The 69,390-nt window shown below is 37.0% G+C and overlaps 1 protein-coding gene across 3 annotated transcripts; it reads left to right on the top strand.

Moving 5' to 3' along the window:
- Positions 1-10,389: 10,389 nt before the first annotated feature.
- DSC3 (desmocollin 3) lies at positions 10,390-48,276 on the top strand. 3 transcript variants are annotated; one of them, XM_056138264.1, is made up of 15 exons: positions 10,390-10,458; positions 11,422-11,432; positions 14,140-14,239; positions 17,728-17,883; positions 21,954-22,098; positions 25,366-25,532; positions 26,957-27,091; positions 27,435-27,620; positions 32,225-32,481; positions 32,596-32,738; positions 34,410-34,634; positions 36,810-37,034; positions 39,203-39,324; positions 44,943-45,197; positions 48,079-48,276. In XM_056138264.1, the coding sequence occupies exons 1-15, from the start codon at positions 10,405-10,407 to the stop codon at positions 48,274-48,276; spliced, it is 2,379 nt and encodes a 792-aa protein (XP_055994239.1). In that variant the 5' UTR covers positions 10,390-10,404. The 3 variants fall into 3 exon arrangements, with proteins under 3 accessions (XP_055994239.1, XP_055994238.1, XP_055994240.1); XM_056138263.1 differs by lacking the exon at positions 11,422-11,432 and having other exon boundaries at positions 14,120-14,239; XM_056138265.1 differs by lacking the exons at positions 11,422-11,432; positions 48,079-48,276 and adding an exon at positions 47,567-47,593 and having other exon boundaries at positions 14,120-14,239.
- The last annotated feature ends 21,114 nt before the right edge of the window (positions 48,277-69,390 follow it).

Here is a 69,390-nt window from a genome sequence, read left to right as displayed (position 1 = left end):
TTATATGAAATTAAAAAGTAACAGCTTACCTAGAATATATAATTGAAGTAAGCAGCAGGGCAGAGAAAAAGCAGAGGGATTAAGGTACTTGCTGTGTTCACAGTTGAGCATATTCTATCTTGATATTCTATCAAGCCCCCAAGAGTAACCGCTGAACACAGTCAGAAGTAAGCCCTGAGCACTGCAGGGTGTGGCCCATCAAATAAATAACAGACAATAAATAAAGTAGAATCAGTAGCATAAGTAGAATAAATAGTGTCATGTTTGAGACTGAGAGATGGTAAAACCTGTGAGACTTCCCAGAAAGAAATATTCATTTCGGGGCTGGAGCAATAGCACAGCGGGTAGGGTGTTTGTTTGCCTTGCATGTGGCCGGCTCGGTTTAGATTCCCAGCATCCCATATGGTCCCCTGAGCACCACCAGGAGTGATTCCTGAGTGCAGAGCTAGGAGTAACCCCTGTGCATCGCCAGGTGTGACCCAAAAAAGCCAAAAAGAAAAAAAAAAGAAATATCCATTTCAAAATGATTGGGATATTACATTTGCTATCTTAAAAAATTCTTAGCAAATTTAGAAATATAAGGTAATGAACTTTCATAATATAATGAGGTATATCTAATCAAAACTATGAATCATGAAAGATATAAAAGACAGAAGGATAAAAAAGAGGAGATAGAAAATAGGGACACATAATTAGTGGTGAAGTGGTTAAGGAGCCCCTTCAAAATTAGAAACAACTGACCATGAACTTTACAGTATTCTTATTCAGTGTTGTACTGTTAGGCCTAAAGCACATAAGATAAGAGTGTAGAAGAGCAATAGTGAAAAAAGGATTTAAAATTTTAAAAAATTAAATTTCCAATTTGCTTGCAATAGAATTAACTACCATTGAAATCTCCACTAGAACTAATAACATAAGCGAGTTTCCTGAATTAAAAAAAACCCAAAAACCCTAGGAATTTTTATGAAATTGCTGATCTTGAAAAAAAAGTTTGAGAATAGAATACTGAAAACAAAATAGTCAAGATTATGAATAAAACAAAATAAAAACCAACCAATAAAAACCACAGCAACCTACAAATAGACTTTAAAGGAATATGGTAGAGATTAATCTAAGTCAAAGATTTAGAATGAAGCAAAAATCATTAAAGCTGTATATTATTGATGTTGCGATAAACCTGTACATTGATGAAATAGTCCAGAGTCCAGAATTAGATTTTGTGTTTGAAGGATTAGAGATAGGACAGGTGTGACATTATCATTAGTTAAGAGAGGAAGACTTATTCAGTGGTGTTTCAGGATCAATTAGCCATTCACATAACAAAACACATGATTAAATAGCAACAAAGAATCAGACAAAAAATATATTACAGATGATGAGTAAAGGATAAAAAGATTAGAAGAAAGACTGAGACAAACCTAAAAGTTTTTGTTTGTTTGTTTTGTTTTTGTTTTTGTTTTTTAAAATAAAACAGATTTTTTTTTTGAGATTTTGAAGAGAAGGAGGAAGAGAAAGTGGTAACATGCTCAAGAGAGAACCTGGGCTTCTCCAAGGGCTTAGAGAGCACCTACACACACACATCCCAGTATTAGACAGGAAAGCATGGAAGTACACATCTCAAGAGGGGAGATGCTGGTGACACATGTGCTCACGTACCACATGTGCTAAGGTAACACATGTGCTCAGCTACGTGGGCGCAAGCAGCATATGTGTTTTGGAAGCATAATCGTCAAACCTAGAAGTTCTGAGGCTGGAATTGCTTTTGTTCCTCCTGTTGTATCATTGTCTTCAGTATTGAAGTGCTGGCTCAGCCAAGACACCTTGAGGCTTCACATGAACAGTAAGGTTCCCTGGAGACTAAAAAAATGACACATCATTAGCGGTCAGTGTTCTCAGAAAACTGTATTCAGAACCAAACTTGGCATGGTGATCTGTTCGAAAACCAAAGAAGTGGGTCCAATACCTGGAGTCTCACACTCCTAAAACTTAAACTTTTCTAGCTACACTGAAGAAGGCAAAGAAATGACTGCTCCCCTCCAGGCTTGGGTGCATTCTGTTTTGTGATGCTAAGCATGCTGTTTTAATAACTATCTAACAAAATTTAACATAATTATGGCTTGATATATTGTAATATAGTGTTTTTAAAATAATTACTTTTTGAATTTCTTTCTAAACATAACTCTCTTCCCCACTTTTTCACGTACCACCCCTAATTTATCTTCCACCCAGATTTTCTTCCCCAATCTTCATTTGCTTGTCAATGTTGACTGGTATATTATTATTTTTGTTTAGTTTTATCTGTTTAGGTTAAAATAATCCAACACTTACCTCTTTGCTTTGTTTCACTTAATTTTCTTAAACTTCTTTCACTTGTCTGTAATCGACAAGCTCAAAATTTCCTTGTGTTTTATAGCTATTCTAGTATATCAATGTGTGACATCTGTATCTAATCATCCAATGATGGACGTTTTAGTTGTCTCTATATTTTCTCCTATTGTAAGTAATACTTAACAGGGGTGAATAGAACCTCTGTGTTGGCATTCTTGAACCTTTTGGGTCGATGTCCAGGAGCTGAGTCTAGAACTTTATCTTTAGCAACCTAAAGAATCTACAGTTTCCCAAATGGCTGCACCAATTTACATTCCAAATAACAAGGCGAAAACTTTCCCCTTTCTCTATATATTATCTAAAACTTGTTACTTCTTTTTCATTAGTCATTATCACAGGTAAAATATGGTACATTGTTATGTTTTTCATTTTTATTTCTTTGATAATCAATGATGGATGGTAAGCATGTTTTCATATACGCTATGACTACTTGTGTATTCTCTTTGAAGAAATATCTGTTCAAATTTTCTGCCCATTTTTTGAATTGGGTTGGGTTCTTAGGTTTATTTTTGTTAAGTTATATGAATCTTAATGTACCTTGGATATTTGCCTTTTATCAGATGTGTGGTGTACAAATACCTTCATCCAGTAGAATTTTACTTTGTTTTCTTTACATTTTCTTTTTATGTCCAGAAACTTTCAATTTAATATAGTTTCCCTTTTTTATTTTTATTTTCTTCTCTTTGGGGTAGAGTTTCAAACATGTCTCTAATGCTGATGCCAGAGAAAGTTTCACCTAGGTTATCTTCTATGTATTATGATTCAGGGGCACTGCTAATGTCCATCCCTATCTCCAATTAGTTTTTTAAAAGCTGCAAGTATGTTATCTGATATGAGTATATATATACCTGCTTTTTATTAAATAAAATTTGGGGGGTCATAGCCCATTGCTCAGAGCTTCCTCCTGGCTTCACATGCAGTGACAAGGATTGAACAGGCTAGCTCCATGCAGGCAAGTTAACTCACCCCGTACTGTCTTTCTGGGATAGTACCTACCACTTTTAATTTACCATTTTCTTATAGGATTGTTTGTCAACCTGTGACTTTGAACTTATATATGTACTGGAGTTTAAGATATGTCTTGTGAAGACAGTAAACATCTGTATATTTTTTAAGGAGGGACATAGTTGGTTGTACTCAGGGGACTGTATGTGGTGCGAGGGATTAAACATGGGTAGATCATATGTAAGGCATGTGTCTTACTTACAGTACTACCACTTTGACCACCAAAATTAAAAGTATGCCTTTTAACAGTTAAGCACACCTGTAGCATTTAGTATAATTGTTTAGATGTAAGTATTTATTTCCATTTTATAACTTATTTAAGGTATATTTTTTTAATTTGTCATAGTTTCTTTGTTTTCTCATATGTATTTCCCTCTTTAACATATTTCTTGTATTGTGTTTAAATTCATTCTTTTATGTTTTTAGTTTTCTTAATGTTTTTCTTCTATAGGTTTCTTTAGAAACTTTCACATAAGTTGATGAAAGTTTGAAATGAAATAATATACTTTTGACTTTTGAGGAAGATTGGGGAAAATATATTGACTCATTTTAGTGAGTCATATTTTTCACACTACCCCCACACTCCACCCCACAATATATAATTTTAGTGTGTTATTACTCTTGCTGACTTTGCTTTCCATTTTATGAGCCCCTTTAATGTTTCTTGCAAGGCTGGTTTGGTGGTGATGAATTGCTTTGATTTTTGTTTATCTATAAAACTCTTCCCTTCCTGTTATTCTAAGTGATAATCTTGTCAGGTAGAATATTCTTAGTTAAATGTACTCTTCTTTTATATTTTGAATATTTCTTGTCATTACCCTCAGTTCTAAATGGTTTCTGTTAAAAAGTCCATGGGTACACTTATAATGTTTTTAAAATATATGTTTTATTTTCCCCTGAATGTTTATATTAAATGTGCTGTTACTATCTTTAATGCTTTAATTAATGTTTTAATTATAAAGTGTTTGTGATATATCTATTTGGTTTTGTTTTGTTTGGACTTTCTGAATCTGTTTTATTTGGTTACTTAGTTTCTTTTCAAAATTATGGAAAGTTTAGACTACCATTTCTTTATATAGAATTTCCGCCCATTTCTTTTCATTTTTAGACTTAGCAGTTCTGTTCTTCTTGTCTCCTGGGTTCTTCACTGTTTTCCACATTTTACAATTTTATTTTCTACTTTCTATTCTATTTGTCAAAATTTCCAACCCATTGTCTTTTTTTTTTACTAGAAAGCTCCTATTATATTCTTTAACTCAGCTACTGTATTTTAAAATTATTTTTAGTACCTTTCTCTTTCATTGTTATAAATATTACCTTACCACTTATTTTTCTGATTTCATTCAACATTATTATAGCTGTTTTAAACTCTTCTTCAGGCAAGCAACCTGTTTCCATTGCATTTGAACTTTTCTCTGCGTTTATGCTTTATACCATTACTTTTGCAAATGTCTCTTTCCTCAATTTGTTTAAAACAGCATGTTAACTGTGGTGTGTTGAACAACTGTTCTCCTTTTTCTTGCTGTGTAGGGTTTATTTAAGCATCATAGGTTGCAGGGTATAGTTTTAGAATATTTACCCAGGATGAAAGGTATCCAACTGCTTTATATGACGACACTTCTGCACTCATTTTTAGTTGAAGTCTAGCTCCAATAGAGAGTAGAAATTGAGTCAATGGAGATTATTATTGTAGCATACCATGGATTTAAGCAACCGAGAACATGTTATTGTTTGATCTAAGGGGCATAAAATTTGCAACCATTCTCTTTAATAATACAGTTGCAGTGTCCAGGCTTTATCTGTTCCTTAGTTTGTAAATTAAAAACAAAAACAAACTATAGATTTAGTGCCAATTTGAAAATTTTTCCACCCAAATCATCACAGGGGTACATTATAGGAGAAAAATCTAACTATGGGCTTGGCTAGGCAGCAGCCTTGTTGATAATCATAGGCAGATACAAGGAGAGTGAATCTCAAACTCAGTTGGTGTGGTCATTAAAAACATTATTTCTGGTCTGGAACAATAGCACAGTGGGTAAGGCATTTGCCTTGCATGTGGCCGACCCGGGTTTGATTCCCAGCATCCCATATGGTGCCCCGAGCACCACTAGGAGTCATTCCTGAGTACATGAGCTGGGAGTAACCTCTGTGCATCACCGGGTGTGACCCAAAAAGAAAAAAATACATTTCCTTTACAAGCCACTTTCCTTGAGGTGCTCTTGGGTCTGACTAGTGAATGAGAAAGCCTCAGCTTCCCCTGCCCAGCTGCTGCAAGCAGCTCCATTTTAGCTGTTTCCATTTCAGGTTTTAAATCTTTCTGCAAATTTCTGGGCTCTTTTGAGAGTGGGAAGTTTCCGAAAGTCATAGATTCTGCTCCAGACTAGGCTCACAGGAAACAGTGAAAAAAGCCATAGCTAGGCAAATGGTCAAATAGATAACTTAAAAGGCCCTAAACTGTCACTGTCACTGTCTTCCTATTGTTCAACGATTTGCTCGAGCGGGCCCAGTAACATCTCCATTGGAGACTTTCTTGTTACTGTGTTTGGCATATCGAATACCTCACGGGTAGCTTGCCAGGCTCTGCCGTGAGGGCGAGATACTCTCGGTAGCTTGCCGGCCTCTCCGAGAGGGGCGGAGGAATTGAACTAAGGTCGGCCATGTTGGCTCCGTGTAAGGCAAATGCCCTATCGCTGTGCTATCGCGGCCCTAAACTAGCTCAGAAAATAAAATATAAAATTGCCTTACTGCTGTGCTATCGTGACCCTAAACTAGCTCAGAAAATAAAATATAAAATCCTTGCTTTCTCTGTAACATTCTTGTCACTTGACAAGTAACACAGATCCAGTTTTCCTATAAACCCTCTACAAAACAAGTCATATTTAACTTAGTCTATACTAAGTCCCTCCCTAGATGGGGAGTTTCTTTGTCTTCTACTTTCTAGTAAACTTTTCTGTTTTGCAACTCTGAGTCTGAGCATCTCATTACTCAGTATTTTCATTATTGAAAATATTGAAGACTCTAAGAACCATGGATAGACACAGAAGCCCATATAAACCCACAGTCACTGTTCCTGTATCACTAGTAATAGCAAATTCTATAGAAGAATACAATTTCAGAAATACTCCCAGGCATAACTAGTACAGGTTCTCTGCATAATACAAGACCACATATGACAGCTAAATTTTGGGCATCAAGGGTGCATTTTGGGGATTTCAGTTCTATTCCATTCATTAGTGTGGGAATCTTTATTATAATACCATTCTGTCGTAATTAGTGCAGTTTTGTGAGAAATTTTGAAATTAGTGTTAAATCTACAACTTTATTTTTTCCCCAACTATTTGGGTCACTAAAAAAATTAAAAAAACACGGAATATGGGGCCCAGAGTTGACTAAATTGTAGAACACCAACTTGCAACCTTGAAGCTGTTAAGTTCAATTGCCAGCGCCGTCATACACGCTGGGTAAAATGTTGGTGACTCTGGTATCAATGGTGCCACTACAAAGTGTGTTATCTCTGGTGTACCACAACCAACTGTGTGAAGACGATAACCATGTGTGTATGTGTGTGTGTGTGTTTGACCCTGTCATGGCACAATGACAACAAAAGAAGGGGAAAAGAACACAAAAGTATATTTATGCTCAGCAAAAGAATCCACTATACAGTTACAGTATTGTTAACCATATATAGTATGCTCTAAGTAGATCTCTAGAATTTACGAATTTTGTATAAAGGAACATTTATTCTTCAGTCTAAATTTGTTAATGTCACTTTTTTTTTTAAATTTCTAGGTCTTCAGTTTTGCTTGTGAAGCATGCAAAAATGTGATATTTAATATACCTTCTAAACTGGAGGCAGACAAATTGATTGGCAAAGGTGAGAAATATTAAGTGTTTTGAAAAATGTTTAGTTTACTAAAATGCAAAGAGCATATTATCTCATTTTTTCCTTTTGGGATTAAACTCAACCTATTATAATTATATGCAATTCAAGATAATTAGATACATATTTCTGTTTGTTATTATTTAACTGAGTTCTTTGATGTATTTGAATGTAAATGTTCTATGTTTTTGAAATCATGTATGTTTTAACAGTCTAAAAATTTTCATAGAAATTACATGCATAAGGCTGGAGTGATAGTACAGCCTTGCATGCTGCTGATCCGGATTCAATCTCATATGGTACATGAACACCACCAGTAGTTATTCCTGAGTGCAGAGTCAGGAGTAACCCTGAGCATCACCGGGTGTGACCCACAAAGCCAGAAAATTTTTAAAAAATTACACACATAACATGACTCTTGTACTATTCTAGGATTCTAAGCCTTAAAGATCTATAGATAAGGAACTGAGAGCCTCAGAAAAGTGCTTTTATCAATATTATAGCTGCATTATGTGACATAACAATATGAGTCATTCCCTAAAAACTGAAATCAACCAATCATTTGATCCCTGAGAAACTGAATAAACCCAACATATCTCAGAAGCCAGAACCATGCTCTACCCAGACGGAGTATTCTTATAGTGCAGGGAATATTGGAGGAGAATACAGGAGAATACAGAATTTTGTTTTCATTTTTCAAACAAAGGAATAGAACTTTTCCCAGAGAAAAAACAATTACTTTTTCAACAAATTGTGCCAATTCTAGTTAATGTGTCTTAGTTAATTTTTTTAAACAAATGTCATTTTTATCCCTATAACAGGAAGAAAGGAACATCTGTAAGAGAGCTATCTGGTGTGTTTATGGTAGTATAGGTTACCATACTGGTAAACAGGTGAAGATGGAAGAAATATTTCCTCCTTCTGAGAGATGGTCTTTCATTTTTATTTTTTCTCTTTTGGGATTTTTAGTCATAACTGGCAGTGCTCAGGGTTTACTCCTGACTCCGTGCTCAGAGATCACCTCTGGCATGATTCAGGGGGCTATTTGCAGTGCAGAGATGGAACCAAGGTTGGTTGTATTCAAGACAAGTGCCTAAACCTCTGTACTATTTCTCTGGTTCAGTGACCCTCATTTCAGCGTCTTAAATGATGGGTCATTGTACACAGCCAGTGCTGTTGTTTTGTCTGATGAGAGAAGATCATTTGCCATATTACTTTCTGACATGAAGAAACAGACACAGGAAGAGATTACTGTGGTTCTGGAAATCAGGAGAATGATTTCACTCTTATTAAACTGAATATTTCTCTCTGTGATGATTTATATTACAGTGAAGAAACTATAGTACATGGATACATAAATCCTTTGAGACATTATTACTTAAGTCTTAATTTGTCAGTTTGGTTTCTATTTGGATATTTGACAAAATGCAGAGGATTTTATACTTTTGGTATAGTTTAGAAACAAATACATTTATATGTTTCAGTACCTACACATTACTAGGGAACAGTATTTTCAGGCATAATTCTACATTTCAGGCAAATGTAGAATTTCAGTAGGGATCTCAGATGAGTAGGTAGTAGCACTGCACCACTGTCCTCCCGTTCATTGATTTGCTCTAACAGGCACCAGTAACGTCTCCATTGTGAGACTTGTTGTTACTATTTTTGGTATACCGTTATTGGCATGGGGAGCTTGCCAGGCTCTGCCTTGCAGGTGGGATACTCTCAGTAGCTTGGTGGGCTCTCCAAGAGGGATGGAGGAATCAAACCCGGGTCAACTGCAGGCAAGGCAAACACCCTACCAGCTGTGCTATCACTCCAGCCTGATTAGGAGTATAACAGAAAAAGGCCATCAAAGATAGATTTTTTTTGGGGGGGGGTCTCATCCAGCAATGCACAGAGGTTACTCCTGGCTCTGCACTCAGAAATCACCCCTGGCAGTGCCCAGGGGACCATGTGAGATGCTGGGAATTGAACCCAGGTTCGCCGCGTGCAAGGCAAATGCCCTACCCGCTGTGCTATTGTTCCAGCCCCAGATAGATTCAATTTAATTTGACGTTTGCATTACTCATACTTCATTCTCTGGGCAGATGTATATTATTTCTAGCTGAACACAGGTGTAACTTGGAAAGACTCGGACTACTTGATGTTAATGAAAACTTCTCTGCCTATCCAAGTGTTTATGGGGACATGTAGCTCAACTTCTTATTATTGCTATACTTCTTCTTATTTTATACATATATCACTTTAGTGGCTGGAGCGATAGCACAGCGGTAGGGCGTTCGCCTTACAAGCGGCCAACATGGCCGACCCGAGTTCGATTCCTCCGCCCCTCTCAGAGAGCCCGGCAAGCTACCGAGAGTATTCGATATGCCAAACACAGTAACAACAAAGTCTCCAATGGAGACATTACTGGGCCCGCTCGAGCAAATCGACGATCAATGGGAGGGCCTTTCCCTTTCCCTTTTATCACTTTAATGGGCTGGAGCTATAGCACAGCGGTAGGGCGGTTACCTTGCATGCAGCCCACATGGCCAACCCGAGTTTGATTCCTCCACCCCTCTCGGAGAGCCCAGCAAGCTACCAAAAGTACCTCACCCGCACGGCAAAGCCTGGCAAGTTACCCGTGATGTATTCAATATGCCAAACACAGTAACAAGTGTCACAATGGAGACGTTACTGGGCCCGTTCGAGCAAATCAATGAACAACAGGAGGACAGTGACAGTGACAGATCACTTTAATAAGCCCTACAGAAGTTTGACAATCCTTATATAAAACACATAGAGTCAAGAATTATTATTTCTTAACCGAAAAAGTCTAAATTTTAATATATGTGAGGAATGGTTAAGATAGTTGGTAAATGGAAAGTGACTGCTTTATTTTACTCAATATCATGATTTTGAAGGTTGTATAAATTATTTTAACCCTTGATTTTATTTTTTGCATGTACTTCTACTTTAAAATTTGGAAACTTTGGATTTCAGTGAACCTGAAGGAATGTCTCAGGTCAGCTCAAATCATCCGGTCCAGTGACCCTGATTTCAGAGTCCTAAATGATGGGTCAGTGTACACAGCCAGTGCTGTTGTTTTGTCTGATGAGAGAAGATCATTTACCATATGGCTTTCTGACATGAAGAAACAGACACAGAAAGAGATTACTGTGCTCCTGGAGCCTCAGAAGAAGGTATTCAAAGTACATCAATGTTCGGGCATTTTCCCCTTTAACTTAAGTGCTTTCATTAAAAATTGCTAAAACAGGGGACAGATTAATTGTATAGCACGTAAGGCACTTACCTTGCATGTGGCGGCTGACCTGGGTTCAGTCTTCATCATCCCATATTGTCCCCTGAGCACTGCCAGGAGTGATTCCTCAGTGCAGAGCCAGAAGTAACTCTTGAGCATTGCTGGGTGTGACCCCAAACCTAAAACAAGACAAAAATACAAAAACAAATGAACAAACAGCGAATTGCTAAAACAACTAAAGGAAAAAAATTCCCTTTTCACCATTGCTCTTTCCTAGCCCCTTCTGTTTATTCAACCTAAAGTACATCTCCTTTGTGAAGTCCTTTTCTTATTCTTGTGATCCACTGTTACTTTTATTAGTATTTGGATTTGGGGGTGGGGGACACACCCTGTGGTGCTTGCTCAGGGATCAGTCCTGGTGGGACTTGAGGGTACTGGGGATCAAACCCAATTAATTGGCCATGTGCTATGTAAGTGCTCTACCTATAATACTATAGTTCTATCACTGGGTTTAAAAAGACATTACTGTAAACAATCATGTACAACTGCTTGAGAGTATGAATTAATTTCTTGTGCACAGTCTTAGTTTTACCATGCCAATAGTCAGTTCAGGTATGTTAAATTAATGTGAATAGTAATTTCCCAATAATAAAGAGATTGATTTTAAGTACTACCAAAATTCTTAGGATGTACCTATACATGTGAATATCTATCTATCTATCTATCTATCTACCTATGTAGATAGATAGATATACACATACTCACACACAGATATACATATCGATCTATACATGTTTATATACATATAATATATGTTTAGAATTTTAGCATATTTATATATACATGAATAAGAATGCATGGCTTGATGTTGACTATAACTTGTGGTACTTTACTGCAATTCTAGATTACACATCCATCATGAGGAATACCACTATGACATTAGTTATAAGTTGATTAAAGATTTAGAGTAAGTTGTAGCTAATCAGCATCAAATATATTAATGATAAAGATGATTTAGGTGGTATTTAGCACTGTGATAAATGCTTAATAAAATTATTTATTGGGACTGGAGAGATAGTACAGAGGGTGGAGCACTTGCCTTGTATGCGATGTACCTGAGTTTGATACCCCGGACCCCATATGGTCCCTCAAGCCTGGAGTGATCCCTGAGCACAGAGCAGGGAGTAACCCCTGAGTACCACTGAGTGACACCGAAAAACCTTTTAAAAAGTAATTCATTAACTCAGTCTCAGGAAATAAAATAGCTCTGTTGTTCTATAATGAAAATACAATAGATATTTGCTAAAAGAATTCTGTAAAAGTGTGCAATTATGGATTGGTTCCATAAACTTCACTGTCACATATGGTAACACAACAGCAATACTACTGAGGACTTACATAGGGCTACTGCCACAGAGGATAGAATTCCATAACAAAGAGAATAAAATTAATTGAATTCTAATAATTTAAATTTCAGTTGTTACATATAGCTAGTGGCTGTCAGATTGGAAGTACAGATCATGAAAAAGGCAATGAAGATTATGTGTTCCTGCTCTGATTGACTTGAGAGTATAGTTTTATTTTATTTTATTTTATTTTTGAGAGTATAATTTTAGTAAAAACCATTGACATTTGGAGGTTGCTCTGGAGAGAATGTGTTGTTTATCTCTATTTGGGACAGAAAAAAAGAACATAGATTATGATGTAATATTTTTAACGTGGAAGTATGGTCAGTGTTGGAAAGGTGTAAAACATCTATTTTTTTATTTTGGACCATGATTTGGCAGTTGCTCAGGGCTTGCACCTGGCTCTGTGCTCAAGGATCATTCTTGTAAGGTTTAAGCAACTATATGGGATGCTGGGTTGGCAGTATGCAAGGCAAAAGCCCTACTCGTACTATCTCTCTAGCCTCATAATGTAAAAAAAATGTTAATTATTAGGTTTTAAGTTTCAACATAGATATTTTTAAGACTGAATTTCTGAGGGAGTTTCTAGATTTTCATTCTTGTTTTAAAATTTTAATAAATTTATTATTTATATTCAAATTTATATTCAATTTAATTTATTTAATTATTTTATTATAGTTTAAATAACATGTGTATAATAGAATTGGCATTTATGGTTTTATATACATTTCCCAAAACATCAAAGTGCCCATCATCCTCCATTACTCTCCCTAAATGGCACCTTTAGTTCTAGTTCAGTCTACATCTCCCCTCACCTCTGCCTGGCAAACCCCATTTAAAATCCAAGGCCAAGATTTTTTGTTGTATTTTTTTTCATTCTTTAATACTGTGGGTTGCCTGTTTTGTATATATATATATATATATATATATATATATATATATAACACAGATGAATAAGATCACCCAGAATTTATCCTTTTCCTTCTGGCTTATTTAGATGGACATGATACCCTCCGATTTTATCTAAGTTGAATCGAACTGCAATAAGTTATCTTTTTATAGCTACATAGCATTTCACTGTCTATATAGACCACAGCTTCTTAATCCATTCATCTATTATTGAACATTTGAATTGTTTTCAGATGTTAGCTATTATAATAAAGACTGTGATAAATATGGGTGTATATACCTCTGTGTGTGTCTGTGTGTGTGTGTTTTAAATTACTGTTTTTGTGTTCTGGGCATAGATGCCAATAAATAGAATTAATGGATCATGTGGAAGCTTTTTCTTACTTTTTGGAGAAATATTTATTTTTTTCCTATGGAGTCTGAACCAGATTACACTCCTACCAATAAGAAATGATGATTCCTTTTCCACAACATCCCTGCCAATACTGGTTGTTCTAATTTTTTTGATATATGCCATTCTTACTAATCTGAAATGATATTTTATTATCATTTTTATTTGCATTTCTCTGATTCTAAGTTACGATGAACATTATATCATATGACTATTGGCTGTATGAATGTCTTCTTTAGAGATTTTCTTTATCTTCTCATGCCATTTTTTAATGGTGTTATTGTTTTTTGTTGTTGAGTTTTGTGAGTGCCGTATATATCTTGGACAATGGCACTTTATATGATATATTGTGTGCAAATATTTTCTCCCATTTAACATGCTGTCTTTTTATTTTAACCAGTTTCTTTTGCCATGTAAAACCTCTTAAGTTTGATATAATCCCATTAAATTTTTTTAAAGATTTTTTTTAATTGAATCAGTGTGAGATAGACCCTTACAAAGCTGTTCATGATTAGGTTTCAGTCATATAGTGTTCCAATACCCATCCCTCCAACAGTGTACATTTCCCACCGCCAGTGTCCCTGGTTTCCCTCCCATCATGCCCCCCTCCCCCACCTCTAGCCTACCTCTATGGCAGGTACTTTTGCTATTTGTGCCAGTCGAGTAAAATTATTGAAACAACCTCTGAGATCTATTCCCTGGGAATATTCCTTGGCTGTGTTTTTTAATGTGTTTTATACATGCTGAACTTATCATGAGTATTTTATTCAATTTTGAGTTAACTGTAGGGTGAAGTGTTGGGGAAGGAAGGTGTAAGGTTTATGGGATTCCCATGCTTTTATGACAAAATAGGCCGTGACACTTTTGTTTACTTGTTATTTTTTGTTTAAACTCAGGCACTTAGAAAAAGACACACTAAAGAAACAGTTCTCAGACGTGCCAAGAGAAGATGGGCTCCTATTCCTTGTTCAATGCTAGAGAACTCCTTAGGCCCGTTTCCTTTGTTTCTTCAACAAGTAAGTTGCACATTACTCTGATTAGGAGTGTGTTTATTTCCAGATTATGTTTTCTTCAGGTTTAACAACTATTTACATTTTTAAAATGAACTGATTGAAGATGTTCATACAGTGCAATATAAATATAAACGAGTGGGCCAAAAAATAGAAAATCATGAAAATGCAAATAAGAGAAAAGCTACAACCATTAAATATTGTTCTTTTGTTTATTCATTCAGTAGTTATTGAGCAACTACTATATCCCATGAAAGCTCTGTCCTTAATTCTATGGGTAGAAATAAATTTAATCATAGTCATTTGTAGTTTATCAGCCTAGTGGAGCGAAACTTCTTTCTTAAGAAAGAAGTAAATGATTACCTACTGAGTGATATGTGCTGTGTTTAAAGAGGGTCAGAGTGATTCCTAAATTTATGAGATGAGCATTAAGTCTTGAGATATGATATGAAAATAAGATGTATAGGATGATACATCTGTGCTAATTTTGGAAGGATAGGGAAGGATTGTGCAGGTAAATAATTATGGATTCAGGGGCAGGTACAGATGTACATGTATAGTTGCTAGACTCCTTAAAGGACAGCTGGGCAATTCAGTTTCCCTTGATATGGTGGGGAGGAGCAAGGGAGTGAGTGGAAGAATCAGGAAGGTGTCAATGCACAATAATCCATGTATATTAATGGGTTTAACTTTCCTGAAAAACAAAGAAAAAATGAGAGGCTAAAATTCTGAGATGCTGAAGAGATAAGGCACTTGCCTTGCATGTAGCCAACTAGGAGGTTCAATCCTCAACATCCCAAATGGTCCCCTGAGCATTGCCAGAGTGATTTCTGGTGTAGAACCAGGAGTAGACTCCGAGTACTTCCAGGTGTGATCCAAAAACAAAACAAAATTTAAGTAGGTCAGGCTTAGTTTCTGTAAAACTACAAATGAGTATCATGGTCACGGTCCTCCCGTTGTTCATCAATTTGCTCGAGCAGGCCCAGTATCGTCTCCATCATGAGACTTGTTACTGTGTTTGGCATATCAAATACATCATGGGTAGCTTGCCAGGCTCTGCCGTGCAGGCAAGATACTCCCAGTAGCTTGCCGGGCTCTCCAAGAGGGGCGGAGGAATTGAACTTGGGTCGGCCATGTTGGCCGCTTGTAAGGCAAACACCCTACTGCTGTGCTATCGCTCCAGCCCACAAATGAGTATAGACAATGAAAATCATTATTAACATCGGGCTATGGTACTGTCCTGGCCTTTTCCTCCTTGAGTTTCTGTTATTGTGGCTGGAGCAATAACACAGCGGGTAGGGTGTTTGCCTTCCACACAGCCAACATGGCCGACCCGAGTTCGATTCCTCTGCTCCTCTCGGAGAACCCGGCAAGCTACCGAGAGTATCTCGCCCGCACGGCAGAGCCTGGCAAGCTCCCCGTGACGTATTTGATATGCCAAACACAGTAACAACAAAGTCTCAAAAAAGTGGGCCCGCTCGAGAAAATCGATGAACAACGGGAGGACAGTGACAGTGACAGTGATTTTAGTACCATTGATATGACCTGTGTCCTATTTTTTGTATTTTTAATTATCTTTCTTATTTTTTCCATATTTCTTTTTCTATGTAGTCTGGTTTCTTTGTTATGGAGGAATCGATAGCATAGCGGGCAGGACATTTGCCTTGTATGCGGCCAACATAGGTTCGATTCCTTCATCCCTCTTGGAGAGCCTGGCAAGCTGTTGAGAGTATCCTGTCTGCATGGCAGAGCCTGGCAAGCTACCGTGGCACATTCAATATGCCAAAAATAGTAACAACAAGTCTCACAATGGAGACGTTACTGGTGCCCGCTAGAGCAAATCAATGAATAACAGGAGGATAGTGGACAGTGCAACAGTGCTGTAATTATTGTACTTCAAGGACAGATGAAGCATGATCACAAATCATATTGTATTATTCAAGCAGAGCCCATTATGGTTAATTTAAAAGCCTTTGCACCCTTCTTGAAATATATTCTTCATATACTTCTGGGTCATGTTCACCCTGTTTCTACTCTCACTGGGTTCTATGGCTTCATAGGTTTTCCTGATTATTCCCATTTCTATATACTTTCACTACAGTCCAGCCTGGTCTTTAAACTTTTACTCTAGGACTCATCATAAACATTGCCTCTTACTCTAGGACTCATCATAAACATTGCCTCTTACTTATTTATACTTACACCTCAATAACCTTACCTGTAGGTATGGGTTATACCTTGGAAATGTAAGATTTTTATATTACACTTCAAACTACCTAACAGATAGTTCCACTTGGAGGCAAATTATTGACATGTACTAGAAGCTGCTGAATTCTGATGACCAAAAAAACTACCTATGTATTCAACTGTACAATCGAATACTGGGAAAGATGTAAAGGGAATGCAGATGGCCTCTGGCAAAATACCATTTTCAGCTTCCATATTTGTTCACTGACACTGTCCTGTTGTTCATAGATTTGCTCGAGCGGACCCAGTAATGTCTCCATTGGAGACTTTGTTGTTACTGTGTTTGGCATATCAAATACGTCATGGGTAGCTTGCCAGGCTTTGCCGTGCGAGCAAGATACTCTCGGTAGCTTGCCAGGCTCTCCTAGAGAGGCGGAAGAATCGAACTCGGGTTGGCCATGTTGGCTGCGTGCAAGGCAAACACCCTACCGTTGTGCTATTGCTCCAGCCCAATTTGTTCACACAGTCAGCTATTTGGCACATTACACCGACTAATCTATTCAAATTGTTTAAAGAATGTAACTAGTTCTCCCCATGCTGCCACCATGTTAATCTAAGTAACCATCATTTCTCCCCTGAGTATGTACAGTAACTTTCTAACTAGTCTTCCTATCTCTCCTTACTCACCCAATCAAATCTTGTCTTAACAAAACATCAAGAACTATTCTTTTAAAATATCAATGAACTGCTATTAATTTTGCCTCTATTATTCAATGGTTTTCTATATGATTACAAGGAAAATTTAACAACTTTGGGATCACTTGAGTGGTCCTGTCACACATTTCCTCTCTCTTCACCATCAGTCTTTCTCCAGCTATAGTCCTAGCCTGACCACTTTGTAATTCCTGTTTCCTGCACTAAGAAGTGACCTACCTATTTGTTCTAATAATTTAGTCTTTTACATTTTGTCAGTTTCCTTCCCTAAAGAACAGAAATTTTGCATTCCATTCACAAGTATTTGAAGTCTCTCTGCTCTATCCTTGCCAACAATGGGAATTATCATTCTTTTTATTGTTGAGAAGCCACTAAATGTGATATTTTGCCTAATTGCTTCTAATTTTTCTCTGATTACCATTTATATTGAATTGTTTTTCTTAACATTGGATAGCCTAAAAATAGTTTCTCACTGCTATTGTTGACAAAATAAAAATATTATTAGTATTTTATTAGGACCACCTCTTTAAAAATTAAATACTTGAGCTCCATTAAAAATAGCATCTTAATTTTTTAATTATTTTTCCCTTTAGGTTCAGTCTGATGCAGCACAGAATTATACCATCTTCTACTCAATAAGTGGGCATGGAGTTGACCAAGAACCTTTAAATTTGTTTTACATAGAAAAAGACACTGGAAATCTATATTGTACCCGGCCTGTGGATCGTGAAGAATATGATGTTTTTGATGTAAGCATTTTATTGATATGAAACAGTAGATGATTCAATACATCCATAAAAGATTCAATTCTGATATTTCATCTACTTTTTCCTATCTTTTTTGCACTCTCTTCTTGGGGGCTATTTAAAAGTCAAAGGAAATAATGTTTTGAAATATTTCATCTGCTCCTTCTCTAAATGTCTGTTGGATAAGTGAAAATAAAGCAGTAAGTTTCGCCTGTGCTTGAAACAAATTTCATCAGTTGATTTTGCTGATGAAAGTTGATTCAGAAGTTGATTTTGCTTATGACACATTATGGCTCTCACTGGTCCTAGTACATTTTTTTTCAAGATGTGATGACAATTTACTAAAATTGTCTTTTTCCATTTTCTGGTATTGTTTGGGTCTTTCTTCCATGTGTTTGACTCTCTAATAATGTTTGAGAAATTTTTTAAAAGTTGGACATCAAACAGATTAATAATCCATCACACTGATACAATTGTATTTATAAACAGTGGGGAAACAACTCAATTTTTCATAAAACAAGGTAAATATCCTGGGCTCATATTGTCAACTCTGTGGTGCAGGGAGAATAATTCCCCAAGGGAAAGAGGATCTCTCCATTGCAAATGAGACACCGTGAAAACAAAAATGATGTGCTGTGTGTGACATTTCTTTGCTAATCTCTAGAAAAAATTCAATTCAATATTATAATCACTTATTAATAAAAATGCATACTACCTGGCATTACATTGCCTTTTGTTAATTAGTAATGTGAATATTCGTAAATGTGATTTGTTAGGAAGACTATTAAGTATGTGTGATCTATGGAGTAAAAGATATAAAGGACTTGATATTTGTGAGTTCACAATGCAAACTATGGGGGGGGGTGCTGCTGTTAAGCATGTGCCTTAGGTGGCCCAGAGCCGCCTCCCCACCTCCCGAGACCTCCCAAAAGAGAGCCAGAGAAACAGGAAGATGGGGAACCACAGCCTGATGGTGAAAATGGGTCATTTAAGGTAGAGTTGCTAGCATACTTATACAACATCTGAAGGGGGGTTGAGGTAAGGACATAAGTGTGATTGATCATTTACATAGATAAATATTTGGTGAAGGAAATTCTCTTGGGGAGAATAACTTAAGGAGACACTGTCTCCCAGGAACATCTACATTGCTTTTATCTTTCCCTCTAGTCATATAAGTTACCAATACTTGCAGTTGTTTGGATAAACACAGTAAGAGACTAAGATTCCCAACACTTAGTTGTCTGGGCTGAGAGCAAGTAAGGCTTTTAACATTTCTCAGGGCTCTGAGAACAAGCTAGGCTTTTACCCTAAATCCCAGACTAAGTCTTCAGGCCAGTTCAGCTTGTCCTTCTCCATGGGGGGGTTCTGTCTCTTAAGTCATAACAGCTTGCATCAAGATCATACATTTATGCTTTCTAAAATGTCCCATTTTGATGCGGGGTAGCTTGCCACTTGCCCCGGGTCCATCCCAGTCCCATGGTGGGACCTCTCTTCTGGGGTTTTAAGAACTACAGCAACTGAAGCCTGAGTCAAGTAATTATGCCAAGTAATTATGCCCAAGAGTAGATATATTTCAGATTCAATCAATTCCCAAATATTAGGAGCATAGAATTAATAGTCTTTCTGTATTTAACTAAAGAACTTTGCTCTATATAAAATATAAAAGGCTAGAGGGGAAATGGAAAAGTAGGTAAAAATGTACAGCACTTCAAATACAAAGAAGTACAAATACAAAGTTCAAAATTACCAGAAAGTTTTCGCTTATAAATAATTAAGACTGACTAGGGGAACGGAGACAATGAGAGTTAAAATACAAAGGAAAGCTTAAAAATAAACTTTAACTAAATTAAGAATGGTAATAAGGACACAGTAAGATTCTCTGGGAGGAGGAAAAAGGGCAATTCACAGATGAAGCCTAAAACACTTGAACATTTGATCACTTGACATCCCATTACTCATCAATTTGCTCCAGCGGGCACAAGTAATGTCTCCATTCGTCCTTGGTGCATGCTAGTGTAGGCCAATGGCATCTGCTAGTTCCAGGAACACGAAGAACCTCAAACCAATCTTTCAGGGTCTTGATGAAGAACTCTGACCATCTCGTAGTGGGCAGCCACATGATCTTTTGACATCCTATGGAATTCAGTCGGTAAAGGCTCTAGTCCAGTGGTCATCTCCAAATCACATTATGTATCCAGCTCATTTGATTTTCAGTGCCTTGGAAAATGAGACAGTGTCCCTGATTCTTTACCGTCAACGGAAGTCGGAATTCCGGATTCTTTCTCTCACTTGACTGAAGCATGATACTCCAAGCATAGCTCTTTCGATTCCTCTTTGGAAGACCCGAATAGCCTTCTCATCCTGTTTTCGTAGGGCCCACGTCTTTGAGGCATATGTTAATGCAGGAAGAACAGTGGAATCGAAGAGATGTGCTTGGAGACAGAGGTTCTTAGTCCTCTTAGCTATTTCTTCGACGCTCTTGAAGGCGTTCCAAGCTACTTTCTTCCTCCTGCACAACTCAGGTGCCAGCATTTGTCATGTTGACTTCTCGACCTACGTACACATAACTGTTGCATTCAGAGATGTTCATCCTGTTGAGAGTGAATGAAACGTCAGGAACGAGACCATTTCTTATAAACATTGTCTTTGTTAGATTCAGCTGGAGTCTGACTTTTCCACACTCATGGTTGAAGTCGGCCAGCATTTGTGCCGCTTGGCTGATGTTTGTTTTTATAAGAACAATGTCATCAGCAAAGTGGAGGTGATGACCGTCTACCTTCATTTCCATTCCTTCCCATTCCAGTCATAGCATGACATTCTCGAGGGTGGCACTGAAGAGTTTGGGTGAAATGGTATCACCTTGCCGAATCCCTCTCTTGGCATGGATGATCACTTTCTTGTAGAATGGTGAGATCCTGGTAGTGAATCTGTAATATGGAGGATCCTGATATATTGAGTTTGAATGACCTGTTTGACTAGGGCTCAGATGACCACTTCAGTCTCAACAGAATCAAAGGTCTTCTTTAAATAATGAACATTAGACAGAGCGGCATCCCAAACTCCCGAGAAACCTCAATCAGCTTGGTTATCGTGTGGATATTGTCTATGGTGCTGAATCCTTTTCAGAACCTGGCCTGCTCACATGGTGTTCTGCCTATTCTATTCAGGATAACTTGAGTGAACAGCTTGTAGACAACAGAAAACAGGCAGATCAGGTAATAGTTGCAAGTGTTGTGGATGTCTCCCTTCTTGTACAGTAGTACGGTCCTGCTGTTTTTTCATTGGGATGGAACCTTGCATTCAGACAGGTAGTGTGGGAAGAACTGATCCACTGTATTGATGAGTACTGACGGCAGATTCTTCAGGTGTTCAGGTCTAACCTTGTCTGGGCTGGGTGCTGTTCGCTTCTTTACTGACGAAATGGCATGTAGAATTTCGGAAGGGAGAACGTTGGGAATGACCTAAAACATTTTGGGTTAATATCCAACAGATACTGGCAAGATTTTGGACAATTCTTTTCTTTAGATGACTTATAGTAATATTTTCCATTACAATGAATTTAATTGTCCCCTGTGCAATTTTAATGTGTGTAACATATTAATTTCTTGATACAATTAGCAGCTGATGCTAACTTCTTTGTAATATGATTTAGATATTTGTAGCATTGTCATTTCTACCAAATGCTCACTGATCTTTGCAATATTTAAATGATTTCTCCATTGATCTTTGATGACTAAAAAGTTAATTAGAAGGCTGGAGAGAAAGTGCAAGGATAAGATACTTGCCTTGTATGAGACTAATGCTTTTTTAATTTGTGCCACTGCATATGGTCCCCCAAGGAACAATTGTTAGAAGCAATTCCTATGCACAGAGCCAGGAGTAAATCCTGATGATAGTTGGGCATAGCCTCCAAACCAAAATAATAGTAATAATAACAACAGTAAACATTTAGAAAATTTTGAAGTGATTTATTACTGTAAAATTTGTACTAGATACTAAATAGAAAATAATGCTTTCTTATGCTAGAATATTTTACTAATTAACTATTGAATTGGCTTCTTCTTATTTTGCAGTTAATTGCCTATGCATCCACTTCAGATGGGTATTCAGCAGACTTACCTCTCCCATTGCCTATCAGAATAGAGGATGAAAATGACAATCAACCTGTTTTCACAGAAGAAATTTATAATTTTGAAGTTCTAGAAAGTAGTAGATATGGTAAGACAAATTTAAGAGTAAATTGTATTATGTTAATTATGATTGTGTAGAATTTGGAAGAATTGCATAAAAACTCCTCCCAAAGGCCATTTGGGACTTTTTCTTCAAGCTAATTGTCTGTCTTGAACACTTATCTCACTTGTTTGTGTATTTCTTTGCTTGCTTATTTCTGTTCTGAAGAAAACTGTGGTTACACTTTATCACTTACTTTTCTCATTTTCTCCCCTCAGATCTTTCTGCATATGATTCAATAATAATGACGTTGCTACACACACACAGAAAAGAGTGCATACATTTTGGAGGGCTTTATTTTTTTAAGGCCAGATCATCTTAAGATAACACTAGGCCAGCATCTACTTATCAGAATACTTTTTAATTCTTTCAAATCCAATTGATGTGTAACTTATATGATATTATAGGAGTTTGTGCTGGTGTAAATGAAATACGGTTCTTAATAGAAGCGAATAGCAGTTATTTGTGCATTTATCATATTGTCTAATTTATTTTATTTTACCATTGTGTGAGTTTATTACTATTCTTACACCCAGGTGAGACTATTTTGACATTATGTTCAATAAAACTAAAATAAATACATGTATATTATATTATTTGCTTTTATTTAGCAAGTAATTAATGATATCCACAAAAATTAAGGTTTTCTTCTTGAGGACCACTTCAGCACTACTCAGAGTACTATATGGTGGCGGAATGGAATCAGGAGTCTCTTCACATATAAAACTTGCTTTTCTGGCCCTTTGATTCACTTTGCTAGAAAAAGATAAAAAGATTTCGCATTTAATAATATAGTTTCTTCTCTTCATAGTATGCCTTAGTTTTTCTTTTTTATATTTTGGACCACTTCTGGCTTTGTGCTTAGGATCACTCCTAGTGGGCTCCATATGGGGTACCTGAAATCAAACCCAGATCAGCTGTGTGCCAAGCACTGCTTTACTATCTCTCCATCCTCCCAGTTATTTTATTTTTAAGTTACATTGATATAACTTTTTGTTTGTCATGCTTTTTGGGGGGTGAACACCACCTGGCACCACCACACCCGGTGGTGTTAGTTTTAGTTTAGTTGGTCCTTAAATGTGTAATTCACTACACTGGTGGTGTTCAGGTGTTACTGCAGGCTCTGTGCTTGGGAGTCACTCTGGCATTGCTCAGGGGACCATGCGGTGTAGAGACCAGCCCAAGGACTCCTACTTGCAAAGCATCTGCTCAGTCCTTTGAGCTTTCTCTCCGACCCATGAAGTAACTAGAAATAATCACACACTCTCCATTGCAAACTCTTGCTCTCTTGCTCTTGGTTGAAGATGACAAAGATATTTTAGTTTAGTTGGTCCTTCAATGTGTAATTCATAATGTCTTCTTAAACTTGCATGTGGAAAATTAAGTTAAAATTAACTCACATTAAAATTGAATGAAGATAGATTCCATCTTCAAGAATTATTTGTCTAACTTGTTGAGTGAGATTTGCTAACTTGCCATTATTCACGTGGCTCAATTGAAAATGGAAAAGTTACTATTTTTGAGATAAGAAAACTTAATTTTTGATTCAGGATCTGCTACTAACTAATGTGGGAACTCATATAAATCCCTTGACTTATTAAGATTTCTACTAGTTTACTTAGACTTTCACTTCATGATTTTATCTGCTATTTTTCTTTATATTTGCTTTGATAATTTGATGTCATAGATTAACCACTATGACTCACATGGTCTAATTAAAAAATAAAAATCACTTTTTTCGAGTTCAAGAATCTCATTTTTGATTCAGAATGATATTAATTTACTGTGGGAACTCATGAAGTCTCTTTGAGTTCTCAGACCTGTAAAATGAATTAATTACATTAGATCACCAGTAATGTTTTTAACTTCACAAGTCTATAACTTTGTTACAGTTTTTTCTTCAAAGAACAATGGTTTGTTTCAAACTCTTTCTGAGGATTCCATTAGCTTTGTTGGTAGAGACAAGAATCAAGGTCAAGCACTTTGATGCTTGAATTAACCCAGGTTTGTTTAATCTTCGCACACTGACAGGATCAGCCTGATTAAGGATGTAATTCTTTGAACTAGTAGGATAAAATGTGGTCAATTACGGGTGTTTGCTTTGTTACTCAGGCCAGTCTTAATAGACAAGGCAAATCTATAGATTACATTTTCATGGACATTGGAATACTATCATTAAATTTACAAAATACTACATGTATGGGGTCAGGGCAATAGGACAGTGAGTAGATTCTTGCCTTGCATGTAACCAACCCAGGTTCTATCTCTGGCACCATGTATGGTCCCCTGAGCCCAGCCAAGTAGTGTGCGAAGATTAAACAAACCTGGGTTAATTCAAGCATCAAAGTGCTTGACCTTGATTCTTGTCTCTACCAACAAAGCTAATGGAATCCTCTGAGCACAGAGTTAGGAGTAAGCCAGGAGCACTACTGCTGGTCTTCCAAGAAAAAGCCAAAAAAAGAAAAAGAAAACCCAAACAATTAAAATACAACCTGAATGTACTTGATACATAAAACTCTTTGTCAAAACAATATTCTTACATAACAGACAAACAGATAAAAATTTCTAATAGCTCTAACTGACTAAAAATGAGCTTTACTTCAATTCTTCCCAAATGAAAAAATAGTATCAACTCCCATCTTCAATATTAAGTGGAACAGGAAGCAGTGGGGTGTGGATTCTAAACTGATGAAAATGAATAGGCAAGTGAGTCAAGTCAGGGACTAAAAAAATTATCTTAGAAAAGAGACCAGGCTATGAAAAGTCAGCCTGACTCTCCAGTTATACTCAAAAATTGTCTTTAATTATTGTTCAACATTTAATTAAATATCTGATTTATTTAGGAGATGTGGTTTCACTTGAAGCTACATTTGACACTGATATGTGGAAATCTATGTCAGCATTTATTATTAATCACACTTAACTAGATTTCCAGCAATCTACTATCAGAAGTTTTAAACTGCAAGCAAAGTAAAAGTCACCTTTATCTTAGCATCAAAGTATTTCATACTATTGTTATGAAGTGCTTTTTCTAATGTAATATATGTAAAGGTTGAATACTTCGGGTAGGTAGGAACTGAATGCCCCTCAAAAGGTACAACACTTTTTGTAGGAATTGAATACCTATCTTGTAAGAAATACAGTTTGTTAGGTTTCCAAAATCCCTGTGAAAATATGAAAAAATGTGCATATGCTTATACTGCTATGTATATTTTCAAATGCTGTAAATTAAAGGTTGGATTTTTTTATACATAGGAACTACAGTGGGAACGGTTTGTGCCACAGACAGAGATGAACCAGACACGATGCACACACGCCTCAAGTACACGATACTGGAACAGACCCCCAGGTCTCCGGGGCTCTTCTCTGTGCATCCCAGCACAGGGGTCATCACCACAGTCTCTCACTCAATGGACAGAGAGGTAGGGAGCTTTTATACTCCGGAGAACATTTGCTGGAATGTGGGAACTGCTACTGAAACATCAGATGGTTAAAAGTCCTGACTGTGTTTTCTGCTTTTTTTTTTATTTTGTAGAGTAGGTGTGTTTGCAGTGGAAGTGTTGGCCTCATACATGCAATGCAAACACTTTGTCAATGAGCTGCATGTCCAATCTTGTTATTGCTTTTTAAAATTGTATTTATTTATTTTTATGTATTACTGGTATTTTCACATGTAAGAGAAACCACAACTTTATAGAATAGGTAGGAATAGGTAGGAATGCACTGCACTATCCTCCCGTTGTTCATTGATTTGCTCAAGTGGGCCCAGTAACATCTCCGTTGTGAGACTTGTTGTTACTGTGTTCGGCATATCGAATACATAATGGGTAGCTTGCCAGGCTTTGCCGTGCGGGCAAGATACTCTCAGTAGCTTGCTGGGCTCTCCGAGAGGGGTGGAGGAATCGAACCCAGCGTGGCCAGGCGGCTGCACACAAGGCAAATGCCCTACCACTGTGCTATCGCTCCAGGTAGGAATATATAGAGATATAAAAAAATAGAGATATATTTATTTTTAATATGTAGAGATAGGTGTGGTAGCAATCAGTTTCTCTCTATTTCTAGGAGGAGAAATGGGGCTTAGGAAAATTAAATCATTTAAGATTATGAAACATGTGCAATACAGATTTGGGGTCGGGTCCAGGTCTGTGTGTGATCAAAAAAAAATCTTATGGGAAGCTGTGGAAACAAACCACGAAGTGTATTAAGAAAAACACACAAAAAAACCTAGGAAATGAACAAGTGTGATAAAGAAAGAATTCATTTAGAGAAAGAAAATATTCAGGGATTCCAAGAAACCTTAAGAGGAACATTTCATAGTGAGAATGTTGGTTTCCAATGTGGAAAGGAGTGAAATATTGAAGACTGTGGGAGAAATAAGCAGAAATGGGAAATCAACTTAAAGTAAAAAATCTGGGTCTAAAGTGACAGTACAGTGGATAATGTAGGGTGCTTGCCTTGCACATGGCCAACCTGGGTTCAATCCATGGCATACAAGATGGTCCCCTAAGCACTGCCAGCAGTAATTCATGAGTGCACAGTCAGAAGTAACCCCTGAACAACACCAGGTGTGACCCCCTGAAAAAAACAAAATAAAAATAAAATATGATAAAATAAAAGTAAAAACAATAAGAATGGCTTGAGAATCACTTGTGTATTTAAATTCTTAGTTTGTTTTTTGTAATTTAACCCAGGTACCTTTATCCTGTATATGAAATTCTAAGTGCATGCAAATATGGGAATCAAATGAATGCATGGATATGTACAACAGAATAATACATAAATAAGTTTCATTTATAAGTTTAAGTGAAGATATTGCAAACTAATTAAATGTGTGCTTTGTTTTCAGGTTGTAGACAAGTACTTACTGATAATGAAAGTACAGGACATGGATGGTCAATTTTTTGGTTTAATGAGTACCTCGACTTGCATTATAACAATAAAAGATTCAAATGACAACGCACCTACTTTCAGAAAAAGTAGTGTAAGTAAATATTCTATGTTGATATTTATTTGTATATGTTTGTGTATGTTTATTTTATAAGTAAAATTAAAATTTAGGTAGCTAATATGAAAGTCTCTTAATTATTTAGAGAATCATTGACATTATCTTTCTAGTGTTACAGACCAATAACTTTTGTCTTTATTTTTAATAAAGACTTTTATTTGCAGGAGAACCCTTAATAAAAAAGACCTTTTATAATTCACAACTTTAAAATAATCTAGGTGAAAAAACTATTAGAACAAGTATATTTATGGAAAAAGATGTTTGATTTTCCGTGTAAATTTTTCCTTATAAAAAATTTAAAGAGCCTTTTCTCTTTCAGTATGAAACATCAGTAGATGAAAATGCATATAATGTGGAAATCTTAAGAATACCAGTAGATGATAAGGATTTGATTAACTCTGCCAACTGGAGAGCCAATTTTACCATCCTAAAGGGCAATGAACATGGACATTTCAAAATCAGTACAGACAAGGAGACAAATGAAGGTGTTCTCTATATTGTAAAGGTATAATTTTAATGAATAATTGACAAGTTAGCAGGTTTTAATCAACTATTGATTTGATCAGCTAGTTCCAGATCAGACTCTGCATGTTAGAAGAGAATGGAATCTAATTTAATTGATCTCATCTAAAGCCTGCCTTTTGAGAATTTGCATTCAAATTCACAAGTGAGATATTTTTATAGTTTGTAAAAAGTACAGTGAAAAATCCAGTAAGCAGAAAGTTCAGCCCCTCTTAATCCAGCAAGATTCTGTAAATCTGCTGACATGGGCATCTGGGTACGTGTTTTCGGACACAGTAGTTTATAAAAATGCATTGTTCTTTTTTGCAGAGTCTAATTACTTGTTTAACTAGTCAAAAGATATAGAAAACTTGTGAAGAGATCTTTTCCTTGGGGCATCTCTGTTGATAGATACTCTGTCCCTCATATCTAAATAAAATTTTCTTGCTTCATTCTTTTGAATCCTCAGTAATTATTTACTCCAGGCATCCAAATAAGCCTGCTTCAGAGAGAGACCTTACTTGGAACCACTGTGCAGTCTTCTAATTGGATATCCCCTGATCTTCGTTCCCATAAATCTCTTTTCATTCTCTTGGCCCTGGACTCAGAACACTTTTCTTATTTTGCACAATTTCCAAAAATAAAATTATGTTTTATCAATTATTCTTACATCATAAAAAGAGTTACTTTTCCTTCTTTGACATTTTCTAAAACAGTATAAAATGTACAAAAATTGGAGAGAGATTTATTCTTCACAATTTCATGTTGTGAATAAGATCATTATTCTTTTTTCACATGAGACTATGTGAAAAAGCATAATAATCTGCCTCTGCTTATATAGTTATGAGGTGATAGGCTGCAAATATAAATATGCTTGCTTCAGAGAGACACCTTAATTGGAACCACCATGCAGGTCTTCTAGTTGGATACCTTCTGCTCTTGGTTCCCATAAATCTCTTTTCTGTTTTTTGATTATTTAATCAGATAAGTCATGACTTCAGTTGCACCAGATGGTCTTCTCTTACTAGAATTTTACTTATTTACTACTTCTCTGAGTTCAATTTTTTAAATTTTTATTTATTATTTATTTTAAATAAAAAGTTAATTTTTGTAATAGGAAAAATGAAATAAATTCTTTATCAGAGAAATTTTCTTTCTTAAAAATTTATATTAAAAAGTGAAAAGCCCAAGGCAGTTTTTTATTTATTTTATTTAAAATTTTTTTTATTAATTCACTGTGAGGTACAGTAACAAAAGTTTCACGTTTAATCTTTGATCATGCAGTCATCAAACACCTATCCCTTCACCAGTGCATGTTTTCTTCTCGGTCATTGTCACTGTCCTCCCATTGTATATCTATTTGCTTGAGTAGGCACGAGTAACGTCTCCATTGTGAGACTTGTTGTTACTGTTTTTGGGCATATCGAATACAGTCACAGGTAGCTTGCCAGGCTTTGCTGTGCAGGCAGAATACTCTCGATAGCTTGCCAAGCTCTCTTAGAGGGGCAGAGGAATCGAACCCGGGTCAGCCGTGTGTAAGGCAAATGACTTGCCCGCTATACTACTGCTCTGGCCCTTCTCTGTATCATTCTAATTTTAGTATATGTGCTGCTGAAGTGAGCACTGAGTTCAATTTTTAAATGATCTTCTTCCTCTATTATGATCAGTTCCTCTGTTAGTTTTAACTACCCTTTTTCTTTTTTTGTTAGATTTAATTTAATTAATTTATTTTTTGTTTCTGAGCTATACCAAGTTGTGCTCAGGGCTAACTCCTTGCCCTGAGCTCAAGGATCATGAGACCATACAGGGTACCAGGAATTGAACCCAGGTTGGTTGCATGCAAAGCAACCATCGTATCTGTTATATTGTCTCTTCCCTTCCTTGCTTTTTAAAAAGTCTTGGAAAACTTCTATTCATCACAGAACTCCTTTGGTAGCTATAATTGTCTTTAAAATTATCTTGTCCCTTTCCTTGGTGGCTATTTGTCTGTATAGTTGTGAAATTATTTAAAATAGCATTAAGTACTTTATATATCTTCTATTTTCAATGAAATATTGTATGATTATAGTATTTACAATACATTGATCAGAGCATTTATAATATATTTTTATGCCATGTAAGGCACAGCCGACCCATGTTCGATTTCTCTACCCCTCTTGGAGAGCCCGGCAAGCTACCAAGATTATATCGCCCGCACAGCAAAGCCTGGCAAGCTACTCGTGACGTATTCAATATGCCAAACTCAGTAACTAGTGTCACAATGGAGATGTTACTGGGCTTGCTCGAGCAAAATTGATGAACAATGGGAGGATAGTGACAGTGACAGTAAGGCACAGACTTGATGATAATTTATCTTATTCGTTAAAGTTTTTAAAAATGACACCGAAGTTTAGATTGATTTGAAAGAATTTCTTTTCTTCAAATACCATTTTTATTTTGTCATAATTTTCTTCAGGACAGGAATACACTTTATTCCTTCATACTTAAAGGGGTTAAATTGCCAGTAGATCAAACAAAAGATTGCTCAGGTAACTTATGTTAGCTGAAAAGAAATTCCAAGCATAGACTTCTTAGTTGGTATTTCTTATTATTGTATTATGTTGATTGTTAACAAAACATGCATAATCTTGTCCTTTATTTGCCTGTGTGACAACTTGAAAGACTAGTGAAACACAGTATAAAGCACTTGTTATGTGTAATAATATATTCAATATTTTCTACATTAATGGGATTATAGTACAGACAGAATTTGAATCTTTTCCTCTTTGAGTCCAGTTGTATTTTTCCAAATGTTAGGTATTATGTTAAATTGTTTAACATCACTGTATTGTAGCACTGTAGCATTGACCTCCCACTGTTAATTGATTTGCTTGAGCAGGTACCATTGTGAGACTTGTTGATACTGTTCTGGACATATCAAATACGCATAGAGAGCTTGCTAGGCTCTGCCCTGCAGGTGGGATACTCTCAGTAGCTTGCTGGGCTCTCTGAGAGAGATGGAGGAATCAAACCCAGCTCGGCCACATGCAAGGCAAATGCCCTACCCGCTGTGCAATTGCTCCAGACTATCACTATATTATCTTAGGAAATTAGCCTCTTTATTATTTGAAATATATCTACTACATATATTTTCTCTTTCCAAATTTTCTCTTCCCAGTAATTTTTTCATAATAAAAAGGAAATTATATGATAAACTGTGAAATATTATTTTTTTAAATATGCCATATTCTACAGACTAGTGTAATATTCCATGCTAGATATATTTAGCTAAGTTCTGGATAATCTTTCTAATTCATTAGTGGCAATCGGGGCATATGAACTTAAACAAAGAAGATATCATTAATCATGATCTCCATAGAAGGTTCTCAATTACATCTCTACTAAAATTTATGGAAAATTATTTAGTATCATAGTATATACAATATATTTTAATTTATTTTAATTGAAAAATAAAGATTTATTCTGTACTGGAAAATAATTGTTATTCTTCTCACCAAAAATTTCATCTCTCCTGATTTCAAATGTTAGAGTTTCAAGCACTAAGGTATCTCCAACTTAAGCCTAAATGCATTACATAGTCACTGTAAGAATTGACTGTGGATTAAGTGCAACATCTATGGAGAATCAACTTTCTTCCATTTAAATAAACAAAAATGTATCTGTTTGTTCCTGTTGACTTTTTAATTTATGAAATATTGATAAAAACATAAATTTCAATTTCAAATCAGTTAGTGTTGTATTGAACTAATTGATGAAGAAACTAGCAAAAACACACAAGCCCTCAGACAAAGTAGGAACCTAAATAGATTTTGAGAAAGGAAAGCAACAATATGATTGCTCAATTATATGCCCCATAGGAAATTAAATGCATTTTAATATTTGCATGCTGCAACCAATTTAATGCATTCAGATGAATTTGAGATATTGTTTCTGTCAGTGAAAATAAGATCACTGTTCAGTTTCAGTTTTAGTTTAACAATTTATTTCATAAAAACTATAAAATGTCTGGGATGTGGGTGTTTTAGTCAATATCAAGTCAAACAAAGACTTGCATTTCCCTAGGAAATCATATGGACACAGGATAGTGTATTAAACAGTGAAAACCATCATCATTTTTCATTTTCGGGTTCAGAGCAATATCACCTATAAGAATGAATATAAAATATTTCTTTAATTACTTTTCTGCAAGCAGCCAGCATGGCCGATTCAAGTTCGATTCCTCCGCCCCTCTCGGAGAGCCCGGCAAGCTACCGAGAGTATCTCACCCGCATGGCAGAGCCTGGCAAGCTCCCCGTGATGTATTCGATATGCCAGACACAGTAACAACAAAGTCTCCAATGGAGACGTTACTGGGCCCGCTCGAGCAAATCGATGATCAACGGGAGGGCCTTTACTTTACTTTACTTTTCTGAAACACTATAAAACCACCTGCATGAACTTTTGGATCACTCTTGCTTAATATTTAGTGGTGATCAGATTTCTTTTTAGCAAAGGATGAAAGATGTACTGATTAATCAGGAAAACAGAATTTAGGGAGCACCCTTCATATTGATAAGGTTCATTTGCCATTTTACATACGTGCTGATATCCATGTACTTAATTTTATAGCCACTGAATTATGAAGAAAACCATCAAGTGATGCTGGAAATTGGTGTAATCAATGAAGCTCCGTTTACTAGAGATGTGCTCAGAACAACCACCATGAACAGAGCCTCAGTCACAGTTCATGTAAGGGATCAGGATGAAGGGCCAGAATGCAGCCCTGCAGTCCAATTTGTACGGATCAAAGAGAACTCAGAAGTGGGGCAGAAGATTAATGTCTATAAGGCATACGACCCTGAAACTAAAAATAGCAATGGTTTAAGGTACAATGACATCTGTGAGCACATACTAGTCACGCATTTGTCATAATTGAGACAGAAACTTACTTTGAAGGATTGTCTATCACTCAAAACTATGTTTTTATCATATATTGACAGGTACAAAAAATTGCATGATCCTAAAGGGTGGATCACCATTGAAGAAGCTACTGGTTCAATCCTAACTTCCAAAATTCTGGATAGGGAGGCTGCGGCTCCCAGAAATGACATATATAATATTACAGTTCTAGTTACAGACCAAGGTAACTTTTAACAATTTTTTCTTCTAAAGGAATTGGAGATTGCAGCTACTTTTGTGCAGAATTATTCCTGTGATAAGAAAATGGAATACTTAGAAATATCAAACTCTGTTATTGTTTCTTTTAATCACTTAACAAGATGAAACTTCTTGTGCCAAAGCATTCACTAAACTTTCTGTTTCAGCATCCCGATCTTAAATACTTGTAGGTGTCTAGAGGACACTGACAAAACCCCAAGTCTAGAATTAGATGAAGTGGTATTACTAGACTCTTTTAGATCTCTTTATACCCCTGTTCTTCCACTTGTTGTTTGTTCATAGACTGGTGGTAAGCTGTGAAAACTTCCTGGTGGTCTACCAAAACTTTCCCTTCAGTCATGTAGTGACTAAACAACAGCAGATTTGCAATAGCTAAAATAGTAATTATATGGGCTAGAGAGATTATAGTGTTAAGATACTTGCTTTTTGTATGCTAAACTCTAATTTAATCCCCAGCACCCCATATGTTTCCATAAGTACTGCTAGGAGTGATCCCTGTGTAAAAACCGGAATTAAGCCCTGAGCATTTCTGGTTGTGCCTCCTGCAAACAAAATGAAAACAAACTTGTTATTTATAATATTAAATTTAATAAATAAAATATTATATACATTGATTATTTTAGCCATAAGCTAGTCAAGAAATATGTCTCCTATTTTCCCTCTGTAGGTGTATAAAAATTGAAAAATGCTGCTTTCTAGCACTTTTATTGAGCCTTTACTTAGCTTACCTGAAAATTAGGTCAAAATGATCCTTTCCTTGAATAACTTCCTTAAAGTAAGAAATTTGATTTTCTCCACCTTATCATTATGTTAAAATAACTTAGAGACATTTTGAAAAATGTCCAGGAATTAACACAGGGTTTAGTCTAACTAAATCAGAATTCCTGCTTGGGGAACTTAAGTATCATATACTTAAAACTTCTCCTTATGTGATTTAAATGTGCACCAAGATTGTAATAACTATACTGTCATTTTACTGCAATTTAACCTCTGTCTCTGAAGAAAACCCAAAGACATATTCAGAGTTTGACTTCAGATATTTGATTTGTTGTTTGGGTATAGTTCTGGAGAAAGATTAATTGGAACTTGCCTCTGATTTGATAAACAGCAGTATTTATTTTAGATGACCTAAAGGTTTCATTTATTCATATATGGTATTTTCTGTTTCTTCTAATAATTTGTTTAGCTATTATAAACCTCATATATCACAACTAGAATATTTTTTTCTTAAATTTAGTTTTTGGTTTTGGGGTAGTGTTCAGGGCTTACTCTGAACTCTATGCTTAGGAATCACTTCTGATGGGGCTTGGGGAACTACTTGGGGTGCTGGGCATTGGAAAGGGAAGGCAAGTCAAGTGCCCTATCCACTTAGACTATCTCTCTAGCCCTCAGAATAATCTAGTTTATTTATTTGTTGGGTGGAGGGAGGAAGGGACAGACTCAGCAGGCTTAAGACTTACTCTGTTCAAGGATCACTGAGAGTGCTAGTGGGATCATATGAAGCTCTGAGAATTGAACCGGGTCAGTGCATCCAAGGCAAGCACTCTACCCATTGTACTATCTTTCCAACCCTATTTTATTTCTTAAGAAGCTATGAATGACTTTACAAACTACACTAACTCTTCTTTCTTTCTAGATAGTAGATCATGTACTGGCACACTTGCAGTTAACATTGAAGATGTAAATGACAATCCACCGGAAATACTTCAGAATTACCTAGTAATCTGCAAGCCAAAGATGGAGCATATAGACATTTCAGCTATTGATCCTGATGAACCTATCCATGGTGCCCCATTTTCTTTCAGCTTAACAAATCCATCTCCAGAAATCAACAAGATCTGGGCTCTCACCAAAGTTAATGGTATTTAATAGAAAGACTGATATATATATGCTCTGAAATAACTTGACAATGCATTTGCTTATTTATGCATATAACTATAATGTAAAAGAAGTTGTCTTTAACATGCTTTATAAAGTGAGTGAAATTTCCTACATATTGAATGGGACCAATGTAATCCTATACCTTGTATCTAAAAGGAAAGGATTTTTTTTTTCTCTTTTGTTTTTTGGGCTACATGAGGTGGTAGTACTTAGAGTTTACTTCTGACTCAGCTCAGAGATCAGGCCTGGTGGTGCTCAGGGGACCATATGTGGTGCTGGGGATAGAAATCATGTCAGTCATGTGGAAGGCAAGCTCTCTACACATTATACTTTTATTCTGGACCCTAGAATAAATCAGTTTTTATAAAACCACAATTTATATTTACAACAAAGGAAAAAAAGAGCAGTTAAAATAACATGCAACTTGTCAGTAAGACATTGTCTGGCTATGTTTTTTGAGAAACTCCAGTGAGGCTAGAACAAATGATAGGTAGCTTAAATTTTGCTATAAGCAAATTGGAAATGAGGAATTGGTGTATGGGACAAATACTTTATGGTATTTTAGAAGGAAATATGTTTCTGGACTAAACAGGTGTCTGGCTCTGAGCTTCTAGACTATCTCCTCCTGCAAGAGTAGACTCCGGCAGAGGTAACAGTCTATATTTCAACCATAGTTCAATGGTGGTTTTTTTTTTACTGTCATGATCTTTATGAAAATTGACTTTTTTGTGGACCATCTATGCTACCTAGAATACATCCCTTCTAATTTCCTTCCTTGGTAGTATTATACCTACTCAGCATAGTACCAGTGCCAGGGGACATACAGAAATTAAAACACAGACTGATTAGTTCATATGCTCAAATTCATGAAGTTTTCCTTGAAGTAGGAGCAGCACCAGGATATTTTATAGCTCCTTCATATTGTATTATCATCAGTTTACCTTTCTCCAATAAATGAGTTCTCTGGCATTTACTAGCCATCTTGTATTTTCAGCACCTAGCTTATTCTAGGTTCATACTAACTACTTAATCAATATTTGTTTACCGGTTACCCAGTAGCTGATTAACAGATATTCATAAAAATGGAAGTGCATGAAGAATCAATAAATCAGTGTCACTACAGTTTAGAATGCTTTGGTAAGGATGCCAACAGATCAGAGAAGGAGTAGAATCTAGTGTGAGGGTCCAGTGTATAAGGTTGAGCATGCTAACATTTGCTTAGCGGATGACAGTGGGTAGGCATTGAAAGTATGAAACAAGGCAACGGCTTCTCAAGATTTATACCTTTAAAAAGTGAAATTGGTGACAGAACAATTTAACTAAAAGGTTAAAGTTGAGCTCCAACAATGTCACAAGTTGCCGCACTGCTGTAAGTGGTAGGATATCATTTTAAGCTCAGCTTGTGTTCTTGAGAGAGGAAAAGAGATTATAAAAATCATAATTTAGAGAAAATATGATCCTGAAGGGCTCTAAAGAAACCCAAGCAGAAATTCATGTTCCTCTAATAAGTTTTAGATTTGAGATTTAACCCAGAGTTTGTAAAGTTTTTACAGTTATAACAGTGCAGACAAGGCACTAATCCCATATTTTACCTGGAAAATTGCCTTTCCATATGACAATGGGTGGGTGCCAGAAAAAAAGAAGACACGACAATCTGAATTTAAAGCTTTCTTTGTGTGCAGCTATGGGTATTAATTCTTTGTTAGTCATATACTAGTACCATAAAAAATGCTTGCTGTGTATGTCAAGTAATAATCTAGTGTCCTTAGTTTCAAGATTTTTTTTTTACTTTGGTGCCATATGCAGTGCTATGTAGAGCTTGCTTCTGTCTGCACTCAGAGATCACTACTGATGCAGGTAATCTGTGTGCAAGGCAAATGCACATCTTCCTAAACCCTGGATTAATTCTTTTTAAGATTTTAGGGGCTATTAAATGCTGATAAAATGATGTTGAGTCACTCCAATGCCAAATTATTTCTTTAATCTTATCCTACAACAACTTTGGGTGATACCTTTGCAGATATATTGGTGCTGAAAAAAGGTTGAAGATGATCCTTCATGTGACAGGTGGTTTCTTGAGAAAAATGTCCTTAAAAACAAATATACATGCTAAAGAAAGAGTAAATAAAATCATGCTCCTTTTGTTTTCTTTCAGATACAGCTGCTCGTCTTTCATATAGAAAAAATGCAGAATTTCAAGACTATTATATTCCTATAACCGTAAAAGATAGAGCAGGGCAATCTGCAACAAAAACCTTGAGAGTGAATGTATGTGACTGCACCCACCCAAGTCAATGCCGAGGAAATTCAAGGAGTGCAGGAATAGTACTTGGAAAGTGGGCGATCCTGGCAATCTTGTTGGGTTTAGCACTGCTTTCTAGTAAGTTCATTTACTTTAAATTCAAATTGCGTAACAACTATCCAAGTGCAGAAAACTTCTTTCAAAAAATATTAAAAAATTTCTTATTAAGGTGCTGTGCTTTACACAGTTATTTATAGTTGAGTTTCAGACACACAGTGTTCCAGCACCCATCCCACCATTAGTATCAATTTCTCTTCAGTACCCCCCATTTCCCTGTACCCCTCAGCCTGCCTCCTTAACAAGCATTTTTCACTTTGGTTGTTGTAGCTGTAGCATGCATGGTCTCATGCTTTCAGTGTTGTTGACAGCGTGGTTTAGATATATATGTACGCCGTACCTCTACACCACCAATGTGCTGGAGACCCCTACTCCTGATACTTTCATCTGCCTCTTCTTAATTCTTCCCTTTATTTCTTGACCTTTTTGTCCTTTTCTTTTCTATACCATAAGGTCGAAGGTGATATAGATATTCTGTAATATCTAGATATCTAGATATTCTGTGAAAGGGAGCAAAAATTCCTTCTTGAGTTAAAATATTTTATGCTTGGTTCACCTGTTGAAAATGCCTTTTACTTTATCTAGAATGACAGTATAAGTTTTTGATTTTTTTGCCCTAGTCCTAGACCATCTGAAATTTCTACTTAATGAAAATTTCTGCTTCTGTAAGCCATTTTCATTTCCTGTTTTGTCATTATAGGAATAGGCTTATGTGAGATAGTAAGTTAACAGCATCATTTTTTATTGAGTATGTCTTGTCAGGTTTTAGTCTCATTAACTTTTGTGCCAGTTCTGTAGTTCCCAGTAGTACTGTATTTTCCCCTCTCTTTTAATTTTCATCTAACCATCCACCCTAGAGTGTCTGCTGCTTCTTTCTTCAATGATGGGAGTGATAGTTAAGATAAAAATTCTGAAACTGTCTAGGTTTGTACCCCAGCTCTATTATTTGCACAGTTTTCTGTATGGCATGTTATTTCATCTCTAAATGATGAAAACTGTAGTAACCTACTTTAAGGAATCTCACTTTTAGGACTTACTGTGCTAATATAAGTGGACCACTTAGAAATGTAATTCTAGTATTTATTTATTGTCAATTCAATACAGTGAATATATATAGAGTACATATATGGCAAAAATTTATTGTGCAAGATTGTTAACAAACTAGTTAACAAACCTGACAAAAAAAGTCTGAGCAGGAAACACTATAGAGGGAAAAAAAGTGATGTAATTAGGATATAAATTACTACTGTGTGTGTGTGTGTGTGTGTGTGTGTAGATATTTTAAATATTGTTGCTGCTGGTTGTAATTTTCAATAGATTGTGTCAGGCCTCAATCTTTTTATTTTTTAATACTATTTTAGTGCTCAAATCTTCTGCGGGAGTTTTTTTTTTTAATTTTTAAATTTTTGTGTGTGTGTTTCGGGTCACACCTAACAGTGCTCAAGGGTTACTCCTGGCTCTGTATATTCAGGAATTATTCCTGGCGGTGTTTCACGGACCATATGGGATGCTGGGTATTGAACTCCAGTCTGCCGCATGCAAAGCAAATGCCCTATCCACTGTGCTATCTCTCTGCCCCCAGGCCTCAATCTTAACACTGATTTTAAACCTTGAAAGAGGTGACAGGGTCAGAGAATACTTGGGGGTGAGAAGGGAGCTATTAGTCTGAGGGGAATGTCAGTGCAAAAGCCCTAAGAAATTTTGAGGTGGCAGGGAGACTAACATCACCAAAGAATAACAAATGAGGGGAGGAGGGACTGCTGCATATTAGTGATAAGGGGTCACAATAAGCAGTTAGGGATTTGTTCATTTCTTTTCGTACAATGTCAGAAAATATGTTTTAAATTTGTAGGTGGGTCATGGGATTGAGTTATAAACAATCAAAATTTCCTTTTAGCAATAAAACTACCATAGAAAATATTTAAACTATGAATTTGGTTGCATCTCAATATTGATTAAACATTGAAATTTGAATTTTACATGTAACAGACTATTATACTCTACTCTTTCACCAATATCAAAATACAAAAATCATATTCCCTCTGTCATATATAAACAGGTGGTGAATTTGATTGGGGATATATATGCCAATTTTTGGTGTAGGAGCCTATAAACTTTAGTTAGTTAAGAAAGAAAAGATAAGTGTTCATTTTGTAAATACTAAATCTGCTTTATTTTTTCCAACTTAGCTGTATTGCTAACTTTAGTGTGTGGAGTTGTTGGCGCCAAAAAAAAGAAAGGCTTTCCTGAAGACTTAGCACAGCAAAATTTAATTATATCAAACACAGAAGCACCTGGAGATGATAAGGTGGTAAGTATGCTGTTTTAATGAATTAATTGTTTGTTTGGTTGGTTGGTGCAGAATTTGAGCCACACCCAGCTAATTCCTGGCTCTGTGTTCAATGGTAGCTCTTGACTGTGCTCAGGGGACTGAACTAGGGTCAACTGCGTATAAGGCAAACACATTATTCTCTGTACCATTTCCTTGACCCCAAGTAATCTTATTTGAGCGATAGCACAGTGGGTAGGGCGTTTGCCTTGCATGAAGACAACCAGGCTGACTCGAGTTTGATTCCTCCGCCCCTCTCAGAGAGTCTGGCAAGCTACCAAGAGTATCTCACCCACACGGCAGAGCCTGGCAAGCTGTATTCCATATGCCAAACACAGTAACAACAAGTCTCACAATGGAGATGTTACTGGGTCTGCTCGAGCAAATCGATGAACAATGGGAGGACAGTACTACAGTGCTATCTGCCTCCTACAACACAATCTTATGGAGATATTTTGAAATTTAAGAGTATATCTTGAAATTGATAAGATTATATACAGCACACATTTTATCTATCAACATTTAAATATTTATGTAGTGGTATATATTGAATTTTGGGATGGGCACATCATACTACTCCCGGCTCTGTGTTCAGGGGTCACTTTTGTTGGGGTGCAGAGAGCAAATGTGGTGCTGGGAGTCAAACTTGGGGTGGCTATGGTCATACAAGGTAAACATCTTGTCTATTTCTGTACTATTTCTCTGTTCTCATTTATTAAAAATTTTAAATCAGAAGTATTATCTTAGTTTTTTTCTACTCGCTTGTGCTGTTACTTAAAACTTGATATCATGACTATTTAATTTGAATCTTATGATATTTTTTGTCTTTTCAACTATACTTGATTATCAACTATAGTAATTTTTAGTACAAAAACATTGAAAAGTTGCAAGATAACTAATAAAATATACAAATATGTATATGTACATATTTATTTAAAAAACAGAGTTGGAATGAGTGTGAAAATTTAGTTACTGTTATGTTCTTTCCTTATATTATATTTCTTAAGATCACTAAGGTTCTTTGTACTATCCGTCTCTTTATTTGGACAGTATATATAAAATTTTTCTTATGAAAACATGTTACTTTTTAAAAATAATTTTAATGACAGTGCAGAGATTCCTCACAACTGGGTAAAATGTGAGAAAGCTGCTTACTTTACATGGGTAGTATCAGATTTCGAATTCTACTATTTCAGCTCAGTTTATAAATCACAATATTATAGGATGAGGTGTTGAAACTTTCCCTTTTTTTGCTTTAATAATTTATAGAATTTAACAGATGTACTGTCTTTCATGTGACCTCACATCAAAAGTTATGAATAAGTATACATGGTTTACAGCATATCGTATACCTTCCTTGACCACCAAGTATTTGCAAAATGTGCCACATTTTAACCTTTGTTTTTTTTTTAAGTTGAAGGTGATGCTTTTTCTATCTAAGATGAAACTCATGACAACCGAAGTGAATGTATTCTCATATCAACATTATTATATTTTAAATTCACACTATGGAAATATTACCTACTTTTCATCATTTGTCAAATTTATAGTACCTTTTTTCCCTTTAACTTTTAATTAAATAAAAATAAAATTGTGAAAAAAATGATTTCAATGGAATTGTAGGAAATATAAACTTCTTTGGCAGTAAAAATAAATAGAAGCATGATAACATGTCAGAAAATCATTAGCACCAATATGAGAGAAAACTAATTCAAAGTTACTTACTTACTTCTAAGTATCATCCTGCCGTCTGCATCAATCAGAAAAGTGTAGTGAAGGAGGTACAAATTATATAATGTGGCTTATAGTTATTGTCAAAAGAATTTCCAAGGAACTTAGATAACATGATGGGTTTGAAAGTTTAGAAATTATTCATCAAATAGTAAATAAGTTAATGTGGAATAAAAGAATTGTATTGAAAGAGAGACTCGGAACCTGATATATTCCAGCTGAGGAGTGTGGCATGAGACTTTGTATGCGCCACTCAGTGTTCTGGGCTTGTTCTCTTGGGAAGGGAGCATTTAAAGGCTTTTCTGCTTGAAGTAGCATAATGTGAGCAGTGTGAGGCTGAATCAATCGAGTGATGTAAAAGAACAGAAAGACTGTAGAAATGCGAGATAAAGAGATTGGAATCGTTTGATAGTTCAAGCATGAGGATTCTAAAATGGTGGTAGTTGATAATAAAATAATAAATAAGAAGTATTTTTAACAACTAATAAGAATGTTTATTCTTGCAGGTCAAAGTAAAAGGGAGAGTAAAAGTGATAGAAACTGTAACTAAAGACAGTGACTATATACCAAGGTTTTTCTATATCTCAGGGTGAAGATGCCTTTCTTCGAAAGCATCTTTTTCACTTACTTGGCACCAGGATTCAGAATCAGAAAATGACATAAGTTTGCTTTATTGATTTTCTTTTTGATTCTCTGCATATTTATTTTCACTTCATTTATTTCACTTTTGTTTTTTTTTCCTGTTGTTGTTCCTGGATTTTTGGGGTGGGTCTGACACAGAGTATGTAACTGTACCCTAAACTCTGATTCTGTGGGACCTGAGCATCATTCCTCCTTATGGCACCTTATCGGTTCTTAGTATGCTTTCCACTCTTCTAGACAGATTTCTATACTGTCTTATTACCTGATTGCTCTGGTTTCTTTTTCACTTTCCACCTTATATGTCTCTTATAAGCTGACCTCAGCCTATAGAGAAATGCAGAATTATGAAATACTTTTGGTGTCTCAACATTACTCATCATAATTGCCTTAAAAGATGTTTTTTTCTTGTTATTTAATGCTCTATTTTTATTTATAAGTTTACTTTAGATTTTTCTACTTGTCATGTGATTTAAAGACCTATAGTTTTGCCTAGAAACTTTATCATATCGTATTCGATATGCCATACACAGTAACAATTGTCACAATGGAGATGTTACTGGGCCCGCTGGAGCAAATCAATGAACAACGGGAGGACAGTGACAGTGACAGTGACTCATATTTATTTGCCTTTTCCTTTTTCATGACTTTTTTAAAAAAGTGAAAAAATGACTAATTTAAACAGGAACATAATTTCAAGCAAGTTTTGCAAATAGTACACATTTTCATAATACATGTATAGATTCATTTAGCACAGTGAGTAAAGGTGATGCCTTTGGTTTGGTATTTGAATTTCAGTTAAGAATTCAGAGAAGTCCAGGCTGGAATGAAAAAATCAGAAAAGAGATAATTAACATGTGAGAATAAACTTTGGAAAATGTCTGTATGTGAATGTAGAATAGAATGTGACATAGCACTGTGGCTCCCTTACCCCTCACGTTAGTCTCTTTTCAATTCATTTCCTTAGAAAAGTCTCTAAACATGTATTTACTGTAGCAGTAACCTAAAGCAAGAAATACAGGGGAGCAGTGCCACCAACTGGTTCCTTTTCATTTTCTTAACAACAACAACAACATCAAAATGTCTAATCAGGCTTTTGTTAAATGTCAGAAAGTAATATATATGTATAATATAATATATGCATATGTTATATACAATATGTGTATATACACATGTATAATATATGCACATAGATTATGCATAATATATGTATGCACATTATATAATATAATATATGTATATGGAGCGATAGCACAGTGGGTAGGATGTTCGCCTTACATGCAGCCAACATGGCCGACCCGAGTTCGATTCCTCCGCCCCTCTCGGAGAGCCTGGTAAGCTACCGAGAGTATTCGATATGCCAGACACAGTAACAACAAAGTCTCCAATGGAGACGTTACTGGGCCCGCTCGAGCAAATCGATGATCAACGGGAGGGCCTTTACCTTTACCTTTAGTAAATTATCTGAATTTAAAATCTTGAAGTTAATAATAATTCATTAAATAAAAAAATTTAACTGGTTGGAAGCTGTCTCACACTGGAGATTCATTCTAATGGAGAAATTTATATTAATGATATAATTAGAACTGACTTGTTGAAGTTACTTACTATAACTAAACTTCTTACCTCTGGTCAGGGAAGCTCATGTAAAGTTCTCACTTCAAGTTAATGTTTGGTTATAAAGTTCTCATTTTAAGTTAGTGTTTGGCTGTTTTATATTTTAAATTAAACTCTTTTCTAGTTCCCTCAATAGTTCTTTTTCTTCGAAATTCTACTTTTGGAAGAAAATGTATATATTTTTAATTCTCTGTGACATTAGTTTTGTTTACTCAGACTCCTTAGAAATTCTTTTGACAAAGATCACTAGTGACCACTTTTTTTTTTCTTTGTTTGCCTTCAGGGTGTGCTTGCTTTAGGTGACTCAGTTCTTGCCTTACTTAGACCTTATTGTTATCATTGATTTTCTCACCATAACCCATTTTGAGTGATCTCAGAATTGTGACTCTTAGGTTCCTCTATTATCTCATTATTATTCCAGATCATTCTATGACAGCTCTGATTCATGCATCAATCCTTAAAACATGCTTTAGAGTATGACTCTTTTTTAGTCTTTTCCTTTAACCTACAATTTTCTCTGAATAGTTTAATTAATTTCCATAATTTTAACTATTGCCTCTTTGGTTGAGACATCAAAAATTTTATCATTAGTTCAGAAATTTTATTTCATTAATGAGTTATAATTTCTTAAATAATTAGTTCAGAAATTTTACCTGAGCCCCATTGCTAAGTATACATACTGTGTCTTGGACTTACCATGTTTCTACAGTTTATTCCCATAATTACAAAATTCTCTCCACCACCGGCATGCCCTTCTTTTAGTGAACTGCACCTCTTTCTGGTTGCAAAGCAGCACGTATAGCAATAATTTCTGAGCCTCCCCACTGCTGCTTCATTCATCTAAGCACCAGTAAGCTCTCCATGAAGTCTATCCACTTCTTAACATTCACCACTGCTTATACTTTGGTTTAGGTTATACTTACTGTTTTCTCCAAATATAATCTCCATGACACCATACTTGTCTCATTTTTTGTCATTAATAATACTGCTTAGAATGTCTTATAAAATTTTGCTTCTCCTTTGAGTAAATCCCCTTTTAGATTTTCCATAATCTTCATACTACTATAATTATTTTAGGCTGGTATGGAGATCTTTGTAACCTCTGGTCTTCTTCTCTTCCCTTTATTCTCTCTCTCTCTCTCTCTCTCTCTCTCTCTCTCTTTCTCAATTCTGTGTAGTAACTATTCTCAACACTATGAGAACCCCTAAATCACTATTGTATACCCTCATGTAGGTGTATAGTTTCCCTTCCATTTCTCTGGAGTCAGTTCAAAAATTTCCAAGTCTACTCCACTTAGTCTTTCTGGGTGTGAATTTTAATGTTCTCTGTTCATGCAGCATTCTATGCCCACCCAGATAGCAGAGTAATCACATTCTTCAAGTCATTATCTATTCATCTTTCTCATTGGGATTAAGAGCTCTTTTTGAACCTTTAAGGGACAGTGTTAATCTTTGCATTTCTTTACTGGTACATAACTTGAAGATAAACATTTGTTGAATAAATGAATGAATGAACGAATGAAAAAGAACAAGCAACTGTTTTCTCTCCTTTGTCTTCTAAGCTTTACCTGGAATCCATTTCTCTTCACATAAATGGCTTTGTTTTATTTTAGTGTTCTGGCAATGGGTTTATGACTCAGAGAGTCAACAACTCTAACCAAGGCTTTTGCGGAACTATGGGATCAGGAGTCAGAAACGGAGGGCAGGAGACCATTGAAATGATGAAAGGACACCAGACTTTGGAATCCTGTAGGGGTCATGGCCACCACCACACTCTGGATTCCTGCAGGGGAGGACATGTGGAGATGGACAGCAGCAGATACACCTACTCTGAGTGGCACAATTTCACTCAGCCCCGCCTTGGAGAGGTGAGTTTCCCTAAGGTGCTAACTGTGTAATTTAGGTCCCCAGCAGAGAACAATGGAAAACTGGAGTTAGTGTTCATTGGACAGAAATTGCTTTGCCACATTCTTCAATATATCCCTTTTTCTTTTCTACTCTCTGGTCATTTTATTTTCCTGCACTTTGAATTTGTGATAGAAGGAACTTTGTTTCACCAATTGTATTTCTCTTGATTTCTAAAATCTCATTAAAAAAGGCAGTGTCAATATTCACACTATAGTTTTGTTTCATTATTTTAGGTGCATATTTACCTCACAAATGTTTTTGCTGCAGAATATTTTTACAAGGTCATTTTTAGAATCATAACATTAACCCCCTATTCCCCAGGAATCTATATTTCTCTGTGAAAACAAGACATCTGCACCCAAATAGATGGATTTAAGTAGTATGCCTTATATAAACATTTTATTTTTTTGCATTTTTTGACCTCATCTTGAATTATTCAGAACTTACTCCTGATTCTGTGCTCAGAGCTCATTCTTGGTGGCACCTAGGGGACCATAATTGTAGGAATTAAATCTGAGTAGGCCACATGTAAGGCAAAATCCCCACTAATTTCACTATTGCTCTGGTCCATTTATAAACAATTTTTAAAATAAAAAAGTCACCATGTAAATATTATTTTTGCTAGAGGGAAACAAAGAGGTGAAGGAAGGGATTATAAAAGGGAATTTTAATTTTCACTGCACACCAGAAGTTCTTGGGAAGCTTTTAAAAATTTACTAACACTTTTGTCTGAAAAAAAATTCTGATTTCATTGGTTTGGCTATTTACTTACTAATTATTTATATTTTTACATATTTATTTATTTGTTCCCTCTCGGAGAGCCCAGCAAGCTACCAAGAGTATCCTGCCCACATGGCAAGCCTGGCAAGCTCTCCGTGACATATTCGAAATACCAAAAACAGTAACAAGTCTCACAATGGAGACGTTACTGGTGCCCGCTCAAGCAAATGTATAAAAATGGGAGGACAGTGTTAGAGTGCAGTGCTACCGTGTTATTCATTTGTTTATACATTTAAAAGCTCCTCAAATAATTAAAATGTCTAGCCTAGGTAGAACATCACTAATTTAAATATTTTTTCTGGTTCTAAATTTTTACTTCCTTTATCAGAGGATACCTGTGTCTCTGTAACACAAACACTGGGCCTGAAACCCTTTAATTCCTGATGCATTTTGAATGGATTTCATTCTGTACCATAGCTATTTATGTCCCTGAATTTTGTTTTCTTTTTGCCACGTCCAACTACTATCCTTTTCCTGTGTCAAAGAGAGTCAATCTTCATGTAATATTTATTTAAGGAGTGCAGCTTAAGAAACACTCTTAGGAGAGTTCTTCAAACAAGTAATGGAATGTAGGCCTCAAATAGTCCTGAAGAATGATACTTAAAGGTGTAAATCTAGGAAATAAATGCTGGGTTAGAGGCAGGTGGAAATGCAGGTAGGAGATGGTAGAAGCAAATATAGCAGAGGACCAGTGGTAGAAAGCTATTTCAGGGCCAGACTGATAGTACAGTGGGTAGGGCGTTTGCCTTGCACGTGGCAGACCTGGGTTTAATCCTTGGCATCCCTTATGGTCCCCAAGCAATGCCAGGAGTAATTCCTGAGTGCAAAGCCAGGAATAGCCCTTGAGCATCACCAGGAAAAACCCCAAAAGGCAAAAAAAAAAAAAAAAGGAAAAAGAAAGAGGAGAAATCTATGTCTGATGTGACTAATGCTTGGTGTCTACACTCCAGATTTCTATATTTCAGGGTGGGTTACATGGATATTTTCAATGTCAGCAAGATGTTCTGTGAATATCTCTATTTTCTCACATTTTATTATCTTATTAAACTTGATTCTTAATAGATATGATACACATACTTTATAATTGCTCATAACAGTGTTTTATAGTTATCACAGATCACACATTAATGGTGTCCTGGCATATAATAGGAGTACTTCTCACACTGGTTTAGCTTTATTACTTAACAACAATGTTGTGAGATCATTTGATGAAAGGAGAAACTTATAGATATTTAGTAATTTAGTAATTTGCTCAAAATCACAGCTAGTTTGTAAAGTGTGTAAAGGAGAACTCTGACTCTACACTGTGACTTTGATGATTGAAGTTCAAATATTTAATTATTCTGCATCTTATGACCACTTGTGGGTTAGCTTCACCTCTGGATATAAAGTTTGTGGATAAACATATAACAATAATTTAAGTATATTATACTTTAAACCTTTAATATATATGATTTTTTATTTGTATGGATTAGTAGAAATGTAAAATTATACTGATTTTATGGTATGGTTGTGATATCGACCAATCATGTGCATTTTTTGTATGTAGGACTCCATTAGAGGACACACTGGTTAAAATTAAACATAAAAGGTAAATAAAAGATACATTTCATGTTAATATGTTGGAGTGTGTTTAAAACAGCACAATGGAATACTAATCTGCTATAAGAAAAGACAAGAAAAGATGAAATCATACAGTTTGCTACTGCGTGGATGGATTTGGAGAGTATCATGCAAGTGAAGTTAGTCAGAAGGAGAGGGACTGATACAGAACTTTGTCATCTGTGGGATATAAAGAAGCATAGTGGAATGACAAATGGTCCAATGCTACAGAGCCTGAGAACTGGCCTACAGAACTGAGCTCACTGTGGTGTGGGGGTAGGAGGGAGTTGGGATGGGCTAGTGTGGGCCTGAAACAATGGTGGAGGGAAAAGAACATGCTGGTGGAGGGTGTGGTGTTGGAACACTGTCTGCATGAAATGCTGTCGTTAACAGTATTGTAAATCACAGTGCCTAAAATAAAATCATGTAAAATAATAAAACAATTTTTACATTTTACAGAAATTGCATAAATGCAATCAAAATGAAGACCACATACCATCTCAAGATTATGTCCTTACATACAACTTTGAAGGAAAAGGAACTCCAGCTGGGTCTGTGGGTTGCTGCAGTGACAAACAGGAAGAAGATGGCCTCGACTTTTTAGATAATTTAGAAGCTAAATTTACTGCATTGGCAGAAACATGCACAATGAGATAATGTTAAAGTGCTGCAGACCTTCTGGACACTTCCAAAATGGATATTGCAAAATTCAATTTCTAATATACATACATTTTTTCCGAATTTTGAATTGTACCAATTTTTGTTTTGATAGCAATTTGATGCTTAGCTTTTTCTCAAGAAATTCAGAATGTTAAAGCATATTCATTTTTACTGCCGAGTAAATATGTCAATTTGTAATGCTATGTTGTGAAAATGAAATTAAGATCTATAGTAGATTTGCTCTTTTTTATAGATAATTTCACAATATTCTTGTTAATATTAATCTAACAATTACTAACTGTACTCATTGAGTATAAGATAATAGCTATCTGGGCCAGAAATTTTGTTCATGGTGATATTTTTAAATTAAGTGGAATAGAATTATACCAAATACTGGAAAATAATAATGGATTTGTATTATTAATTTCTTGTGATGTAAAGAAATTTTATTAAAAGGGACAGTAAAAGGTAATATATTCAAGATAAAAATGAAGATTTCCCCAGAGTCAGAAAAGAGTCCCAAGAGATAGAAGATTTAGTAAAAGAAAGAAATTACATATTGTTGGATTTTAAACTTTTTAAATCTTTCTTTATTTTGTTTGTTTTATTAAACTGTTGATTTATAACATATAAATGGGCTGGAGCGATAGCACAGTGGGTAGGGCGTTCGCCTTACAAGTGGCCAACATGGCTGATCAGAGTTCGATTCCTCCACCCCTCTCGGAGAGCCCGGCAAGCTACCGAGAGTATTCGATATGCCAGACACAGTAACAACAAAGTCTCCAATGGAGATGTTACTGGGCCCGCTCGAGCAAATCGACGATCAACGGGAGGGCCTTTACCTTACCTTACCTTTTATAACATATAGGTGGCAGGTACACAACATTTATAACATATAGGTGGCAGCTATTGCAACTTTGATTTTGGGGGACAGGAGTCGGGTGAGACCCTCCTAAGCAGTGCTCAGTCAGCCCTGGACCCACTTTCAGAAGTCATTAACCAACAAGATTGTATGGTCCAATGCTCGAGGCAGTACAATGCTGGATTACCCAATGGCAAACCCAGCAGTGCACAGGTATCTAGGGCCGCACCCTGTGCTACTTAGGGGCCTTCAAGGAAAAAGGATAGGCACGCAATTAAAGGGGAGATGGGGACTGGGGGCTCCAGGGTAAGGATGACCAATCTTGACGAATCCTAAATCCTTGTGCATGCACAGAGTATATTTTGATCACTGAACTCTCTCTCTCTCTCTTTCTCTCTCTCTCTCTCTCTCTCTCTCTGCCTGATTGCCAGAATTTATTGAAAAATGTTTAACATCTTATACTGAGATTCTTCTCAGTATCTTAATTTTTAACATTTTTTCCCCTGAGATATGGGATTACTACTGTTAACTTATCAGTACTGAAGATTTACTAAGAAAAAAAGGGTTTTTTTTTTTTTTCTGGGACATTTTACTTACATTTAAAAGTTTAGTACAAATGGCTCCTTATTTTTTTCTCAATGGTAATCATGTGCAATTAGGATATGAAATCACTGTCCTAATTGTGGCTGTGTATAGTCTAAAGAAATAGATTCTTGTTAGAGTTATGAGAAACAATAGATGTAATCCTATTTACTAACATGTTCAAATAAATACATTAGTCCTAGTTAAGGAATTATAAAATTTTGGAAAAAATCAAGATTCCAGTAAAAGTTTTATCCTTACTGCAAGTTATAATTTATACATTTAAGTAAATGTTTAAATACAGTACTTGGCAATTTTGTTCATGTGATCACACCCTAAGAAAACCTTTCAGAATATCCGAAAGCAATGATGTTTGAACTGAACATAATTAATACTTATTATTATAAATATAATATAGCACATTATTTTTATTCTCAGGTAGCAGGTTAAAATGTAGTTATTGTAGATATATTTAGTTGCAGAAAAATTTTGGAAGTGACCAGTTAAGATTAAATCTACTTCAAAAGGTACAGCTATCAGGGTTTGAGAAGTAGTACAGTGGGTAAGGTTCTTATCTTGTATGCAGCCAACCCTGGTTTGATCTCCAGCATTCCACATGGTCCCTCAAGCACCATCAAATATAATTTCTGAGTGTAGAACCGGAAACAACCCCTGAGCATTACCTGGTATGGCTTCCAAACCAAATAAGCAAATAAAAAAGAATAAAATAAAATTTTAAGAAAGTGTCAAGTACTAAAAATTGGGATATATTTCTTCCAACCCCTAGTTATTCATTTAACTCTGGAGGTATTGCCACCACGAGGTGACAATATTCAAATGAAGATATGAATATAGATTGAGCTGATTTTGAACTATCAACCCCTAGGGCCACATTTGAAATGAAATGAAAAATAAATGGGAAGATAAGGTGAGAGTAAATTAAAATAAGGTGGGAGTGGGTTGGATCGGTCACATGGCAGTGCTCAAAACTTATTCCTGGCCCTGTGCTCAGGACTCATACCTAGTACTTGGGGAAACAATGTGGTGTCTGGGATCAAACAACCAAGGGTTGGCTGTGTGCAAGACAACTTGTTATTTCAGTGCTCTTACTCTGGCTCTTTCAATTTCTTATGTGCTTCATAGTAGCTAAGCATACCAGTGATCACTTGATCACTTGATCCCCCGTTATTCATCAATTTACTCAAGCAGGTGCCAGTAATGTCTCCATTCATCCCTGTTGCGTGCTAGGGTAGCCCAGTGGCATCTGTTCGTTCTAGGAACATGCAGAGCCTCAAACCGATCATTCAGGGTCTTGACGAAGAAGTCTGACCATCTTGTAGGTGGGCATCCACGTGATCTTTTGACGTCCTGTGTAATCCAGTCAGTAATGGCTCTAGTCCAGCGGTTGTCTGTAAACCTCATTACGTGTCCAGCCCATCTGATTTTTGATGCCTTGGAAAATGAGACAGTGTCCCTGATTCTTGAGCGTTGAAGGAGATCAGAACTCCGGATTCTTTACCAGTGATAATTTGTGAAAATTTGTGTAATTGTTGGGCTGGAGCTATAGCACAGTGGGTAGGGTGTTTGCCTTCCACACGGCCAAGCCAGGTTCGATTCCTCTGTCCCTCTCTGAGAGCCCAGCAAATTACCGAGAGTATCTTGCCCACAGGGCAGAGCCTGGCAAGCTCCCCGTGGCATATTCAATATGCCAAAAACAGTAACAAGTCTCACTTCATATTCCTGGAGCGAGCAGACGCCATTGGGCTACACTAGCATGCTACAGGAACAAATGGAGATGTTACTGGTGCCCGCTTGAGCAAATTGATGAAGAACTGGATGACAGTGCTACAGTGTAATTGTTTTTTTATTTATATTTTTTACAGTGTGATTGTTTAGAGTTGTTTATAGCTATGGAAGCTTTCAGATTACATTGAAAAGAAAAGAGGAAATGGAATAGAATAGCAGATTTGCTTGGCAGTCTAATTTTGCATCAACAAATTAGGAGCAAAGTGGTGAATGGCCAGCATATCTTTGGGTCCTGACTTTCTAGTAGTAAGGTTCAAGAGATAAAATGTTTTTCTGGGAGCAGATAGTAGTAATAAAAAATTAAACCTATTTCTCTAACCTAATTTTTGTGAAAAATATATTTATTATCACATCTTCATTTTTCTTATCAATTAATGTATAAAAATAGAGAACCAAATGATCATGTCTACTTGGTCAAGTTTTAGACAACAAGGAGAATAATCTTATTGATTAAAACCCAGGAGAAAAATGGATATGTTATATATACAAAATGAAGGAAGGAGGAAGGAAGGAGGGATGGAGGAAGAGGGAGATGGAGAGAAAAAGGAAGAAAGGGGGAAAGGAAGGAAGGGAGGAAAGAAGGAGGGAGGAAGGGAGGGAGGGAGGGAGGGAGGGAGGAGAAAAGGAGGAAAGGAAGGATCTAGTCCTACCATCAAGCAATTGTCATTAACATTTAAATGGCAAATACTTAAGAGTGTTATTAACATTTTAGTATTCATTGTAAATGAGTTTTCAAGTAGAAGATACAGAACATTTGAATGTATGAAAGAAAAAGATCAATGGTAATTTGCGGGATACTGAGAAAATTAAAGGGGCAAAGAAAGACCAACAGGGAAATGACCTCCCAGTGAGACTAAATGATCATAGTGAGGGCAGCTTGCTTGTTCCATACTTTTTCCTAGGCTGGATCTTTCCTGATCCTTCTTTGCCGAGCCAATTCACCTGTCATTTTATTTTGGGAAAATATCACTGAGTCTTCCTCTGTATCTCACCATACTTAAACTTGGGACCAAAAGAAAAGAACTGACTGCAGGGTGGGTTGGAGGAATTTAGAAACCAGTCCTGCCCGGGTTGTACAGAACAAGCCAAACACTTATAAAGGATATTGTATTTGTATAAAATACAAGGTTATCAGGAATATGTGTATCTGACATTTTTCATTTGGTGCTATACTTCCTGCTATCTTAACTTCAGCCTAAAAAACTAGATTTTTAGATTTAAACCTTTGAAATGGAAATTTTTGTTTTGATGTCTTCTTTTTGTGGATACCTTTGTTGCATGTGATATTTGTCTTTCCTAATGTTTGTAAGGTGAAATGTAAGTAAGATGGAAATTTAGTATAAAAGTTTAAAACTTTAGTATAAAAGAAAATGCATTTTTTCAGTGAAAGTTCTTGAATTTTTATGCAAATATATAGATTTTTTTCTTATTTTTATAAAAAGGCAATTAACTGTATAAAATGCTGTGAGGTTTGCTTTGCAAAGTTTATAACAGAACTTTAATTTTGATATTATAAGAAATTGCTTCCTAAGAAGTATTATAGGAAATAAACAAAAACTAGATCTGTAAGGTAATATTTGCATATATAGCATGTGGTAATGCAATGTTAACTTGATTTCTTGATTTTGCTGTAGTAGTTGCTTTTATTAAAATATTGCTTAAAATAAGCATGGAAATGGAAATCTTTATTTTTATCTTTGTGTTACTAGACGTAGTTTAGAAAACTTAATGATTATCAAGTTGTTGAAATTATTAATACATATTATTGAGGGAGACTACTACTTGGGAAACAGTTTTATAAATAGTATGTATTTTAATTTGATTGGATAAGGAAACAGTAGACAGTTATTTTAATTGTAAAGTTCAGAAATGCTGATACAAGTTTTTTACTGGAAGGAAGAGTGTAGTCAAGAGGAAACGAGTTAAAACAAGAAGCTACAGCTCAGTCTTGGTTCTTCCAAGATTTTAATCACAATCTGATTATGGTTCTTTGCAAGTTCATAGTGAATCTTTTCCATGTGCTTGTGTGTGTGTGTGTGTGTGTGTGTATCTTTATCCCTGCCCTCCCCCAGTGTCTCCTCCTCTTCTCCCTTCCCTCTACACCCCACCCTTCCTACCTCCTACCTGCAAACAAAGCTTCCAGATCCAAGGGCATTAACTTCAGTCCCCTGGGCATCTGCCCCAAAGCCCTTCTAACAAAATGATGTCACAAGGCTGAGAGGAATTCTGCTTTTACCAAGAAAATGTGGTGGTATGGGGGTGGGAATACTTAGGGGTGGGGTGGGGTTCAAGGACTCTCCAGACCAGCAAGTAAACAGGCCAAGTCAAAGGCACAAGCCATGGAACTGGAGATTTAATTTTGGGTTCTTCTTAGCAAAATGAGGTTAGGTGCCCAGCAGGACCTCCAAGTTAGGCCACAATGGCCCCACTAGGAATCTTCTCCCTCCCCTACAAATAAAGCTTCAGGCAACTTCCCCCCATCATTGGAAGACCCAAAGGTGCAAGCCAATTCAGGCCGTTGGGCATTTGCCCAATAAGAACCTTAGAACAAAAAACTAGAAACCAAAGGAACAAGTCACAGGGCTGGGGGTGGACCTTTATTTTTTCCTTTCTAATTTGGGGGGTGGGAGTTAGAGATAGGGCTGCCCAGCTTCTTTCTCTCACCCTCTCCTCTCTCTCTCTCTCTCTCTCTCTCTCTCTCTCTGTTTTCCTTTGGACATTGTAGTTTGCAATACAGATACTGAAATGTCATGTATATCCCTTTACCTACTTACAACACTCAGTTCTTGTACAGAGTGATCATTTCCAACTATTATTATCATACTTGTTCCTTCTCTATCCTAACTTTGCCCCCACCCCCAGCCAAAACACACAGATACACACACACACACACACACACACACACACACACACACACACACCACCTATGGCAAGCCTCAAACCATTGACCAATAATCCTGGTCCCAGTTTTTTTTTAAGCACAATTTGGCAGGGGGGGTCCCATAACTTGACCCTGGAGCTCAATCCATGGACCCCATCCTGGAACCTCTTTCCCAGTGTTTCATCCAGAACCTGAGATACAAGTTACAGACTGTTAGGCAGTCTGCTGGTCCATGGCTCCCAGGTTTTCAGTAATCTCAAGAATGGAAACACTGAGCAAAATTAGGCTCAGATTCAGAGCTAGAAAGCAGAAAAGTTTATTATATGTAAAAGGCATGATGATTATTATGATGAGACCCAAGTATAAAATTTAATGTAACATACCTCATATTCCATAATGGAAAACATTTATATGTAAATGAGAATAAACATTTTATTATATTGTATTAAATTGTTTTGTATAGCAATCCCAAATTATTCCTTACTGATTTCATTTCTAATCATTCTATCAGCCATTACTAAAGTTTTCTTGGAATAAGCAACATAAAGTAAATATGTTATGTGCCTAAGGGCGCAGGTTGGGATTGGCAGGGAAAATGGGGATTTTGGTAGAGAGGTCACACTGGTGGCATTGGGACACTAAATACTTAAAACAACTGTATAATGAGCAGAAATAACAGTGTTTTTATTAAAATTAATTTTAAAAAATTGTAAAGAAAGAAGTGAAAAAAAATGGGACTGTCCATAGCTGCTAGCGAGGGGAAACTGAGGCTTTCTTTTTCAGTTCCCTTCAGCTTGCCAGGGTGCAATCACCTCCAGGCAGACAAAACCATCCTGGCAAAAGTCAAGGAACTGAGATATAATTTGGCTTCAGCAGAAGCACAGGGCTACAGTCCAGGAGGCCCTGCCAGGTGCCTCTCTCCCACCAGCAAACATAGCTTCTAAAGCTAGAGGCCCAATCCTCAGGCCTCTGGGCACCTTCCCCGAAGCCCACCAAAGGAATGGGGGAAACCAAAGGGACAAGCCATGGAGAAAAGATTTTACTTTCCTCTTAAATCTTGTCTGTGGGAGTTAAAGCAGCTGCTGGGGTGCAGGACTCCATGCACCTGGCCTGGGCTTCCCTGTGCAGTTCAAAGAGCAATCCTGCAGAAGCAAAGGCATAAGCCAAGGAGCCCGAGAATGAGTTTTGGGTTCTACCAAAGAAAACGAGGGTGGGGGCAAATTGCTTGAGAGAACCTGGGATCACCAGTGTGGGAATCCTCCTCCCCACTACAAAGCTTCCAGACCCATATCCACAAGCTGTAGGCCAGAAGCACTGCCCCACAGCCTTCAAACAAAACGACAAGAGTTAAAGTCACGGGGTGAAATTTTTCCTTTTAATTTGGCTGGAGTGATAGCACAGCTGTAGGGCGTTTGCCTTGCGTGCAGCTAGCCCGGCCAACCCGGGTTTGATTCCTCCACCCCTCTCGGAGAGCCCCGCAAGCTACTGAGAGTATCTCACCTGCACAGCAAAGCCTGGCAAGTTACCCATGTCGTATTCAATATGTCAAACACAGTAATAACCAGTCTCACAATGGAGACATTACTGGGCCCGCTAGAGCAAATCGATGAACAACGGAAGACAGTTACAGGGAGGACATAACGGTGACAGTGATGGTGAGTGTGAGTGACAACTGGGGTGAGTGACAATTGGGGTTGCTGAACTGAGGGCTTCAGGCAGCCAGAGGGCAGCACCTCCTGCTCCAGCCCAGCAAGCAAACCAGACCAAGAGGAAGATATATGCTTTGGAGCTGGGGATTTTTCTTCACAAAACAGGGTGAAGCACACAGTGAGGCCTGGGGGGCTTAATCCTTGGGGCTTTAGCAAGGCCCATCCTCCCACCTCGGCAAAGAAATCTTTGAGGGACAAAAGTTTCAGTTCCCTAGGTATATGCCCTGTATGCCTTAAAGTCAAAATGCTGTAAATCAAAGAGGGACTGGAGAGGATAGCACAGCAGGTAGGGCGTTTGCCTCGCACACGGCTGACCCCATGTTCAATTCCCAGCATCCCATATGGTCCCCGGAGCACCGCCAGGGGCAATTCCTGAGTGCAGAGCCAGGAGTAAGCACTGTGCATTGCCGGGTGTGACCCAAAAAGAAAAAAAGAAGAAGAAAAGAAAGAAGCTCTACGGCCCAGGGTGAACTTGGGGTTTTTCCTATCAAGGTGAGGTGTTATGGGGTTGCCTTCAGCTTAACCCAGAGGCAACCCATAGGTCCAGCTGATCATTGTATACTTTCTGAAATATCAAAAGCTGTACATTTTTATCTAATTTAAATCACAATTCCAATTTCAGGAACTTTTATTTATTTTTTTTTTTTACTATGAGTTTGCTTGTTTTTGGCTTCAAGAAAAATCATTGAAGTTTTGTTTCTGTTAGCAAAAACTTGAATAAATTTTAAAAGTCCAGTAGAATTGATTTGGCTAAATATTGGGCTCTAGTGAGTGAGATCCTTTTATATTTAGAGTGCTTGGACTTGAATCCTGGCACTGCCACTGACCATCTGTGTCATTTTCAAGAGTGTACTGTCTGCTCTATCTTTTCTTTAAAATGAGCATACTTTCTGTGTCATACCATTGAACTTCTGTGGGGCCAGATTCTAGACTTCTAGATTTCTCATGTGCTTGACTCTGCAGGGTGTCCTATCTACTGAGATACTACGGCAATTACCAAAAGGCAATGAAGACTCATAGTCCTGGCTGGCCATTCAAGCCTGTGATCTGCCTTCAATAGGTACCTTGCTTGCTTGTCTCTATGTATCTTTGCTTGGCTAGCTTTCCATGATGGGAAAGCCCATCTTGACACGTAATTCTTCCTTTCTCTCCTCCTCATATACCTTCTAAATAAGTTTCAACAAAAGAGTCTTGCTTCACCAAACAGAGAAACAAAAAGGTCATAGTCCTTCTGTGTATATATGCCGCAAAATTTGAATAGCGAAATTTACACAAAGTAGGACATTGGTTGCTAGGGGCTTGGAGTAAGGAGGAGATAGGGAGTTGTTTAATGGGTAAACACCTTGAACCTGCCACATGAGAAAGCTTCAAGAACTTTACTGCACATCAATGTGCTTAGAGTTAAGATTAATGAAAAATTAGCTACTGAGGTTACACTTTAGTCAGTGTTTCTTACCTCATTAAGAGCAGAAGCATGTGTGCCTTCAAGATTGAATGGTACAAGTTATTGATTGGCAAGTTACATGCATCCTCATGGCTGTAGGGGTCCTGCCTTAGTCTCTTGTCCTGTTCCATTGTGTTCAAGAGCATGGAAGACGCTCCCTTCTTACTTAGCTCTCACTGTGCCTGAGCATTCTCAGAAGGCAAGTGGTATGACACAACCCTGGGCAGAAGAACTGTAGCTTTTACTGCACCTGACTCCAAAGCAGAAGGATCTTTAGAAGCTAATTTGGAAAAAGCAGAACGTTGGCAGATACCTTTACAACCTATTTTTCTATAATCGTTCAATTTCCTGTGAACAGTGAAACTGAAATGGGAAGAAGATATGAACTTCCCGTTTATGGAAGGGAAACCAGTGTTTTATGAAACTTTTATGTTTTATAACTTTTATGAAACCAGTGGTTTACATTGGCACAATCTAAGAGCCGCAATGAAATGCATATGCAGAAGAAATGTGGACATGTACTATCCCTCCCCTTCCCTTTCCTTCCCTTTCCTCCTCTTCCCTCCCTTCCCTTCCCATCCCTTGTCCTTCCCTCTTTATCTCTCCCCTCCCCTCTATTTTTTGTTATGTTTTTCCCCCATAGCTTGCGGTGCTCAGGAGTAATTCTTGTCCATGCTTGGGGAACAATATGTGGTGCCAGGGATTTGAAAATGGAAATGAAGGGATGCAAGACAATCTTCTTAACTCCTGTACTATTTCTCTGGTTCCATGACATAATTTTTATTGATTTCACTTCTTTTCAAAATGGTAAATTATCTTGTGTGAATTAATGCATTTGAATTTATTTCATTAAAAAGAAATTTTCAATTTTCAATCTTGATAGAAAATAAAATAAAATTAGGGTTCTCCCAGTTTTCAACTTACTGATTGTATTTGAGTTTCAGTTGGGATTCAGAGTGATAGTTTTCCTGAAATATTTAGATCAATATATCACTTATTCTCTTCTTTGCTCCTCTCAATCACCCTATTTACAGAAAATTAAAAAGGTTAAAACCTCCTACATCTTGCCTTTTTTTGACCTGACTTGCTAGGAAATCTAAGCAAATTATTATCTCCAATAGCAATTAGATAACTTTTCTACCTCTAGCTATACACAGACACTCATTCCATTCATGTAACAATACAAAAAGACTGTCATTTTAACAGATGAGTGTAAGATACCATTACAATAATGAACCAAAGAAAATGGCAAATAAGCAAAAGGAAAACATACAAACATACACACATAAAACATAAACTTCAAATTTGAATGTCATTTCTGCTTTAAGTAGAAAAAAATTGTTTTGCTCAGCACAGGAAAAATATTAACTTGCCAAATAACTTGAATAAACCAACTCAATTTATTGTGCTTCAGCTTACTGTCTAAACCAAATCTCTTCATTCAGTCATTTATGCACTCATTCGATTATTCATTGACAACAATTTTTCTATCAACAGCCACAAGCTAAGCACACTCCTAGGCCCCTCCCTCTCAATACCCTGCCCTCCCAAATTAGTGGATTAAGTAGCAAAAGTCTGTGTACTTGTGAAGGTTAAATCTGAGGAGGGAAAATCACTAATAAACAATTGTACAAATGAATTTCATTTCATTTTTTCATCATCCTGTTATTCGTTGATTGCCTCGAGCAGGCCCCAGTAATGTCTCTTTCATCCTAGCCCTGAGATTATATTCAAGGCTCTTTAGGAGAATGAGACCCATCATTGTTACTGGTATTTGGCATATTTGGTAAGCCACGGGGAGTTTGCCAGACTCTGCCGTGTGGGCAGGCTACATTCGATAGCCTGCAAGTTTGTCCAAAGTAGGAATGAGATAATAAGATGTCATAAAAAAGATGTCCTGATAAGATGTCAAGCGGCCGCGAATGCATGGCACCAAATGCATCAATGACTATTAAGAAAATATAAAACAGAGTAAGGGGTAAACAGAATCATGGCAGATCCTTTATTTTGAGGATAGTGGTTGCAGAAAGCCTTTGTAAGAAGGTGAAATATGAGGGAAACCTGTAAGAAATGTGAGTGGGATAGAAGGTGAAAGAGAGTGTTCCTGGGAGAGGAATGAGAACATAAATGCACTGAGGTGGGGTTGTGCATGAATGCTGCATAAGCTAGACACAAGCAACCAAACATAAAAGAAAAACAAGCAACTATACAAAAAAACCCCAATATAAAGTAGAGAAAAAGAGGAAGAGTGGGAGCAGGGAGGGAGGGTTGATCTTGAAAAGGCAAGTCCAGTGTATATCTCCATGCTTTGGGCTCTTTGAAAAAGGTAAAAGAGAGTTTAGTTGGGATGGGGGTGGGTTTTGACAAGAGAATTAGCATTCATAACACTGTTTTACCTTGTAGGTGAAATGAGTATGTAAAATACTCTCTTCTTCCTCCTCTTTCTCTTTCCTTTTTCCCTCTTCATTACCTGTCCTCATTGTCTTATTAGTTTCTCATTTTTTCTGTGTCGTTTCTCTACTCCCTTGCCTTTATTTTATTCTTACTACTTTCTAGAATTAGAACTGAGTTTGCATCTTAGCTTTGTCATTTGCCAAATTCTTTAATCTTAGCCGTATTATGCTTAAGATAGCACTATAGCACTGCACTGTTCTCCATTGTTCACTGATTTGCTCGAGCGGGCCCAGTAACATCTCCATTGTGAGATTTGTTACTGTGTTTGGCATATTGTGTACCTCGTGGGAGCTTGCCAGGCTTTGCTGTGTGGGCGTGATACTCTTGGTAGCTTTCTGGGATCTCCGAGAGGGGCAGAGCAATCGAATCCGGGTTGGTCACAGTGCCTGCGTGCAAGGCAAACGCCCTACTTCTGTGCTATTGCTCCAGCCCTTAAGATAGAATTATAGAAAAATGAAACAGGCTTGTCATGAGGAGGACCAAGTCAGTGACTTTGGAATATCACTTGAGTAACAATACTATTTCAAGGATATGACTTTGAAACTTTAGCTGTACAGATAACAGTTAGCACTGTGTTCTTTGTGTAGCAGTGGAGATCTAACCCGCTTTTTAACTTGCCTTGCTTCTGATGTAATTAACCAGAGGTTTGCCTTGCAGCTCACTTACTTTATCGTAAATGTTTGTCTATAGTGCAAGTCAATTTATTCCTGCTATACCTGATGTCTCAAAATACTTCCCATAAGCAGATCCCAATGACGAGGTCGTGATGTAGGCCTTCCATATTCCACAGTCTACGTTTACTAGGTTTTCAGCAGTTTTTTAAGTTTACATGCTGACAGGAAAAGTAAAAGGCAGAAAAGAAATGCTTGTACTCCAAGGACCCTTTCAGATAGACCAAAACAGTGTTAATGTTTTGTAATGAATTTAGGGGGCATCCTCAGCAGTGCTCAGGAGCACTGTTGTTGGTTGGAGTCACTTCTGACTCTTCAGACACCATATAGTACTGTGTGTAAAACCCCGCCCTCCAATTAATCCAGATCCCTGCAGCTTGCAGCAGAAAAATGAATGGAGTATAAAAAAACTATAGCATCATGCCTCCCCGGGAGGGAAAGGGTGTGTCTCCCTTCTGCCTTTACTGCACTCCCGCCCTTGGCAGCAAGGTGCCGGCTGCCTCAGAGCTTATTGGAAAGCCAGGTATGAGCTGGTGGTGACTGAGCAACTGCAGCCTCATGGGAAGGGGGGCGATACTGGCTCGTTCTTCATGCAGTACTGAAGTCACGAGTTGCCCCCCCCCCCCCCAAGCGGCTCTCTGGCACGGTCATGGCTCCAGCGGCACGAGGACTTAATCCGGAGCCCAACAGCTTGCAGCAGAAAAGTGAATGGACTATGTGTTAAACTACAGCACCATGCCTCCCCGGGAGGGAAAGGGTGTCTCTCCCTCCCCTCTCCCTCTCAGCAGCAAGGTGGCCACTGTCTCGGAGCTTATTGGAAAGCCAGGTATGAGCCAATGGTGACAGAGCAACTGCAGCCTCATGGGAAGGGGGCAGTACCGGCTCATCCTTCACGCCCTACCAAGGTCATGAGTTGCCCCACATGAGCAGCTCTCCGGCATGGCCATGGCTCCAGAGGCACAGATACCAATCTGGTAATTATCTGGCTCTTGGCAGATATTCCTCCAGACTTAATTAGTAAAATATTAGAAATCCAAAATCGCGCAGCTGCAATAGTGGCCGTGTGAAATCATATGATTCTCATAACCAGCTATAGAAAACAAATTATTTCACAATGCCTTTTCAGCAGTTCTGATTGTTGGGTGGAAACTCTAAACAACAATGGTACATGTTTTGTCAAAATAATGAATGTAACCAAAATAGAGAGTTAAGTAGAAATCATCTGCCTCACAGGCATTGGGAGGGGTGGGAGAGGAGTATATTGGGGTTCTTGGTGTTGAAAAATAAGTACTGGTGAAGGGAAAGGTGTTTGATCATTGTATGACCTAGACTTAAACCTGAAAGCTTTGTAACTTTTCCCATAGTGATTCAATAAATAAATATAACAACAACCAAAAAACCTTGGCCTCCTTCATGCAAAGCAAACTCTTAGCCTCTTGCATTATTTCTCCAGCCCAGAGTAACATATTGTTGATGATTAAACAGATTATATATGGAAATTTATCTTATATTTATTATACATAACAATAATCATTATCAGAGCCAGAGTAATAGTACAGAGCCTAGAGCACCTGCCTTGCATATGGCTGAAGTGGGCTCAATCCCCAGCATCCCCTGTGATCCCCTAACCTCCAAGAGCAATTCCTGAGTGCAGAGCCAGCCAGGAGTAAGCTCTGAGCACTCCCTGCTTCCTCCAAATTTTTATCATGTTTATTGATACTGAAAATAAAGAGATGTGAACACACTTGTCAAATTGCTTTACTGTCAAGCTGATTTTACCCTTGAGTTTTCTTATGTGTCCAAATAATATGTTTTGGGTAAAGAATGACTAGTATGTGATACAGTGATTATGAATCTATTTAATCTGTTCTTAGTTATGTCAACTGTGTCCAAACTCACAGTTCACCCAGTTTCTCCCCCATTTCCTGATCCATTTGAAATCAAATGCTTTATTTTACACCCCATAAATGATCAATACAATTCATTTGCAGCAGGTAATGATTGGCAAGTACTTTCTTCCTGCTGCTGCATATACCAAGCATGAACTAAATAAATGCAAGTGAGATGGTTTCTATGAAAAACTCATTCTTTTCATACCTTACAAATGCCAGGTAGATATTCCAGTTTTGAACTTTGCTCTTTCCTTTAAATTCTATTTTAAATTTATGAGGTTAAGATTTTAAGACAGAAAAATCAAAGTGGAAAGCATTTCTTTCTTCCATTTTATTTTATACCTAAAGTTAAACTCAGTAAATAAGCATATATTGTCCACAATCATCATTTTATCTCTATTGATGCCATGAATTATTTTTGTTTCAAAGTCTGGGATTTCAAGAATCCCTGCATTTTGAAAAGTAAATTACGATAGTTTTCCAAGCAGAGTTTTACTTTATACTGAATTCCTTATGACCCTGAAGAGAGAAATAATGAGCTATTATTATTGATAATAATTTTGTTACTTGATCTGAGGCAGGTTTTGCAGACATTTTCTTCCCTAGTCTTTGATGATATTTCAGAGTAAATTAGTATAATTTCAGGGGCTGGGGAGATAGTACAGCAGGTCGGGTTCTTGCCTTGCATGTGATCCACCTGGATTCCATCTCCAACAACTCCTCCTTCTCTACCTCATAGTGACCCTCTGAGCCCAGAGTCAGGAGTAAGCTCTAAGCACTACTGCGTGTGGCCCAAAACAGAAACAAGAAAGCCAAAAAATAGACTAAAAGAAACTGTTTAATATGGATGCTCGTTAAAAAAAACTAGGAATTTAACTTCCACATGACAATGCAATTCCACTTCTTGAAATATACCCCAAGGACCCCAAAAACACAATGCAGAAAACACACATGCATTCCTATGTTCATTGTAATACAATTCACAATAGCCCAAATCTTGAAGCAACCCTTGTACTCAAGCACAGGTAGCTGGATGAAGAAACTCTGCTACATATACACAAGGAATCCTACTAGTGCAGTGTGGGCAGTTAAACCCTTCTCATTGGGAGATACATTTTTTTCCTGATATACTGTTAAAATAACAAATTTTTGTTTCTAAAGTTTTTACAAAGACTGGGCTGGAGTGACAGCACAGCGGGTAAGGCATTTGCCTTGCACGTGGCTGACCCAGTCGGCCCAGGTTCGATTCCTCTGCCCCTCTCAGAGAGCCCAGCAAGCTACCGAGAGTATCTCGCCTTCATGCCAAAGCCTGGCAAGCTCCCCGTGACGTATTTGATATGCTAAACACAGTAACAAGTCTCATAATGGAGATGTTACTGGACCCACTGGAGCAAATCGATGAACAATGGGAGGACAGTGCTACAGTGCTACAGAGTTTACAAAAATAGTTGAGATAGTCTTGGTTGGTTGATGATTTTGTAGAGGAAGAAGTTTTGAGCTCTTATAGTGTTTTTGGCTGCCATTTGACTGATTTGGATTCTTAAGAGTGTTTTGGCTACTCAAATAACTCTTACTTTCACTGTTTCTTCCATTCTGTCAGCATTTTGTGTATGAAAAACTTGCCCCAGGAATTAAAAATATCAATAAGACACATTTTTAATGCCCCCCCAAATTACTTTTCTTTTTCATTTGCCACTTTTCCATAGGAATTATTTATAAAGCCAGGGGCTGGAGTGATAGTACAGCTGGTATGGCATTTGCCATGCATATAGCCAATCTGGGTTTGATTCTGGGCACACTACAGGGTCTTTCTAGGCCATCCAGAAATGAACCCTGAGAGCAGAGCCAGGAATAAGCTCTGACCACTGCCAGGTTTGGCCTCAAAACAAAACAAAGTAACAGCAAAAAAAGAAATATTTATAAAATCAAGTAATTTTAAAAATAATTTTGTTTTCTTGATAGCGTTTGAGTAATATTATATAAAATATCCTATGATGGTATATTTTATTCTATAGAGTTGCTATGTATATTTAATTTTAAATGCTGAAAAATGCATTTCAAATGTTTTTTTACAAATCATAAAATTTTTCACTTTAAATTTAAAAGAAATGCTTGTTTTCTTTTTCTCTCTTTCTCTCTCTTTTCAATTTAATAGCTAAACCTTCATATTTAAAATCCTTTACATCTGTATCTGGATATTCGTAATATTTTCATTTTTAAAAGAATACCACCACGTATGTAGACATAGGATTTGTCTTTGTGAAAGTAATTTTCAAAATTGTATTGATTTAATCAACCCAATTAATGTTGTAATTATAATATATCCTCACAAGTAGACTTCAAAGTTGGTTTGTGCTTTCAATTACCTTTTCAATTAACTAAGAAGTGCCTCACGGATAAAATTTTGTCCAAATAAGACCTTGGAGAATAAAGGGGTCATTTAAAGATAATGACCGACCAAACACTTCTAAAGGATTATTTTAGTAATGAAACAAGGGCAAACATTAGAGAGATGAGCTGCCCACAGTGTTGGTGGTTGATGAGAGCAAGTTGAGCTGTGTGTATTTAACTAGTCAGTAACTGAACATTATGAGGAAATCACCCAGGCATATGTTTTATAAATATCACGACTGCATTACCCCAATTTTATGTCTCTGACTGAAAACTGTCTACTATATTAAAAAGCATACCTCATTTTTATTAAATACACTAAAATACTGAACGGCATGTATAAATAACAAAACAATTCAGTTTTCCCTATGAACTATACTGTTGAAGGATTTTTTTTCCAATTTTTTTGGCAATCAAGTTTCATGCTACATACTGGACTCAGTCCCTAAGAGGTGCAAGATATATGCACGATCTTGCCTAAATTGAAGTTCACATTGAACCCCAAGAACTGTATGCAAAACTACCTTCATCTGATTTTCTTGTGTGATTTCTAGATGTCTTTAATAAGAGTGCCAGCCAGCTTATTTCCAACATAAAGGTTATTAGGACAACTCTGTTTTGGAAACTTTTATTATTTTCTCAGCAGTAATTTTTTGGACTGGATTGTTGGACTCATGATACAGGGACCAGAAATTGTGCAACATGTATTCTTTTTCTTGATTTTGATGCAGAATTTTAAGGTTTGGCATACATGATCAAGCTTAGTTCTTTAACTCATGCAGATGAGAATGTTTTGAATGATTTTAAACTGATTTTTTAAAACTCAGCTTAAAGAGAAACCATCATAGATTTAGGCAATTCTGTACACATTAGGATTCCTTCAGGATGGTTTTGTATTACTTCCTACATATTCAACTTTCATAATTCAATTCCATTCACATTTCTTCAGATCTTGCAGTAAGTCTATAATCGTTTAATTCCCTTATTAAAACATTTCGCTAAAACTAGCATAATTGTACTTTATCCTCTCAAAACCTTAACCCTGCTGCACCCTATTTAATGATGAGTCCAAATTACTAAAACTTTTTTTCTGCTCTAGTCAGCATGATTAAATATTGGTGAAGCTAAATACTGGCTAAAATTTAGGTAAGACCATAGTTTTGACTGGCTACTAAAATGTGGACTTTAGTGGGTATCACTAGCTGCATATCATTCAACGTATTGTCCGGTACTGAAACACTTCCTCACCGTCTTGTGGATCAAGACTTACTGTCTTTTCTTAGGTCTCAATAACATAACTAATTTTCATTTTCTTCTGTTTAGAATATCAGATTCTAAGTTTCTCTGTCTGAATATGTGTTGCCTGTAGTGAAAACAGATCTTGACGATAATAATAGAGTCTAATAAAATTGAACGCCCCAGAAAATTCTGCAGATTCCATTGAAGACTAAAAACCTCACTTACCTGTTACTGGTAATGAAGCAAACCTCCATGCTGGCGACAGTCAAGGACAGAGACCTCGTTTCAACATCTCATGAGGAACTGAACATTTTCAACGACCATGTAAATGTAGGGAAGATCATTGCCTACTTGCTTTGTAGTGTTGATGGTCCAGAAGACACCAAGGGAGCAAACACAAGGGATTAAAGCAGAATGTCAGTTAAGTTGTTCTGGATCTCAAAGAAACTATGAGATAAAAACTGGTGTAATTTTAAGTCACTAAGTTTTGGGGTACATCACTGTTCAGGAGATGTACTTCTTTTTAGAGACTTTGAGTTTGTAACATGCTCACAAAAAAGCACCTGGCTTCCTCTCTGTTGGCAAGCTGGGAGCCTGCGCACTTCCAGACACACTAGTGAAAAAATTCAAATATTCAAAAAATTTCAAATATTCACAACAGGGCTGGAGCGATAGCACAGCGGTAGGGCGTTCGCCTTACACGCGGCCAACATGGCCGACCCGAGTTCGATTCCTCCGCCCCTCTCGGAGAGCCTGGTAAGCTACCGAGAGTATTCGATATGCCAAACACAGTAACAACAAAGTCTCCAATGGAGACGTTACTGGGCCCGCTCAAGCAAATCGACGATCAACGGGAGGGCCTTTACTTTACTTACTTTACTATTCACAACAAAGAAAACAATCTAAGGATTTAAAAACATTGACAGCAAAAGAGTCAATCTAGATTGACAGAATATAGAATACTTAGAATATAAGTTATTCTTATATTATTATAAGAATATATATATATTTATATATATATAATAATAATATATATATTATTATTATAAGAATATAACATACTTATTATTATAAGAATATAACATACTTGGAAACTATGTTATCTCCCAACTCCAGGTGCCTCATGTCCAAACTATATGAGAAACACCTACAAGCCCTTTGGTGATATCTTAAACACCTGTGTGATATTTTTGTTCTGGAACGTTAAGACACAAAGGCCGGATCTAGGAAAGTGCCCCGCCCCCTACCTACACACTCCACAATGGCCAGTCCTGTGTGGAGACTGCAGCTGCCTTGGAAAGGGTTGCCTGCCTGCTGTCATTAGGGAGGAGGTGGAGAGTGAGCTGCTGGCTCATGGAGGAGCAGAACAGAGAGCACTCTGCTTCCTCCAAGGTCAAAATAGCAGTGGCTCTCCAAGGGATACAACTGCTTCTAGGTTCAAAGCTCAATGAAGCATTTTCTGTTTACAATTTGTATAGCGTGTTTTCTTTCCTATATTGGGAAAAGATTTGGGTGCGTTTTGTTTATTATTTATTGTTACTAGCAGATTGTGAGGTGCTAAATGGTATTTAATAAGAATTTGTTAGGGGCTGGAGCCATAGAGCAGTGGGCAGGGCGTTTACCCTGCACCAGGTTCGATTCCCAGCATCCTATATGGTGCTCTGAGCACCGCCAGGAAAAATTCCTGAGTGCAGAACCAGGAGTAAATCCTGTGCACCGCGGTGTGTGACCCAAAAAGAAGAAAAAAGAATTTGTTAGATAAATAAAATGGTCACTCTATGTACGGCTTATGGTAGTCACATTACATTATTTTAGACATAAAACATCAAGGTTAAATATACTTACTTGTGTTATCTAATTTCTCCTGAGGGACAATACGAAAATTACGGTTTTAAAAGTTAAGTGAAATCCATGAAACTCTGCATGAACGGGTAAGTAAAAATCATCCTAATATTTAACCTCCAAGATATAGTGAATGATAGTTTGCACTTAGAAGCATTCGTAAACTCAGGGAAATGTGTAAATCAATTGAAAATTAAATTTTTATTAAACAAATATAATAATATTAAATTAAATTTATATATTGCTGATAAAATCTTAATTCAGTGGCGACCTACTCTTAAATATCTGGGTGTATTTTCCATACTTTTCAGCAAAATTTTCTCCGTTTTCAGTTCAAACTGTAATTCAGGAAATGACCACTAGATGGCAACATACATTGGTGAATTAGATTTTAGTTTGGTCCAAGTTGTTACACAGACCACAATATTCACATAAAATTATTTCCGATAAGCTGAATGCTTTACTTTGAGGTATAAAAAATTTAAAATAGATTTAGGATTTTTGTCTCAAGAGTGTTGGAATTATGAGGGGAAAAGAGGTTACACATACAAACATGTTAATCGTCGATTGCCTCGAGCAGGCCCCAGTAACGTCTCTTTCATCCTAGCCCTGAGATTATATTCAGGGCTCTTTAGGAGAATGAGACCCATCATTATTACTGGTATTTGGCATATTTGGTAGGCCACGGGGAGTTTGCCAGACTCTGCCCTGTGGGCAGGCTACATTCGACAGCCTGCAAGTTTGTCCAAAGTAGGAATGAGATAATAAGATGTCGCGAGGCCGCGAATGCGGTCGCGCGGTTCCGGGATCTGGATTTTATAGTCTCTGAGTCTTGGCCGCTGATGGGATTACACGGCGCCAGGGGGCCAGGTGGTGGGTGTGACCCCCGCCTACTGGAATTTGGAGGATCTGGGTGGAAGATGCTCGACTCCAATTCGAGTAGGCTTGGAGGTCTCGGCCCCGGAACCCGCGTGGCTTTGTCCCTCTGCCAGTACCTTCAGGTGTGCGGAGAGTGGTCTCAGCATGGTGGTGGCTGGTCCTGGAGGTCTCCGGCTGCCGTAGCCCTGGCAGGGGCGGGGAGGAAAGCTCAACCCGCTCCCCTCCAAGGGACTCCGGGAAGGAACACCGAGGCGCGGGGGCAGAGACTGCACTGCTCTCGTCCGGGATCTGGATTTTATAGTCTCTGAGTCTATAAACATGTACCTGTACAAACATGTACAGGTACAAACATGTACCTGTACGCAAATGTATACACTAGATGTATATGTTCATGCTTGTGGATACATATACATGGAAAGTATAAAAACATACAATGTGGTATTACTAAATATATATAAG

This window comes from Sorex fumeus, unplaced genomic scaffold (assembly GCF_029834395.1).
Source record: "Sorex fumeus unplaced genomic scaffold, SorFum_2.1 ptg000128l, whole genome shotgun sequence".
NCBI classification, from domain to species: domain Eukaryota; kingdom Metazoa; phylum Chordata; class Mammalia; order Eulipotyphla; family Soricidae; genus Sorex; species Sorex fumeus.
The sequence above is the reverse complement of the archived record's forward strand: the minus strand, read 5'-3'. Positions and strand labels throughout refer to the sequence as shown.

Excerpts from the sequence above, each read along its gene's own strand:
- DSC3 (XM_056138263.1), top strand. The coding sequence starts at position 10,405 with ATGAAGAAACAGACACAGAAAGAGATTACTGTGCTCCTGGAGCCTCAG. Across the intron at positions 32,482-32,595 it reads AAAAATAGCAATGGTTTAAG|GTACAAAAAATTGCATGATC; the intron begins GTACAATGACAT and ends ATATATTGACAG. Across the intron at positions 37,035-39,202 it reads GGGTTTAGCACTGCTTTCTA|CTGTATTGCTAACTTTAGTG; the intron begins GTAAGTTCATTT and ends TTTCCAACTTAG.